Below are 72,089 nucleotides of genomic sequence, written 5' to 3'. Positions count from 1 at the left end.
TAATTTTTTAGTTTTAAAGTATTAAATGGATGTTTGGTTGTTGTTGTTGTTGTTGTTGTTCTGGGATGTTTGGTTAGATTTGTGGTGAATTAGGGGTTGTATGTGGTGAATTGGTGGTTATTATATGTGAATTGGAGGTATTGGTATGCTGTTTTTATTTGGCAGGTGGTGTAGCTACCAAAACATGCATTTTCTACCAAAATTAATCCTAGAAAACCGACCAACCTTGGTCGGTATCTAATAAAAAAAATTAAAATTACAAATTACCGACCAATGTTGGTCGGTTAATGTACATTTATTTCCCAGAATTCAGCATTATCAACCAAAGTTGGTCGGTAAGTTGCCTGCCCTGTCCAGTTTACCGACCAACGTTGGTCGGTATTTTTAAATTTTAATTATTTATAAAAACAAATCTCAATACCGGCCAAAATTGGTCGGTAAGCAAAATTAATAAATTTAATACACCGGCCACATTTGGTCGGTAAAATTAAATTATTAAAATAACATTCAGACCAATGTTGGTCGGTAAGTCAATTAAATTGTCAAATGGTCGTGTAGAGCATATCGACCAATGTTGGTCGGTAATTTCCGACCAACATTGGTCGGTATACCCTTCCGACCTTCAAAATACCGACCACGCATTAATGGTCGCGTTTTGGATGGTTATTGGCCATTACCGACCTACGTTGGTCGGTTTTGGTGGACGAATTTTCCCGAATTTCTAGTAGTGTATAGTAATTAAAAAACTTTATTACAAGAAAATAGTATTATAACATATTTAGGAATACCCGTAATACGAAGTAAGATTTCAAATTGAGATGAGAGATTAGTAATACGGTGTGAAAATACATGTTTTCGATATATAGTTACTAAGAAATTTATGACCCGTTGCTTATACCCTTATGACGACATGCTAAAGCGCATATCATTTTATCGAGAAAGAATGGATATCACGATTCATGAATCTTCTTGCTACGTTAACCAACCACCTAGAAAACAATTCACAAAACTGATATCAATTCTTATAGAAGAAATTAAACAAGTTTTTGCGGCGCTTGGAAAAAAAAAAGTTGGTTTCTATGATCAGCCGCCGGCCCCGGGCCCGGCCCATGGATAGTCAAGTGTTTCCTCTTTAATCCTAGTACTAGTACTAGTACTAGTATAAATTTTTAAGTTGAAGTAACGTGCATCCCCATTTAAGTTCATAGTAATTCTTAAGGTTATACAGTTTGATTTAGTACAAAACCAAATAGTAAGCATTTTCGGAAGCAAGACATATATTAGGGCCAGGGCACTAAGCAACAAGAATCTTCGAAGCATTTTTTGAATAACCCTCGGTTAATTTTGACCGCAGGATGTTCCAATGCTACGTCTGAACAATTTGTCCAAAGTCCAAACCAATCAAATTTGGACACAAGGCAGATATAAGTGGAGTACTATTATTAGGAGTTTTCCCTTACTTCGCTTAAACATAATGTTCAATTTGTATTAGAGTAATCACAGAGACCGACTGATAAATAAAGCTAAGGTCGTAATCATGCTTGAAATCATATCTTCTCTGCCCATGCGCTTATAATAGTGGGAAATTTCAATGGGCAGTTTGGCCCAGTTGGCACTTTCACTAATGTCACTTTCTTGTGCACTTTTGTTTTCCACGCTTTGGTTTCACACACACATCGCGATCCAACTTTTACGCAATTGCTTTGCTTTGTTCATACACAAATTCAGAAAATAAATTTGACCCGAAATTTCTAATGTTAATTTAAAACATTAAATTATTGTAATTTTAAAATTTAGTGTAGTACTATTACGTATTTATATTCCTTGTTGAAAATACTAACATTCAAATGAACAATACTATTAATTACTAGTTCCATCCGCCTCTGGTGACGTGAAAACGGCACGTTGAGAAGACTAACTTGTCATTGAGTGACACAATGTGACATTAATTACTCTTTGCCTCACTATAGTTTACAAGTCAACTTATTCAAAAGCTTTTTGGATTATTTATGAATCATTTGGGCCATCCAGCTCACTCTTGGATCTAATTATCTTTTCTTCTTTATCTATTTAACTTGACGTCTTAGCACAGCATTTCTGCTGAGTTTTGGGAACCAAAGAAACACTTTCGAATTCAAGTATGTACTATACCCTTTTTGTATATCTCTCCGTTTAGATTTTAACCTGGTTGTTAGTTTTCAAGTTATTTAAAGTGCTTTTTTTATCAAACGATTAGCATGCAGAAATTTTGTAATTTGAGCTTTTCATGTTTGATTGTCCAAATTTTATTATTTGTTTATCAAACGGTTAGCAATTGATTGAGTGTTTATAGTTTTCAACCTGCTAAACTTCTAATTTGCAGTATGCAGAAAGACATGGGAGAAGTTTCTGGAGAAGATGATTTGTATACGAAAGATGGAACAGTTGATTACCGCAATAATCCAGCTAAGAAGACTGAAACTGGGTCTTGGAAAGCCTGCCCTTTCATCTTAGGTACTCATGCTCGACATTCTTAATTTTTTGTTTTCTTTTTCACTTTTTCTCCTTTTAGAACATTATTTGATGGATTAACTTATATGCTCTGATAGAGTAAAAACAATTTATATTCAAAGTAATTTAACATGTTTTAGCAGGTAACATGTCTTATTTCAAGTTACTAATCCCGGTTTTTATGGAATGTTACCTATAATTATGTTTAAGATAACCAGATAGTGGATACATAAGTTAAACTCTTCAGGGTCGTTTGGTTTGAAGACAAGTTATACTGGGATTAGTTATACTTGGATTAATTATCCTGGTATTATTTCTCATTGACTGTTTGCTACTATGTTGTGTTAATCGTGGGATTGTCAATTTTACTGTTTTATCATGGGATTACTAACCCACCCTCTGACAGGTATAAGTTATCCTACTACTATTTTTAATCATGTCATAACTTATCCCAGGATTAGTAACCAAACAAGGGAAAATGCAGTACTAATTTTTATCCTAGGATTATTTTTGCTTATCCGTCATACCAAACGACCCCTTAGTATTTTATAGGTTTATGGTTAGTAATTTCTGAAGGGAATATTTCTTGGCAGGAAATGAGTGTTGTGAAAGATTGGCATACTATGGGATGAGCACAAATCTTGTTCTGTATTTCAAGAAAAGGCTCAACCAACACAGTGCTACAGCTTCAAAGAATGTCTCAAATTGGTCCGGAACATGCTACATCACACCACTAATTGGAGCATTTCTAGCAGATGCATATCTTGGAAGATACTGGACAATTGCCTGCTTCTCAATCATCTATGTAATTGTAAGTTTTATATCTGTGCACTGCGTTTTCAAAAGCTTTCTGTCGAACCGGCTCCTATTTCAATCCGTGCTGGACCGATCCATATACCAATAATCAAGTCTTCAGTTAGTGATTGAAGTACATTAGCTCTTCACTAGACTCTGTAACTTGTTTGTGTTGAATTGTGTGATCGCCTCCTTTAAAAGTTTAAGCGGGTAGAGAGAACATAGTTTTATTTAGTATTTACTGAATTATGTTTCAATACGCCTCTTACGTGCGAGCCAGATTCTTTTTTCATGGGTCAAGAACGTGGAACTTTTTTCTTCTTTTTCTACAAGTGACTTGAACCTAGGACCTTTGTCTAGTTTGATACTATGTTGTAGTGTGTAATCACCTTTTCTAAAAGCTTAAATGGCTAGAGAGAGCACACTTTTATTTATGGTGGAAACTAAGAAGAAAAACTTGGTCCAATGTAAACATGTTACACACACAAAAAACATGTAAAGGATGAATAAGCTGGGGGGCAGAGGCGGATGTAGCTTACTAGCTACGGGTTCAACTGAACCCATAACTTTCGACGCGGAATAAAAATTTGTATGTAAAAATTCATTAAAATTGCAAAAATAGTAGATATGAACCTATAACTTTAAAAATATAATGGGTTCAATGTTAAAAATCTTAAAATTGAACCCATAGGATTTAAATCCTGGATCCGCCTCTGCTGGGGGGAAATGAATTTTTTGGAGCATATGCCAAAGTGCTACCTTTAACTGCTGAGTTTTAATTGATTCTCATCAACTTAAAGGATGAAAGAATAATAAATAAATAAATATATCAAAGTCGCAGCTTAAATTCCTTTTATGGGGAACTTAGAAGCATAAATATACGTCTCTTGCAGGGGATGACTCTGTTGACATTGTCAGCTTCTGTCCCAGGCCTAAAGCCAAGCAGTGATCCAAAGGAAGTGCAAACTGCAGTTTGCTTTGTTGCACTTTACCTCATAGCATTGGGCACTGGTGGGATTAAGCCCTGCGTTTCATCTTATGGGGCAGATCAGTTTGATGATGCTGATGAAGTTGAGAAGAAACACAAGTCATCTTTCTTTAATTGGTTCTATTTTTCGATTAATATCGGTGCTCTTATTGCTTCTTCAGTGCTGGTTTGGATACAAGATAATGTGGGCTGGGGATGGGGTTTTGGAATTCCAGCAGTGACTATGGCCATTGCTGTAGTAAGCTTCTTTTCAGGGACCCGATTGTATCGCAACCAAAGACCTGGAGGGAGCCCTCTGACTCGCATATGTCAAGTGGTTGTTGCGTCCTTCAGAAAATTTAAAGTTGATGTGCCTAGAGACAAAACTTCCTTGTATGAGACAACAGATGCAGAGTCTGCAATCACAGGGAGTCGCAAGCTTGATCATACAAAAGACCTTTGGTGAGCAACTGTTGATATCCTTGAAACTTTCCATAATTATTTTTGATGAAATGCATTTGCCCAAAAAACTAGTGACTGTCTAGGAATTAGAATTCTCTGGTAGAAAAACTATTAATGTGATCATCTTTATTACAATGAATGGTTCAATATTCTAGTGATACTTTACATGGACCTGGAAAAATGTACACAGTGCACTGACTTGTTGGACCATTTTTTTGCTGTCCACATTGATTAATGTTGAGTTCTATCAACTTTTTTTTTTCCGCATTTTTAATGGTTCTCCTATTTGCCATGATGGTAAATGATGAAACAAATGATTTACACTGATGTTATCATGCAGTTTCTTCGACAAGGCAGCAGTGCAGACAGAGTCTGACCATATGAAAGGCAATATAGACGGATGGAGACTTTGCACTGTGACCCAAGTTGAGGAGCTCAAAGCCATTATACGATTGCTACCTATATGGGCCACGGGGATCGTATTTAGTGCTGTATATAGTCAAATGAGTACCATGTTTGTGTTGCAAGGAGCGTCCATGGACACTCGCGTAGGAAATTCCAGCTTCAAGATTCCACCAGCATCACTTAGCATTTTCGACACTCTCAGCGTTATATTCTGGGTTCCCATTTATGACCAAGTTATTGTTCCAATTGCTAGGAAGATTACAGGTCACAAGAATGGCTTGACACAACTACAGAGAATGGGTACAGGGCTCTTCATATCCATCTTTGCCATGGTATCTGCAGCTATTCTGGAGCTCTTTCGGCTAAAATATGTGAAAAGACATAACTACTATGAACTGGAGCAGGTCCCCATGTCAATATTTTGGCAGGTTCCACAATATTTCCTTATAGGTTGTGCAGAAGTTTTCACATTCATCGGTCAGTTGGAGTTCTTCTACGAGCAAGCACCAGATGCCATGAGAAGTTTGAGTTCGGCTTTATCACTGACTACCGTTGCACTTGGGAATTACTTGAGTTCTCTGCTTGTGACTATTGTCATGAAAACTACAACCAAGAATGGGAAACCTGGTTGGATACCAGATAACCTGAATTATGGTCACCTTGACTACTTCTATTATCTTTTGGCTGTGCTGAGTGTACTGAATTTGGGAGTTTATCTCATGATAGCTAAGTGGTATACTTACAAAAGACCAGTGGGAACACTGCGTTGAAAGTTGAAGTGTCATAAAAAAAGTAAGCTTTTTATTTTTTGGGTTAAAGAGGGTTCAAGAACTTGTAAATATAGTTTGATTGAAATATCATATGTTGTACACAAACATATTTTCTGTAAAACTAGTGAACTGTCACCACTATCCATATGATGTGAAAGACATCAGTTTCAATATGATCTGTTCTACTTGTAACACCTCTCAATTAAGACTGATAAATATGATCATGTTTAGTTTTTCTTTCTGATTCTTGCTGAAATTCCATCACTCACTAGCTCAATGGACTCTTAGAAAGGTTCAATCATTGTTATCTTAATTTGTCTCTATAATAAGGGCATTTTATCTAAGTATTCTTGATTATGCTCGATTAATAAGAATCTGATTGAGTTCACAATAACATGTGTGAGGATTTTGCTTCTACTAGAACTCCATGAACCCAAAACGTACTTATTAATGGTGAATATGTGGGAGATATAATTAAGTAAATAAAAGTGTATGTTTTTTAATAGTTTAAAATTTTAAATGAAATGTCACAGATATTAGAGCAAGCATATATCCTAGGTTCAAGTATTACCGCCACCCTTCATAACTTAAAAAGAAAAAAGAAACAGGTGCTTTGATCTATGAAACTGAAAATTTGCTATCTCTTAGTATTTTAAGTCTTTAGATGAGATGGTCATACAACTCTTTGTTTTTTGGATAACCATTTGGTTTTCGATGCCCATTGATTCGACTAATTTAGATTTACATTGTGTATAACCCATCAAAGGGGAAAGTTCTTTCCTCTAGAGGTTTCTGCTGAAATTTAGACTTACCTTAATTGGTTATAGACCGAAAATGATAGCGGATTGGCCCAAATATTTGATAAATAAAGGCTTATTATTAAATTATTTTGTGTGTGGATAACAAGGCCCAATAACTATTAAATTGTGATAGGTAAACACTCTCAATAAATAGAGGTCAATCTTTCTTTTCCTAATTTCAAAACCCTAGCTTATTCGGGATGTGAGAGCAAGATAACTAGTGGATCATAGAAGTTGGTTTCATGCTTAATCGACTACTACCGATGTTAAATCAATGAATTTGAACGGTACCCTCTTTTAACCCTATTCATTTGTGTGTGTTTTTTAAAAAACAATTCTTCGCTGTAGTACATAAATTTCTTACATTTTTCCATTCTTAGAGGTTAAACCCAAAACTTTTAATTAAGGAGAGGAGGTTTGATCTATCCCATCACACCCTTAGCGATGATAGTCACACAACTCAAAAGAACAATCTGTCAAGATAATTGGTTCTTATCTAATTCTAGTGTCACTAAGTTTCATTTGAAGCTAATATAAAATTTTGACATTCAAGAATTTTACAGGAGGGCTTCTTAAGATTAATTTTTTTATCTTGTTAGAAAAGTTGTGCAAAAATAGAGTTTCCCAAGAATTTCTTGTTTTTCTTCTTCCTTATTCTTCTCGTGCTTCTTCTCCATATTCTTCTCTCTTTCTTCCTCTTTCTTCGTCTTCTTTTTCTTCTACTCCCTCTTTATCAAAAATATTTGCACTATTTTATTATTAGTTTGTTTCAAAAATATTGGCACATTTAAATATTTTCTTAATAAAAAGTATTTATAACCACACAAATATTATGACATGTTTCATATCACAAGTTTCAAAAGTTTTATAACCACATAAATATTATACTCCCTCCGGTCGACAATAAGTGACCAGTTTGCTTTAGGCACGCTCATTAACAAAAAACTAAATTCTATACAAAAATACATAGTATGACTAAACTACCCTTAATTAAATATTGGTCACATAGTTATAGTGAATTTAATGTGAAGAGTAAGAAAACTTTTTAGGGATATGCACGTAAGGGTAAAAGAGTAAAAACAAATTAAATTTTTTCTTGATTACATAAATGGACACTTATTTGGACCAAAATGAAAAAGCAAATTGGTCACTTATTGTGGACCGGAGGGAATAACTTATTTAAAATCACATATCTCAAAAGTCGTTCATTCTTTATTAAAAATTGTGCCAAGTCAAACTAAGACAATCTTTTTAAAACGGAGGGAGTAATATATTATGGGCATACAACTAAAATTGAAAAACAATAAAATATATGCGGTAGAAAATTTGAAAAAATACTTATTTATGGTTGGAATTGAATGGATAATATTCTAATGGATTTATATTGTCTATCAAACTTGTTGAATAAGACAAAGTAGATCTATTAATTTTTAAAGGTTTTGGTTGAATATAACCAATAGAAATGATTGGGATTGATAATAGAAGGTTGTACAGTCAACCCTCTTTATAATAGTTTCGTTTGTTTCGATATTTTTTGGTTTTTATAGTGAATGATTGTTATATATCTATAACAGCATTTGACGTTTAAATATCTTTTGGCTGTTATAAATAAAAATTATCCAAAAATTAATATTTTTTCTTTTAATGTACATATAAAAGATAAGAAAATTATTCAAATTTAAAATCTCAAAAAATATACATATTTCACTAATTAAATATTAAAAAAAGCTAATACATTATTAATAAATTCGTAACTAAGAGTATAATGATTAAAACTTTAATGCAGACATTTTAAAGTTGGCTAAAAAATAATTCTTTTCAAGATTGATGGAAGAACTTTGTAATTGTAGCTTGTTTCATAAATTTCATTCTCTTACTAGCGATATAACGCTTGAATTGATGAAGATTTGTATCTAAATTTTCAGCAAAAAAGTATCTAATAGTTTTCCCTTGAATACAATCTAAGAGCTTAATAATTAAATTCAATCTAAATATTTTTTAGAATTTGTCCAATGGAAAAGATATCACGTGCAAATCTTCAAATCTTATATCTTATGCAAGATAGAAACTTTGTTTAATGGAAAAGATTGTGTGCATATTTTAGAATTATTATTAGTAATCTTGAAGCTTCTATATGGTTGTTATAGAGGGGTAATTTTACAAAGAGCGTTCTGCTATAAATATGGTTATTGCTATTATATATAAAAAATTATTATAGAGAGGTAAAATATAACTTAAAAAATTAGTTTTGAGAAAAACTTGACTTTTATACTGAATGACTGTTATATAGGGATGTTATTATTTATCCCGGCACCGTAAGAACCTTTTTGTGCAATAATATTGTATGGAACTCCCGGTCCATTTCAGTCAGTTCCGTAATTTATTTACCTTTGTTGTTTTGTTAAAAAACTCGCCCGACTTATAAGCTATCTACTTGTGTCATTGTATAAATGTTTTGTGAGATTATGTTCTCGGGTTAATTAAAATATGTCTCTAATATAATTTTATACTAACTTTAAACATTTGTGATTTATTTTTTGGGTTGATCAAAACATGTCTATAATTTTGTACTCTCTTTATACGTTTATGATTTATAAGATAGCTCGGGTCCAATCTCCACCTTTAAATATAGAACTAATGAGCAAATAATGTAAAACATTTTTGTTTCGTTTGATTATTTCTCTTTAGTTATTTGATAGAGTCGTCAAAATGGAATGGTCAACCCAACCAAGGGGATTATAGATTTTTATCAGCTTAATCCATTATTTTATTAAAATATTGGAGAGAGGATGCATCTCAATCAGTTTTTGAAGGCTAAGTGAAGGAAAATATTTTTCTTTACTTCACTCAATTTGCTTGCATAATATATTTTAATTCTAGTCTCTTTCTGTCCTATAGTTCATGAAAACAAGAATATATGTATCTTTACAATAATTCCCTAATAGATGAACTAAGAAAAATCATGCTTGAGATGAATCTAGTCTAATTTTTTGACAACCTCCCCCCTCCCCTCCCCCAGTCTAATTTTTTGACAACCTCCCCCCTCCCCCCCAAACTCAATTCGTTGCTCCAAGAGAAGATGTGAAAGATATCAATCTTTAATAGTTTGGCGAAAATAATCATTACTTGGTCTTGTAACTTCAGGAACTCTAACTCGACTTCTTTCTTGAATCTTGATTTACTTCGTCCATGTCTACAACTTTAATGAATAAGAGGGGTTGTTCAGATGGTCAGCACCCTCACCTATAACCTCAGGATCGTGGGTTCGAGTCACCAAAGGAACAATAGCTCCAACAAAGTGGATTTAAGGGAATTAAAAAAAAAAAAAAAGAACTTTCAAAAATCACGGTACTCTTTCATCTTTCTCTATTACAGAAAACTTTGCTTTAAAAAGTTCGTTCAACTAATTATTATTTCAGCTTCTCCAATTTTCGTATACTTGTAAAGAACCAGTAAGTTCTTCTATGGTCATGGTGCCCAGGTCTTTGGATTCTTCAATTAGAATCCTCGATTTTGGTTTGAGCTTAATTTCGACTCGAGCTCTTGATCTTGGTTCGAGCCCGATCCTGGCTCGAGCCCTCGAATTGATTCGAGGTCAATATTGGTTGGTCTCTGGATTATCAGCATGATAGATCTACTCTGCATCATGGTTCGATTTCGATTCGAGCTTGATAATGATATCGACCTCGACACGGATCGGCCTCCCCGAGTTCGAGGTTAGTTTGTTCCACCTTCGGGATCTTACTTCGATAGATCATCGTTCGAACTCGATCGGACGTGCTAAGACCAAAATTTATTTTCGACCGTATACAGATAGTCCCCTCGTTTCTCAGAAAGAATGTGGCGAGAAACGATATGATTTTTTAACGGCTCGATCGGATTATAACCTGACGTTTCCATCGGGTTCGACCATGATGCATCTGGTAGTTGTCCCGTCGGTTTAGTCTTTCAAGGAATTTAATGCATGAGGTGGTTTTCAAAAATCACGGTACTCTTTCATCTTTCTCTATTACAGAAAACTTTGCTTTAAAAAGTTCGTTCAACTAATTATTATTTCAGCTTCTCCAATTTTCGTATACTTGTAAAGAACCAGTAAGTTCTTCTATGGTCATGGTGCCCAGGTCTTTGGATTCTTCAATTACTACAACAAGGTAGCTAAATCATTAATTTTGGAATTCTAGGAGTTTTGCAATGACATTCTCATCTTAGAGTCTTCTCCGTGTATGATCCTGCCCATTATCATTATATTTCCTTGGAATTTATAACAAAAAAAAAATCGTCTCAAAAATATCTCGCTATCAATTCTTAAATGTAGGCTAGTATGAAATTTTTTAATCCATCATTTACATGGCAACAATATCATCCACCTTCTTTTTACTCAAGATTACTCATTATGAGGCTAGCTACTCCATAAGAAACTATTTTATCAAGGTTGAACTATTATTTAGCTTCTTGCTCTAAAAAATCCTTTAAAAGATTTTAACGTTTGAAATATTTGTAGTTACACATACCAAATCTATCTCGTCAAATTGGTGCTTCTCTATCTCAACATACTTATACCCATAATAAAGTAATTAATCTCACAATTGACTCTGATACTAAATTTTAGAAAGTTTCGAGTAGAAGAACACTCGCAATCATTCACTTCCTTTTGAAGACAAGTGAGGGTAGCTTCTTTACTTGATTCAGCTTGCTTACATAATAAGATCAGTTCTCTAATTGATTTTAAACTTCATGATCTTTATTTACCAAATTCGTGATGAAATTTTTTTTTAAGGAGCTTGACTTACCTCCTGGGTTGACTGTGAGTTTCCTCTTTAATTTAAATGACTTAATTAATTGAGAAAAGCAAAAGAATAAAGAGAAAAATAGTTTTGGAACCGAGTAAATGTGACTATAGTTTTAGTGAATATTGATAAGGATTCACTTATTCTTTTAGCCTTCAAAATTACTACTTTGTTTACCCGAAAAATGGATATAGTTAAATTTATACGCAGTTCCGAGGATATGTGGCGTAACTTAACACAAAATGTAAGGATAAATAGAAATATAAATATAGATTGCAGAGAATGTGAAATAGATAAGGTTGTTAGAAACAATGAATCTTAGGATTCAACAAATAGAATCAATCTAAGAAATCTGAAAGAACGATTCTTTACTGTAGAAAAATATAGCACTTTTATTACAATGTAAGCCTGAGAAAAACTTGTTTTACAGAAATGGTAACCAAGCCCTTTTATAGTGGAGGGATTTGGCTCTAAGCATAATAAAATAAACATTCAGTGGGAGACCCATAATAAGTCAGATTTTCCACAATTTCTGCCAAGATTCTCTCTAGTGGGATTGCAACGGCTTTTGTCTGCGAGCTCGATCTTGCTTAGAACCCTCGATTTTGGTTTGAGCTTGATTTTGACTCGAGCTCTTGATCTTGGTTCGAGCCCGATCCTGGCTCGAGCCCTCGAATTGATTCGAGGTCAATATTGGTTGGTCTCTGGATTATCAGCATGATAGATCTACTCTGCATCATGGTTCGATTTCGATTCGAGCTTGATAATGATATCGACCTCGACACGGATCGGCCTCCCCGAGTTCGAGGTTAGTTTGTTCCACCTTCGGGATCTTACTTCGATAGATCATCGTTCGAACTCGATCGGACGTGCTAAGACCAAAATTTATTTTCGACCGTATACAGATAGTCCCCTCGTTTCTCAGAAAGAATGTGGCGAGAAACGATATGATTTTTTAACGGCTCGATCGGATTATAACCTGACGTTTCCATCGGGTTCGACCATGATGCATCTGGTAGTTGTCCCGTCGGTTTAGTCTTTCAAGGAATTTAATGCATGAGGTGGTTTTCAAAAATCACGGTACTCTTTCATCTTTCTCTATTACAGAAAACTTTGCTTTAAAAAGTTCGTTCAACTAATTATTATTTCAGCTTCTCCAATTTTCGTATACTTGTAAAGAACCAGTAAGTTCTTCTATGGTCATGGTGCCCAGGTCTTTGGATTCTTCAATTAAAGCAATCCTCGATTTTGGTTTGAGCTTAATTTCGACTCGAGCTCTTGATCTTGGTTCGAGCCCGATCCTGGCTCGAGCCCTCGAATTGATTCGAGGTCAATATTGGTTGGTCTCTGGATTATCAGCATGATAGATCTACTCTGCATCATGGTTCGATTTCGATTCGAGCTTGATAATGATATCGACCTCGACACGGATCGGCCTCCCCGGGTTCGAGGTTAGTTTGTTCCACCTTCGGGATCTTACTTCGATAGATCATCGTTCGAACTCAATCAGACGTGCTAAGGCCGAAATCTATTTCGACCGTATACAGATAGTCCCCTCGTTTCTCAGAAAGAATGTGGCGAGAAACGATATGATTTTTTAACGGCTCGATCGGATTATAACCTGACGTTTCCATCGGGTTCGACCATGACGCATCTGGTAGCTGTCCCGTCGGTTTAGTCTTTCAAGGCATTTAATGCATGTCAGGCGGTGGTCGGTCACCGCTGATACTGAACCGCTATCGCTTGAACCTATAAATAACCCTTTATTTTATCTTTTACCACTTTTACATCTTCTATCTTCCAAAATTTCCAAGTTCTTCTTCGTACTCTCCAACTTACCAGTAAATCTATGATTTCTTTCTGCAAAAGCCCCTCCTCAATTTTACCAAATCTTTATCATTTTTCTCTATTCCTTGCTTCTGAACTCGAAAATGGCGAAAACGTCACAAACCATCCCTCAGAAAGAGAAAACTTCATCTTCCCTGTTCTAGAGTATTGACGAGGACAGGGACCGGGGTTGGATGGGCAGGTTCGTTCGAGTAAGGACTTCAGACCTGATTCCGACTGAAAAGATGCCATTTCCCGAGGAGTGGAATATGAAACGTAAGTGTGATCTTGCTGTTACTTCTACTTTGTTCTTTCATTTATTCTCTCATCGACACTCCTCTTTTTGTGATGTAGCGGTTCCCTGGATGCCCGGAGAAGTTCCTGATCTCAAGAACTGGGTACGAGCCCTTGTTTCGACCTCCACATACGCCGAGCGCTCATGGAGTGATTTGTCAAAGGATCGGTGGGAGGCCAAAAATCACGGTAAGATCATTTCTCGTACTCTTTGATGATCCGAATGAGGTGGTTTTCAAAATATTTTATTAAGGTTTTCCATATGCAGGTTTGGGTAAAGACGAGGTTTTGAGGCCCTTGTCCAATGAGGAGGAAATTTTGGCCTCTGTTCCAAAGCCAGTGAAGGAAAATAAAAGGAAAAAAGCCTTTGTTCCCGAAGATCCAAAACCGAAGAAGAGGATGGCTCATAAGCCGAACAAGAATGTCATTCCTTTGACCGTGGAATCCATTCTGCGTCTAAGGGCTGAAGATGATGATGAAGAAGAAGAAGAAGAAGAAGAAGAAGAAGAAGAAGAAGAAGAAGAAAACGATGAGTCCGCGCTAGTGGTCCGAATGAAGAGAACCGCCGATGCCTCATCGGGGGCTGGATCGATGTTGCTCCATGAGGCTCCGTCTCGAACTGAGGATATACCAGAGAAAGATTCGGGTAGAGTCCCCGAACTATCGGATATCAAAGACGCATCTCATCGTAGTCAACGGGCAGGGGATATGACCGAAGGGGCCATCGAACCCCTTCGAACCAAGGAGAATGCTCCAGGTGATTCATTTGGGGCAGCAGCAATCGAGGATTCACCTACTTTTCCCGCTTTTTCCGCAGGGGTGATTCGGGAAGCTTAAGCTCTGGGAGCCCTCGATCTAGACAAGCCTCACGATGAAGAAGATCTCTTTCGTGACCTGTTTACCGGCATTGAGGACGTTGCCGGTGCTGGTGATGAATCAGATCTTTTTCACGGATTGCGGCAGGCATTGAATCAGGTGAGCTTTTTAAAATTATTTTGTCGGTACTATCTTTATGTTTATTTTTCGTTAACTTCGCTTCTTGTTTCTTTGTAGGCAGTGACAGTTCATCGAGAACAATGTTCTCAATCCCAAAATGAGCTGCATCGATACGAGGCCGACCTACAATGGGCTACTGACGAGAGGAACTCCCTTAGGGTAGAGAGAAGAGGAAATAAAAGACCTTCGAGCTTAGCTGGCCAAGGCTTATCGAGATCAGACCGATTTGTCTGAGCAGGTAATGATGCTTTTGAAACCCTATAGGCTTGATACCGGAACGATAGCTAACATTTCGGTCTCACAGCTGCAGCAAAAAAATGAGATGATCGGGAAGCTTCGTGAATAGGTCGACGTGATAAGAACGGAGTCTTTGCGGTGGAAAGAAGGTATGGACCGCTTTGCTGCAAAAAAAGAGACTGCTCGAGCCCAGTTATCATCGTCCAAAACCCAACTTCAGAAAATGAAGGAAAAAAGCCTAGTTCAAGCAAGAAGAATTAAGGAGCTTGAGGCTCGGTTGGCCTCTGTACCTGCCAAGGCCGAATCTGATGCCGAAAAGGCAAAGGCCGATGCGGATGCGCTCGTGGCCGTCTATCGGGCCGATGCTGAAGCTGCCCAAGTCCAGGCAAGAGAGGCAGCTGAGTCCGCCGATACTTGAGCACATTGGGTCGTCGAACTTGCTAAGTGCCGATCCTGAAGGGAAACTCTCGAGGAGATCCATGCTCGTGGTTTCGATCTCGCTGAAGAGATAAAAAGGGCCAAAGAATCGAAGCCGATGCTGAAGCTCTGGTTTCTGATGGCGATGATGATGACGATGATGATGATGATGGGAGCAAGAGCGGATCCGAGAACGGGAGGGCGAATGGGGGGAGCCTGACCTTTGCTCATGACCGAGAAGTTTAGTTCTTAGTTTTTACGTTGTAATCACCCATGCAGATAAATTTGTATATAGATACATCCCTTTTTTTGCCGACTTGCTTCTGTTTTTGTTTCCTGTCTTGTGAGGACTTTATTCATGCCTTATGAATGTTTTCACAATGATTTAAACAAATTAATCAAATTTGGACTTCGTAGCCTCTGTAACCGAGTGAGCGCTTACTCAAACTTGAAGCGATGTAGCCCTTAGGCTTATTAGTTGAGTCAATGATTCGAGCCTGAAGAAATATAACCCGTAGGCGTAATGGTCGAGTGAGTGCTTGCTCGAACTCGAAATAAAAGTAGCCCGTAGGCTTAGTAGTCGAGTGAATGATTCGATCTCGAAGCAATGTAGCCCGTAGGCATAATGATCGAGTGAGAGCTTGCTCGAACTCGAAATAAAAGTAGCCCGTAGGCTTAGTCGAGTGAATGATTCGAACTCGAAGTAATGTAGCCCGTAGGCGTAATGGTCGAGTGAGTGTTTGCTCGAACTCGAAATAAAAGTAGCCCGTAGGCTTAGTCGAGTGAATGATTCGAACTCGAAGTAATGTAGCCCGTAGGCGTAATGGTCGAGTAAGTGTTTGCTCGAACTCGAAATAAAAGTAGCCCGTAGGCTTAGTAGTCGAGTGAATGATTCGATCTCGAAGCAATGTAGCCCGTAGGCGTAATGATCGAGTGAGAGCTTGCTCGAACTCGAAATAAAAGTAACCCGTAGGCTTAGTCGAGTGAATGATTCGAACTCGAAGTAATGTAGCCCGTAGGCGTAATGGTCGAGTGAGTGTTTGCTCGAACTCGAAATAAAAGTAGCCCGTAGGCTTAGTGGTCGAGTTTATCTTAATTCTGATTGCATAATAAATCTCAAAATAGAGGAATTTTCCTTGGATATAAGATGCCGATAAAGAAGAGAACTTTCTTCGCACGTTATTACACGCCTGGGTTCGGGCCAATCTATATGAGCATAGTTTGCTTCGACCATTTGGCTCTTACAATTTTTCTAATTGGAACCCTATTGTTGTGAAATAACTTTCTTGCGAGGCCTCGGATATTGTTGTAAATACTGCACGATCAATGGTTGCCTCATTAAAAACCTTGCCGAAAAATCCATTTGGGATGAAATCGGTCTAAGAAAAAAAGAGTGCACCGCGTGCCTTCAAGCGAGCGAGAGATCCATCTTAGCCTTTGTTCGGACTTCTGCAGGGGTCAGTTTTGAAATATAAACGAATATGGAAAGGTAGTACCTTAGCAGTAGTACCGTTTTGGATGTGATACATTCCAGCTGCTTGATAGTTGTTTGCCGTTTATAATGCCGAGCCTGTACGATCCCTTTCCGATGTTCTCGAGCACCTGATATGGTCCTTCCCAATTCGGTCCTAGTTTTCCTTCGTTCGAATTTCAGGTATTGATGGTAATTTTTCTTAACACTAAGTCTCCATGCTTGAAATGGCGGAGCTTGGTTCTTCGATTATAATATCTTTCGATTCGTTGCTTTTGGGCGGCCAATTGGACGAGAGCAGCTTCTCGCCTTTCGTCCGATAGTTCGAGGTTGGCATTCATAGCCTCGTTGTTTGATTCTTCCATCGCGAATCAAAATCTGGCACTGGGTTCACCAACTTTGACTAGTATCAATGCTTCGGACCCATATACTAAGGAGAATAGGGTCGCCCCGTACTGGATTTTGATGTTGTCCGATATGCCCAAAGGACTTCGGACAGGATTTCTCTCCATTTCCCTTTAGCGTCGTTCAACCTCTTCTTTAAGTTTTGAATGATAGTTTTGTTTGTTGATTCGGCCTGTCCGTTCCCACTGGATGGTATGGCGTCGATAATATCCTTCTTATCTTGTGGTCTTCGAGGAATTTTGTTACTTTGCTGCCAACGAATTATTTTCCATTGTCGCACACTATTTCGGCGGGTATCCCGAATCGGCATATGATATGATCCCAAATAAAGTCTATAACTTCTTTCTCTCTTATTTTCTCGAACGTCTGCGCTTCAACCTATTTAGAAAAATAGTCAGTCATAAATAAAATGAATTTGGCTTTACTTGGGGTCGATGGCAGAGGGCCGACAATATCCATTCCCCACTTCATGAACGGCCATGGGGATAGGACTGAGTGGAGTTGCTCTCCGGGTTGGTGGATCATCGGTGCAAACCTTTGAAATTTACACATTTATGAACATATTCCTTCGCATCTTTGCCCATATCGATCCAATAATACCCTGCTCTGATTATTTTTCAAACTAGTGTATCGGCTCCAGAATGATTCCCGCAAGTACCCTCGTGCACTTCCTGTAGGATGTAATCGGTATCTCCCGGACCCAAGCATACTGCCAACGGTCCATCGAATGTTCTTCGATACAGCATTCCGCCCGAAGCCAACGTGAATCGAGAAGCTTTAGTCCGTAGGGTTCTGGAATCTTTAGGGTCCTATGGGAGTTTTCCGCTCTTCAAGTATTTAATATACTTGTTTCTCCAATCCCAGGTTAAGCTTATAGAATTTATTTCGGCGTGGCCTTCTTTGATTACCGATCTTGAAAGTTTAACAACATTCCCCGAGCCCGAGTCATCTACCTCGACCGACGACCCCAAATTTGCAAGCGCATCAACCTCATTATTCTGCTCCCGTGGTACATGCCGTAAAGTCCATTGTTTGAAATGGTGCAAAGTGACAAGCAGTTTATCTAAATACCTTTGCATTCTACCTTCTCGAACTTCGTTTATTTACTTGACTCACCACCAGCAAGGAGTCGCAATTAGCTTCAATGACTTCTGCTCCCAAGTTTCTAGCTAGCTTGAGACCTGCAATCACGGCTTCATACTCGGCCTCGTTGTTAGTCAACCTGATAGTTTTAATAGATTGCCTAATAGTGTTACCCGTGGGTAGTTTCAAAACTATGCCCAGCCCCGGACCCTTTCACGTTCGAAGCCCCGTCCGTAAAAAGGATCCATACCCCCGATGATGTACCTGATTTCAACAAAAGTTCTTTTTCGACTTCGGGTACGAGGGTTGCCGTGAAATCGGCCACGAAGTCTGCTAAAATTTGAGACTTGATGGCCGTACGAGGTTGATATTCGATATCGTACCCACTGAGTTCGACGGCCCATTTGGCCAGTCGGCCTGATAACTCGGGTTTGTGCAAAATATTACGAAGTGGCTAAGTGGTTAACACACATATGGGATGATATTGAAAGTACGGCCTTAACTTCCTAGAGGCGCTTATCAGTGCAAGTGCCAATTTTTCTAGGAGCGGATATCTAGTTTCCGCTTCTCCTAAGGTTTGACTTATATAATAAACGGGAAATTGCGTATCTTGCTCTTCTCGAACTAGGACACCGCTTACGGCGACTTCCGATACTGCCAAGTACAAACAAAGTTTTTTTTCTATTTTTGGAGTGTGAAGTAGTGGTAGGCTTGATAGATATCGCTTTAGTTCCTCTAATGTTTGTTGGCACTCCGTGGTCCAAGAGAAATCGTTCTTCTTTTTTAGTAGAGAGAAAAATTTGTGACTTCGATCTGATGATCTCGAAATGAATCGGCCTAAGGCTGCAATCCGTCCCATTAGCCTTTGTACAGCTTTCACGTTGTCCGCAATGGTGATGTCTTCGATGGCCTTGATTTTATCGGGGTTAATCTCGATTCCCCGATTTGATACCATGAAGTCGAGGAACTTGCCCCAACCGACCCCAAAAGCATATTTTTCGAGGTTGAGCTTCATGTTGTATTTCCTTAAAATTTCGAACGTTTCCTGTAAATGGGTCAAATGGTCCTCTGCGCGCAGGGATTTAACTAGCATGTCATCAATATAAACTTTCATTGATTTTCCTATTTGTTCTTCGAACATTTTATTTACTAGGCGTTGGTAAGTAGCCCCTGCATTCTTTAGCCCGAAGGGCATCACATTATAACAATACGTTCCATATTTAGTGACAAATGAAGTCTTTTCCTGGTCCTCCGGGTTCATCCGGATTTGATTATACCCGGAATAGGCATCGAGAAAAGTGAGGATATCGTGGTCGGCCGTGGCATCGATCATGCGATCGATGTTGGGCAGTGGAAAGGAATCTTTGGGGCATGCTTTGTTTAAATCCTTATAGTCCACACACATTTTAAGTTTGTTCCCTTTTTTAGGGACTACAACTATGTTGGCTAACCATTCGGGATATTTCACCTCCCGAATGGACCTTACTTTGAGAAGCTTGGTTACCTCGTGCTTTATGAATGTGTGCTTTCCTTCGGACTGGGGTCTTCTCTTTTGCTTCACCGGTCTGAACCTGGGGTTCAAATTTAGCTGATGCGTCGTTATGTCCGGCGGGATCCCTGTTATATCTAAATGGGACCAGGCAAAACAATCGATGTTATCGATAATAAATTGAACGAGTTTCTTCCTGAGTTCGAGGCTCAACCTCGTTCCCAAGTATACCTTTTGTTCGGGCCAGTGCTCGATTAATGTGACTTGCTCTAGTTCCTCGATTGTTGATTTGGTGGCGTTGGAGTCCTCGGGAATCATGAAAGATTGAGGGACCCTTTGATCATCATCCTCTTCAATTTTCTGGTTGTCTGGCTGGGTCGAAGCCGATGTCTGTAATTGCTATTTGGTGTCCCGTTCTCCTTCAGAGCCCGATCCTTTTATCGGCGAAGGTGAAGACATTGGTTTAGCTTCCTCGACGGCAAATATTTCCTTCGCGGATGGCTGTTCTCCGTACACCGTTTTGACACCTCTCGATGTCGGGAATTTGAGGGCCTGGTGTAGAGTCGAAGGTACAACTCTCATGTTGTGGATCCATGGCCTTTCGAAAAGGGCGTTGTATCTCATATCGCCTTTGATCACGTGAAACTTTATTTCCTGGATGGTTCTGGCCACGTTTATTGGTAGGATTATCTCGCCTTTGGCGGTTTCACATGCCATATTGAACCCGTTTAGAACCAGAGTTGCGGGTACGATTTGATCCTGTAGGCCGAGCTGCTCTACCACCTTCAATCGGATGATGTTGGCCGAGCTACCTGGATTGATTAACACACGTTTAATTTAAGTTTTATTCATGAGTACGGATATTACCAGTGCGTCGTTATGAGGTTGGATGACCCCTTCTGCATCTTCATCACCTGCAATCACGGCTTCATACTCGGCCTCGTTGTTAGTCAACCTGATAGTTTTAATAGATTGCCTAATAGTGTTACCCGTGGGTAGTTTCAAAACTATGCCCAGCCCCGGACCCTTTCACGTTCGAAGCCCCGTCCGTAAAAAGGATCCATACCCCCGATGATGTACCTGATTTCAACAAAAGTTCTTTTTCGACTTCGGGTACGAGGGTTGCCGTGAAATCGGCCACGAAGTCTGCTAAAATTTGAGACTTGATGGCCGTACGAGGTTGATATTCGATATCGTACCCACTGAGTTCGACGGCCCATTTGGCCAGTCGGCCTGATAACTCGGGTTTGTGCAAAATATTACGAAGTGGCTAAGTGGTTAACACACATATGGGATGATATTGAAAGTACGGCCTTAACTTCCTAGAGGCGCTTATCAGTGCAAGTGCCAATTTTTCTAGGAGCGGATATCTAGTTTCCGCTTCTCCTAAGGTTTGACTTATATAATAAACGGGGAATTGCGTATCTTGCTCTTCTCGAACTAGGACACCGCTTACGGCGACTTCCGATACTGCCAAGTACAAACAAAGTTTTTCTTCTATTTTTGGAGTGTGAAGTAGTGGTAGGCTTGATAGATATCGCTTTAGTTCCTCTAATGTTTGTTGGCACTCCGGGGTCCAAGAGAAATCGTTCTTCTTTTTTAGTAGAGAGAAAAATTTATGACTTCGATCTGATGATCTCGAAATGAATCGGCCTAAGGCTGCAATCCGTCCCATTAGCCTTTGTACAGCTTTCATGTTGTCCGCAATGGTGATGTCTTCGATGGCCTTGATTTTATCGAGGTTAATCTCGATTCCCCGATTTGACACCATGAAGTCGAGGAACTTGCCCCAACCGACCCCAAAAGCATATTTTTCGAGGTTGAGCTTCATGTTGTATTTCCTTAAAATTTCGAACGTTTCCTGTAAATGGGTCAAATGGTCCTCTGCGCGCAGGGATTTAACTAGCATGTCATCAATATAAACTTTCATTGATTTTCCTATTTGTTCTTCGAACATTTTATTTACTAGGCGTTGGTAAGTAGCCCCTGCATTCTTTAGCCCGAAGGGCATCACATTATAACAATACGTTCCATATTTAATGACAAATGAAGTCTTTTCTTAGTCCTCCGGGTTCATCCGGATTTGATTATACCCGGAATAGGCATCGAGAAAAGTGAGGATATCGTGGTCGGCCGTGGCATCGATCATGCGATCGATGTTGGGCAGTGGAAAGGAATCTTTGGGGCATGCTTTGTTTAAATCCTTATAGTCCACACACATTTTAAGTTTGTTCCCTTTTTTAGGGACTACAACTATGTTGGCTAACCATTCGGGATATTTCACCTCCCGAATGGACCTTACTTTGAGAAGCTTGGTTACCTCGTGCTTTATGAATGTGTGCTTTCCTTCGGACTGGGGTCTTCTCTTTTGCTTCACCGGTCTGAACCTGGGGTTCAAATTTAGCTGATGCGTCGTTATGTCCGGCGGGATCCCTGTTATATCTAAATGGGACCAGGCAAAACAATCGATGTTATCGATAATAAATTGAACGAGTTTCTTCCTGAGTTCGAGGCTCAACCTCGTTCCCAAGTATACCTTTTGTTCGGGCCAGTGCTCGATTAATGTGACTTGCTCTAGTTCCTCGATTGTTGATTTGGTGGCGTTGGAGTCCTCGGGAATCATGAAAGATTGAGGGACCCTTTGATCATCATCCTCTTCAATTTTCTGGTTGTCTGGCTGGGTCGAAGCCGATGTCTGTAATTGCTATTTGGTGTCCCGTTCTCCTTCAGAGCCCGATCCTTTTATCGGCGAAGGTGAAGACATTGGTTTAGCTTCCTCGACGGCAAATATTTCCTTCGCGGATGGCTGTTCTCCGTACACCGTTTTGACACCTCTCGATGTCGGGAATTTGAGGGCCTGGTGTAGAGTCGAAGGTACAACTCTCATGTTGTGGATCCATGACCTTTCGAAAAGGGCGTTGTATCTTATATCGCCTTTGATCACGTGAAACTTTGTTTCCTGGATGGTTCTGGCCACGTTTATTGGTAGGATTATCTCGCCTTTGGTGGTTTCACATGCCATATTGAACCCGTTTAGAACCAGAGTTGCGGGTACGATTTGATCCTATAGGCCGAGCTGCTCTACCACCTTCAATCGGATGATGTTGGCCGAGCTACCTGGATTGATTAACACACGCTTAATTTTAGTTTTATTCATGAGTACGGATATTACCAGTGCGTCGTTATGAGGTTGGATGACCCCTTCTGCATCTTCATCATCAAAGGACAAAGTCCTCATGGGTACGTAATCTTGAGTCTGAGATCGTTTTTCCCTCACAATCGATGTTTTAGTACATTTAAGCACTGGTCCCAGAGGGGTATCGATGCCGCCGATGATCATGTGGATGACGTGCTGCGGTTCTTCTTGCTCGTTTTGCTTGCTGAAATCCCTGTTTTTAAAATGGTCCTTTGCCCTATCACTCAGAAATTCCCGAAGGTGCCCTTTGTTAAATAAGCGGGTTATTTCCTCTCTTAGTTGCTTGCAATCTTCCGTTCTGTGACCATGGGTACCATGATATTCATATGTTTGATTGGGATTTCTTTGGGCAGGATCGGTCTGCATGGGTCGAGGCCATTTAGTGTCTTTGATGCGTCCGATGGCTGACACGATAGCGGATGCACCAACGGTGAAGTTATATTCTGATAATCGAGGTGCTTCTTACTCATAAGTCCCTGAGAATTTTGCCCTCGATCAATCCTTCGATTGTTCCGAACTGCATTGCATGCTGAACCATTGTTCACCCGATCTGCGACGTACGGTCGATATCGGTCTCTGTTTGACCTTTGTTCTCTGTCGATCTCCTTTTGGTTTTTAGTAACTGTCTTGTTCTATTGCACGGGTCCGTACGGAGCTCCCAACTGATCATCCTCGACCCTAATTTTCGATTGGTATCGGTTGTGTACATCTGCCCAAGTTATCGCTGGATACTCGATCAAATTTTGTTTCAGCCGATGTGATGCTGTCGAGCTTAGCTCGTTCAACCCTTGGGTGAAAGCTTGTACGGCCCAATTGTTTGTGACCGGTGGTAATTCCATGAGTTCCATTTGAAATCGGGATACGAATTCCCTCATCATTTCATTCTCCCTTTGCTTTACTTTGAAGAAGTCTGATTTTCTTGTTGCAACCTTTATAGCACCAGCATGTGCCTTTACGAACGAATCTGCTAACATGGCAAAAGAATCGATGGAATTCGGTGGTAAATTGTGATACCAGATCATCGCTCCCTTCGAGAGGGTCTCCCCGAACTTTTTCAACAACACGGATTCGATCTCATCGTTCTCCAAATCGTTGCCTCTTATGGCACACGTGTAAGAAGTGACATGTTCGTTAGGATCGGTCGTACCATTATATTTTGGAATTTCGGGCATACGAAATTTTTTGGGGATTGGCTTTGGCGCCGCACTCGACGGAAAAGGCTTTTGTATGAATTTTTTCGAATCAAGCCCCTTTATCATTGGTGGAGCCCCCGGGATTTGATCGACCCTGGTATTGTATGTTTCCACCCTCTTGTCGTTGGCTTCGACTCGTTTTGTGAGTTCCTCGAGCAATTTAGTAATTTCGGGAGTAGTCCCCGATTCTTGCTCGTTAGATTTCACTATGGCGGGCTCTGTTCTGGGGGTAACTTCTCGAAGTGGATTGGAATCCGGCCTGCTTTGTGCGCGAGTTTAGCTCTGTAGCTGAGCTATCGCTACTTGTTGGGCTTGTAGCATCTCGAAGATCATACGTAAGTTGGCCCCAATTTTCCTCGCGTTTTGGGTGTCTCGGGCTACGGATCGAGTACCGCCCTAAATGCTTCTTTCCAGTTCGGAACGCTAATTCACCTCCAAAGCTATTTGTGAATTGACATCCAATGGTATTTCGGCTCGAATTTCGGGTACTTCGATTCGAGCCTCAGTGCCATCGTTAATTGGCCTTCCGGCCCCGGGTGCCAAGTTGTTGGTTTTATCTTGAAGGCCGGCTTCGTTATCGATCGGTGAAGCCATTTGATTGGTGGTTATTCGTAGCTGATCCGAAATTCAAGATGTTTTCGGAAATAAGCGCAAAGCACAATGGCGTGTTTTTTCAGATTTATATCAAATAACCACTATTATCCTCGGCCCCACGGTGGGCGCCAAACTGTTTACCCGAAAAATAGATAGAGTTGAATTTATACGTAGTTCCGAGGATATGTGGCGTAACTTAACACAAAATATAAGGATAAATAGAAATGTAAATATAGATTGCAGAGAATGTGAAATAGATAAGGTTGTTAGGAACATTGAATCTTAGGATTCAATAAATAGAATCAATCTAAGAAATCTGAAAGAACGATTCTTTACTGTAGAAGAATATAGCGCTTTTATTACAATGTAAGCCTGAGAAAAACTTGTTTTACAGAAATGGTAACCAAGCCCTTTTATAGTGGAGAGATTTTGCTCTAAACATAATAAAATAAACATTCAGTGGGAGACCCATAATAAGTTAGCTTTTTCATAATTTCTGCCAAGATTCTCTCTAGTGAGATTGCAACGGCTTTTGTCTGCGAGCTCGATCTTGCTTAGAACCCTCGATTTTGGTTTGAGCTTGATTTCGACTCGAGCTCTTGATCTTGGTTCGAGCCCGATCCTGGCTTGAGCCCTCGAATTGATTCGAGGTCAATGTTGGTTGGTCTCTGGATTATTAGCATGATAGATCTACTCTGCATCATGGTTCGATTTCGATTCGAGCTTGATAATGATATCGACCTCGACACGGATCGGCCTCCCCGGGTTCGAGGTTAGTTTGTTCCACCTTCGGGATCTTACTTCGATAGATCCTCGTTCGAACTCGATCGGACGTGCTAAGGCCGAAATCTATTTTGACCGTATACACACTTGCATTCTACTTTTTTTTTTAAACTTCTCCCAAATTAGGAGGATCTATAGTGTTTCCACACTTCCCCTCAAGTGTGACTCGAACCCAGGACCTAACGGTCGTGGGTGGAAGTGCTCTAAGATATATGTGACTAGCTAACATATTTAAAACTAGAACAAGATTAGATTTCTTTTCAATATTTTGGCCCGCGAGCTAGTCCAACCCAATCATATGAGGTTAACAGGCTGACTTGGGATGGGCTAAAAAGGCTAATCCAATCACACCGAGCTAGTGAGTTTAGTAGGCTGATTATACGGGCCAAATCCATTTTGACAATTCTACTTTGAGTTATCGTTGGTCAAGGTCTATTTCGTAAAATTTTGCTCTATTCCTTGATTCGATCCAAAAATATATTTTTCGTGGAATATTTTTGTATTTCCATATACACCCTTTTCCCACCCTACTAGTATAAATGGGTGCTCGTCCACATCCAATTCTCTCTTTGTGACAACCCAAAGACCACAAAGAGGAAAATAAAGGGCTTCACTTGGGTTTAGAACTCATAACCAACTTGTTACAAGTATCCTTATCTTTTCTATTGATTCTTCTTACATATAATAAACGTCTTACAAAAATTTTGCTTCACATTTTCTTTACTCTGTTTTCTCATTTTCCAAGAGGCTGTAGATTGGAGAGCAACTTTGTCCCATTTTGACAATTGTTGAAAACAAGAGGCAAGTGTACTTTCCTTCTTTAGATTTTCAATTCTTTTTCGCTAATTATTTCGCTTACATTGATATTGTTCAAGAACTCTAAACACGTACACGTTATACTAAAGACTGTAACATAATGTTGAAAATTTTAATGTCAATTGAATTTCTCAAAAATAGAATATCATATTAACATTATGTTTTGGTGTTGAAATGTCCTTTGAATGAATAAAAATAGAAAATGTGTTCCTCTATGAAGAAAATTTAATGATTTTTTTCAATTTTCTGCCTGAAATTGATTCGCGCAGAGAAATATTCAGAAGAGCGTAAATAAGTATGTATTTTCTTTATCTGAAGATTGAATTCTCGCAAGAGTTCAAGAACACTCTAAGGAATTAGGGTTTAAATCTTCATTTCTTTGAGAAAAGTACTTAAATCTGTATGCACTTTCTAGAAAGTAAATAATGATAATTCACATGAATCTGAATCGTAAGTAGTCGAGAAGTCAAATCTTTAGGATTTTCACCTAATAAGCGGCGAATTAGAGCGCCGAGAACTTGTTTTCTGGTTCGTACGGACAAGAAGACCGAGTAAGCTTGATTCAGTTTCTTTATTTTTTGGTGCTTACAATTCGAAATTTTTTATTGCTGCTACACAGTTCTGTAATTCCACGGCCGTTTGTGCGATAGAGCTAGCTTCAAAGGCGGCGTGGACGTTAGATCGGTGGCTTTTGTTTTACAAAAACTGGAAACTCTTGAACCAAGAAAATTGAATTTTTTTTTTTAAAAGTTCGAAAAACATTCTCTAATGAAAATTAAGTTATCATGACAATTCACCAATCTTGGTTGAAAAATAAATTCTGATTTTTTTTTCAAAACCCAGAAAATTTGGAGGAAAAAAAAATCACCAGTTTTTGAACAAATGCCACAATTTAGTGTGTCTGGTATGATGAAAGTCATATTTTTCTCAAAGATTTTGTTGATTGGTTGGTCAGTGAAAAATATATTAGCCATTTGACCATTGAGTAATAGTGATCCACAAATTTTAACAATGAAAAATAGGATGTTTTGCAAATTGGAGTAATCCTACTCGAGAAAGTAGGACAAGAAAATGCAGGTTAAGAGCACCTTAATAAAGTAGGGAAGGGCCAAGAATCAAATGAAACCAAACCAATTCGGTTATATCTTTAGAGATATACACCTATTTGAGAGATTGAGCTCGATCTAATTTGGAATTTGTTGTTTCCATTTGGTATTCTTTCTTTGTCAGTTAAATATCAAAAGAATATGTATCGAGATTCATACACGTCTATATTTATTGTACTTAAATAGGGAAAATCCTATAGCATATTCTATAGGATATTTTAAGATATTTTGTATTTAACTTTAGACTATTTGCTTTATCTAATTAGAATAGAGATTGATTGCTACGATATTGTACATAGCCTACGACTCTGATAACACTGTAGCTTTGGAACTACTTTTTGATCTATTATACTTGAGTCCTTGTTTGAGTTTATCTGATAGCTCCATCCCCTATGATTGAAATGGTGTTCTCATGAATTAAGGAGGCAACATGAGAAAAAATGCTATTACACATTCCCTTATTTAGTTACACATTTTGATATCTACATTTGAGAAGTTTGTCTTTCAAATCTTTCAACATATTAGTGTGTTCGTTATGACGGATCATTTTCTATGGAAATATTTTCTTGTTTTTTGAGGTTTGATTGATGAATAAAAAATATTTTAAAAAAAAATTTATATCAAAGATTAATACTAATATTAGCAAATTGGAGAGTGTTTTAAAGATTTTTTTTGTGTTGAATATTAATAATAATATCTGAATTTTGTTAGCGCTGGTATACTGAGTTAGAAATTAAGATAGTTGCAAGAAAAATGATTTTCGTCCGTAAAAGTTTTACCAAAGTGTAAGGTAAATTCTATAGAATACTTACAAGACGAACACTGTTATGGGAGTGAATATTGGGTTGCTAAAGCTCAACACATCCACAAGATAAGTGTCGTAGAGATGCGAATGTTACGATGGATGTGTGATCATACAAGATTAAAAATGGCCGCATTCACCAGAAGGTGCAAGTAGCAGATTTCGATGATAAAATGAGAGTAGGTCACTTGAGATAGTTTGATCGTGTCTTGCGTCGACCTCCAAATGAATTTGTCAATAGGTATGAAACCATGGTGAATAAAGATGTTAAAAGGGGTCGAGGTAGACTTGAAATCAAATGAAAAGAAGTTGTCTCGAAACACCTACATGGATCAATGAATGCTGATTTGGCGAGAGATATGGCATAATGAAAGAAAAAAAATTGTTTAATTGATACTACCAATTAGTTGGGAATATATTTTAGTCTTGTTAATACATTTAATTTACATCTTATGCTTTCTAGGAGTCTTTTAGCCTTATAGAGATTTTTATGCCAATAGGAAATATAGAAAACTTGTGGTACTTTTCGTTATTATTATTATTTTGTATATTGTTGATATGAGATAAAATTTAAATTGGAAACATGGTCAGTGAGGAATCATATAGTCGATCATAATTTGTTTAGGGCTATGCATGATTCTTGTTTTGTAGTTGTAAAGTAGTAACTTTTGCAAATTTGAGTAATCCTGTCTAAAGAAAGTAGAAATGCCAGAGTAGAACTCAAAAATGCAGGTTAAAGAACACCTTAACATAGTAGGAAAAGGCCAAGAATCAAATGAAACCAAACTTGGCTGTAATTAATTCTTAAGAGATAGACACCTATTTTGAGAAATTGAGCTTGAACTGATTTCGAATTTGCTGTTTTCCTTTGTGCTCTTTCATTGTCCCGTTGATGTATTTGGTTGGCTGAAGCTACTTAGTTCGACAAATTGCCTTCAACCGTTTAAAACACCAATGTAGCCCGTACACATTGTAAGAAATGGTATGATCTTAGGCTTAAATCTATAAATTGAGAGAAACAACATAAGAGTAAAACATACCTTATGTCATGAAATAAAGTAAAACGTGTATGATATTTAATAGTTGTCTCCCTTTGTGTTCACCAGCTAATGCGGAATACATAACCAATAGTGTCTATACAATCTTCATTTTGCCATCAACATGTTAGGGTTTTGATTTACAACATGTGAACTTATTAATATAGAGTCTTGTTCCACTTTCATTTACTCACTTTTAAAGTCTCTCTTCATGACCTTACCCATCAAGAGTCCTAATGAACAAGGACTATTAATTCTTCCTCTAAATAGTTACTTGACTTTGGTTAACGTAACTTAATTAATTCATATAATATTCATTTATATTTTCCATATGAATGTACTTTGTATATAGATGGTTCATTCGTTTAACCTTGACAAGTTTATGACTTTGGTCATGTATACTTGAATGAAACTTAGTCAGATTCTTGACTTTGGTCACTGTACCATTAATTATCTATATACGTTGCATGTACACTAATCTTCTAGAAGTCCAAGTATATGTACAGGAGATATGTATAAATACATGCGTACGGTCAGGAAGGCCATATTTTGCTAACAGATGTATCAGAAGATTTTCAAAGTAGTTGCTCTGAGCTTACGGTGTTTGCTTGATATTCGAGGGAGGGGTCTTAAATCTGGTTCCTGATGAGACTTGTGCTAATAAAATCATTGCTCTTTGTGAATTACCATTACTATTAATCTATTATGCAACTTTGTTTTTCTTCAGAGTCCAGTATTACCTCCGAACTTCGCCACTTACCCTCTGTGTAATTTCTCAAATAATTTTGTTGCTTCTTTTTGGCATGCATAGAAGGGCTGCTTAAGTGGATGCTAAAGGCTTGTACTGGTGTCAAACAAGAAACTTGGATAACCCTTTCACTCAACCAACGCCTCCATTCATGCTTGACTCTGCTTCACTAGCTAGACACAACATCCTATAAAACAACGATCTCTTTTATATCAAAGTTTTGAGTTCAAATACTACTCTCTGTTGCTTGAGGAACGGTGATATACTCAGTAGAAGATAAACTCTACAAACTCATTCATACTTGTTCTTCTACTCATGAAGTATGCAGAATGTAAAAGAAGTACCGAATCCAACAGGTGACAAGAAAACAGAATGGTTAGATTACATCTATGATGATCGCTACAAATTGGTAATCCCAGTAGGACCCAGGTTTCAGGTTGAAATTCCAGATTGGACTGACCCACAGAAGGAAGATAAAGGCAGGCTTAAAGAGAATGAATCTGATACTTCAAAATGGTTGGGAACACTAGTATGGCCAACAGACGACAACCTAGGAAACAAGGAAGTTAACAAGGAGTTGATTGGGGAAGGGAGAAATGAATATTGTCCTTGTGAGTCCCCTGAATCTGTTGAATGTGTTAAAAGTCATGTTAAAGAAGAAAGGATGAAGTTGAAGCCTGAATTGGGGACAGCCTTTGATATCTGGAAATTCGATGAGATGGGAGAAGAAATTTCGAACTTATGGAACCCTGAGGAACAAAAAAAGTTCAGCTCCCTTGTTAAGACGAATCGGATGACTCAAGGTAAAAGCTTCTTGAAACCAGCATTAGCATCTCTTCCTTCCAAGACTAGGCAGAACATTGTCAACTATTATTTCAATGTTCACGTTCCTCAGCGGATCAGCTCACAGACTAGGTCAGGTTGTAAAATAATTGACACTGATGATGAGGAGGGGGACGAGCAGGCCCCTACTTCCAAGGCTTCTCGGAAAAGGAATCGATCCAAAAAAGGTGCATCCTCTAGTTCTAAACCTGCAAAGAGAAGTTACTTAACTGGTCGACGATGAGATTAGAAGTATCATTACACATTCATTTTTGGTTGACATAAAAATTGAATATACAAAGAGACATGTATTCTACTGTTCCCTTAATCCCTCCTGGGAAAAATTCTGGGATGGGGTTCACATTTTACATAGGTTGTAAAGCCATGAAAAGGTCACATTTTTTGGATATTGATGCCAAGTTTTGAGGTCTGATAGGAAAGCACAACAAAACTATACGTAAATACACTGATTGCTACAATTTGTATCATTTGACAGGTACATTGCTTCTTATTTGTTTCCTCTGTAAAAAAATCATATGGCTAACGCAAGATCTTACATCCATCTTCATAGAAATGACTTCCGTCATACCAAATATTCTGAGTGTCTTAATTTAAATTTACAAGAATATAGTTGAATCGGGGAATTATCATAAAATTACTTTTTTGCTTTTATGTGGTTTGGGTTGAAAGTAATTTAAAGTTGAATTTCACAAACATTTTTTTCTTCTTGAAATCTCTATTCTATAAAAGCACCACGGTTTCTCTTTATTTTTTAAAAAGCTAACCATTTCATCACATTATGCATGGGAACTCCTCTTGTTGATAATGGTCACAACCACAAGACAAGCTCTTTGCGGCGCTTTCATAAATTTCGAGTCGCCATTTCCCAATCCATCTTTCCTTTCTTGAATGTTTTGAATAAGAAAAGACTTTGACATGCTAGAAATCGAGTAATCTCAAAGAATAGTGCATACTTTAGAACATCTTCTGGACCACGCTTTCACGCACAAAATAACTAACTAAAAAGCCATCAAATTAGCACATTGATTTGTTCATCATTTAGACTTTGAAGGTCAATAGGTCAATCACTCCTCAACTGTTCATAGTTTGAGCTATGATGATTGCTAATTTCTTATAGCTACCCACCTCATCACATCAAGAACTATGATTTGGTATCTTGCAATTCTAAAAGTAATTCCATTTTAAGCAGCTTTCTGGGGCACTTGAGCAGGCTGTAACTCCCAGTGAAAACCCCTCAACCCTGAAATGGTTGAGTAAAAACTCAACTACTGAGTCCTCCTTTCTTCTAATATTAACTCTGGGATTCCAGTCCATCTCCTCCAATTCTTCTCACCGCACATGTAATGTACTAACGTTACAGCTCTATCACCATGGCATATGAGAGTCAAAATAGGCACTAAAAATTACACGCAATTAGCCTCAAAATGACCTTTCTTCACCATTATACTCCTCTGTTTCAAACACAGAATTAGTAGAAGGAAAATCAGACTTCCTTGAAGTTAAATGCATGCAAGAGTAAGTTTGCCTCTAATAAATTATTATTATAAATGAGTGACTGCTTTAACCAACATTCATCCTTTAGCAGCATTAACAGCAAAAAGACATACAACCTCCACCCAACAGATTTTGAGCCCTAACTGAAACTACTAACTCTGCTACAAATTAACAAGACTAAACTTCAAACAGATAGAGAAGACAAGGGACTGAGAGGTCAGGGAGATGCTCCAAACAACTGTTGACATTGTTTGAATATCTCAAGGCATGTTCATCAAGGCTTGTCAATTCACATCAAGACATAGCAGTGACAGTGTTATTGTATAATTTGAACAAATAAATTTCAGAAAAGAAAGGAGTACTTGCACCTTAGAAGCAGCGGCTGGGGAAGCGAAGGGGATACAAGGACAGGAACAAAGATCACTCGACGAGAAGGACTCATATTTGGTTCTAAGAAATGACAAGCAGTGTCCCTACCCCTCAGGAGCTGAATTTATCATTATGCCAAAAGGGAAGGATAGCAGTGAGCACGTCATCCCAAAAGTTTTTTTTTTTTAAAAAAGGAAAAGAAAGGAAATGGACCTAGTGTGTAAGGGGCTGGAGGTTGTTCGGCCATGCAAGTAGAAACGAGAAGAATCTTGATCATTCCAGTTTAGAATCTTGTACCATTAAGAAAAAGAGGAATTTACCAATATGTGTCTTCAGATTTATTGAAATAATCACTTCTAAGATATATATATATGAGGGTGGCTTTGCACAAGGTAATCAAAAGCAGTCTTTCTCTAAGATTTCTAAATGTGCAATTCAAGAAAATAAGAGCTGTATTTATCCTCATAAAACACTAAATATTGTCAATCACAAGTAGCTATCACATAGAAACAAAGAAGTAGATGCAACAAGTACTATCTTACACGTCCCTGCTAAAGAATGGGACTTCTACATCAAAGTCAGCAACATCACAAGGCAGGTGCTATCCACTCGGATCAGGTTCTTCTAATCCCATTTTCACACAATGTTGGTACCATTCAGGGTAGATAAATGAAAAGGTGAAGTAAAGGTCAAAATTTGAGCTATTCATTATAAAGAAAGCATTTTGATATTGCCAAGTAACCTGATATGCTGATACAGACAAATACAAATCGTTTTTTACAAAATCAGATACGGGATGAACTACATTAGTATCTTCCTTTTAAATTCAGTGCAAAACATTGCCAGTGGCGTAAAGGGGCTTCGTTAACTTGTTCTCACTGGATTTACATCTCCTAGAACTCCTCAATGGCATCAAATAGAATGGCAACGTACCATTATCAATGTCATTTGAAGAGCATTTGACACTCTTGTTCCTCTCCAGCACAAATGCACCCCTGCCAAAGTTTGTAGACGCAGCACTTTCAGCAACTTTCTTCTTACTGCGGTTTAGTTCAGTCAAATCCAACGAACTCCTAGGCTGATCAAAAGTGCTGCTGCAGGAATTCCTAGCAGGAACGTAAGAGCTGCTGCAGGATTTTCTAGCCCCAATTATGCTGCTGCTGCGCGTAAGCCTCCACTGAGCAGCCTCTTTTACATCATCATAACCCTTGTCCACTTGCTTCTCATTAATATCAGTGACTGAACTGAAGGTTTCTCCTTCTCCTTTTCGGGTTTCTCGCTTGTTATTGACCTTATGCTTGTTACCAAAGAGATTGAACACCTCTCGCCACCGAGTAGACTTCTTAAACCCCTTATTGGTACCACAACTTTCAGCAACAATTCCATTCTTGGAAAATGACTCAAACTTAGCCAAATGCTCATTGTTGATAGAATTCAAGTGCCAATCTTTCAATTCCCTCTCAGTAAAAACCAACTTGACATGAGCAGGAGATGAATTCGCCATACACTTGCCTTCATTAACCTCCAAATCCATCGTCTTCTTGCCAAAACTCCTAACAGAACTCGACCTATCAAAACTACTTCCTCCCCGTTGTGATGATGAAGAATCCGAATTGGACTGCCCTGATCCACCTGAAGAACTACTCTCATCTTCAACTATAGCCTGCATTTGCCCATCAAGTGATGATCTATGCTTATCAAACCCATTTCCAGTCCCTCCTAAAAGCACATTTTCAACAACTGATAACATTGGTGTCAACCTAGGAATAGTCCTGGCTACCATATATCCATCCCAAGAAGCTCTAGGCTCATCAATTGAAATCCTAGGCCCTTCCAATTGTCCAGCATCGACTGAAAATCGAGGTTCTATATCACAAGATCTCCTTCCAATTGCACATTCCCCAATCTCAGACCCATTATCTTTTAATTTATAACCTATCAGCTTGCCGTTTCTGCTACTATTAAGCTTCTTTTCCCTCTGTTTTTGCCTCCATTTTTGCAATTTCTTGCTAAAGACTGAAGCTTTTTCCCTAAAATTCCCGGCAATGTCTTTAAGATCCCTCGATTTGTTTATTTTGGTGTGAAATTCGAGATCTATGAACTCTTTCATTGTCTTCAGCTCTCCATCTTCAGTATCTTCTTCTATATCAGCTCGAATCCTAATTTCTTCACTGTTTTTATGCTCAACTATTGACTTACAAACATTATCAGACAAATTCGTTAATCCCAGGTTCTTCGATTCAACATTGAAACTAGCATGCGACCCACCCGCCACGTCATCAACTCCGAATAGATTTTCAAGGGTGTTCCGGGACGACCTATCGTCGCAAGATCTCCGACGTGGCTCCGAATAGCTACTAGAACCTTCACACCTGGCAGTAGAAACAGACCTACAACGCCGGAGATCCGGAGAATACAATCCGGGTTCGGGTTCGGGTCCAATATTAGCATCTGGTTTTTCGAGAGAATGCAAGAATGTAGGAATAATAGAAGTTTCCGGGTCAAGACCGGAGAGGCGTTCACGCAAGCATGCGGCGCAGATGCCGGTGACCGGCTCCGACGGGTGGCGGTAACAAGCGGAGAGACGGCGGGTTCGGGTACGGGTCCTGTTTTGGGAAGCGGTGCGAGTCATTGGAATGTGAGTGGGACAGGATACGATGGGCTCATTTATGAATAGGAGGAGGAGTTGGGTTTATTTTTCTTCCGACAAGATGTACAGAAAATTTTCAGAGCACAAAGGATCCAAAGAGAAGCAGGCAAAGAACCCTTCATAAACCCTTTATTGTCATTTTAGAACTTTATTTTAAAAAATTATTTCCAAGTACTAATTAAATAGTGGGGAAGCATAGGACTATGTACTATACAACAATTAATTTGCATTCAGGTAGTAGTTAACGTTTAGTGTGACATTTATATATTTCAAGATGCCATGATTCGGAAAACCTCTAAACCTGTGCAAAGATTAGATTCAGATCGTATTAAAATATAAATTGTTACTATTGGTGTATGGGACTAAAGTCTTGATTCCACGTGGCCAAGAGATAATAAGAGCAACAAAAAGGGAAGAAGGTCAATGTTAATGTATAGGCCGTATAGACTAGCAAGAAGACCCTCATGGTAGAAAGTATATTCGTGGAAGAGATTCTTCTCTTTTTAATTAAAGGTTTTAAGTTTAAATTTGAAAAACTTTAGGTGTGAAATATTTAGACAAATATATATTTTAGCCGCTTTAAGAAAATAACTGATAAACTATTATTTTGTTGTAGATATGTATATTATATACATATAATATATATAGATTTGGCATAGTACATCGACATCCCTTTAAGGTTGTCCACATTTCTTATTTAGACACTCTATCTTAAGTATGTTCCATTTGAACACTTAAACCAGGTCTTTAGTGTGTCATTTAGACACAAAATACTGGCACGGCAAGGTAAGTATTTCTTACATTTTCAAGCGCGTGGAATCATCCAAAAAATAAACTCCACATACTTTTTGTCCGAAAATGAATAGCTTCTGCCGGAATTTTTTTCCTGGTGAACTTCTCTTTTAATTTTTTTCGATTTGTTCACCCTATTACTACCGTATCCTCCTTTAAATCTTAGCACATCCCCACTATAAACTTATCATTTGTTTTTTCCCAACCAAGCTCTAATGTAAAATTTCGGTTAATGGGACTTACGGTAGTTCAATCGAAAACCTAGCCAATTGGAAGAAAGAAGAAAGACGTTGGCGAAGTAAAAATTGGGTAAAGTTCTCGCTGGAGGTGCGAGAAAATTGTTGCCGGAACTAATGGTGGAAAACACCTAATGATAACCGAAAAATAATGGAAAAAATTAAAAGGGAAGAATGAAAACTGGTGAGTGAGAAAAAGGTGCAAGCACTATAGGATGGGACAAGAGAACTAGAATTTTGCAGTTACAGATGCATAGGAGAAACCGAGGGATACAAATAGAGAAGGTGAGATTATTTATCTTTTATTTTCGTTGTTCTTTCGTCGGATATGGATCCAAGGTGTGGTTAATGATAGGAAAGTGGGTTTAGTATAAAGAATCAAAAATTTGGAGGATTTTTTTGTTCCCCATCTTATTGAATCTGAACTAAAGCAGAGAAGAGAATTGAGTCCACGACTTGGCAGCTTTCTGCAACTTCGACATTCACCGGTCGGCACCTTCATGCTATTTTTTTTCTTTTTCTTTTTTCCTTTTTTAAAGCTTTTTAAATTTCTCTAAGTTAAGTCAGCATGTCCTCGTTTTATTCGTCACTTTGGCACGTGAATTACGCGCACCTTTTGTGGTTATCTGCCTATCAATTTTGTGTCTAAATAACACACTGAGGGTCTGATTAAAGTGTTCAAATGGAACAGACTTAAGATGGAGTGCTTAAGTGAAAAGTGTGGACAACGTTAAGGGGCTCCCGATGTATTCTGCCTGTATATTTTATACACTTTTTGACTAACAAATGCAATTAGTTTCCACCGGCCGACTAATTTTATAGTTTTCCCAAATATTTATCTTTTTAATAGACTGTAACTAGCGCAAAATTGGTATTTGAACGTAGTCTGAAGCTATTTCTCCTAAATAGTGTCTTAAAAGGCGTGAAGCGAGGCATTTTACCTGCTACGAGGCAAGACATAAGCCTCAAGGTACTAAGCGTAAGCCACATGATCGTTAATATCTAATATATCATAAATTAATATGAGAAAAAATAAATATTTAGATAAAGTAAAACTACATAGAAATTCAAAAAAATATAAAATAAGTAATATGTATATAAAACTACTTCATCTTAAATCACTAATTTTTATCCGCAATTGACTTAAAAACTAATCGAAACTACTTCAAAAAAGAAAAACTAATTAAGTTTTGAAAAGAAATCAATAAAAAATTATAAACTAATTTGAAAGAGCAAAATAACTTGAAATTAAAGAAAGCAAAGAAGGAACCTACAATCAGAAGCATTGAACCAAAGTAGATCTTGAAGGATAATGTATTTTTATTTTGTAAAATTGATTCTTTATTTTTTTACCCCGTAGAAGATGAAGAGAATAATAAAATTTAGGGCCAAGAATAAAAAAAAATTGACCTTTAAGTTCCTAAACTTTTCAGAATGTTTTCGCTCCCGAAATTATTCAGATGTGATTTTTACTTTTTACTACGCCTCCCGAGACTCGCCCCAAAAATGCCTTCTGAATACCATTCAGGAAGAACCTCTATCATGTTTGTATCTCACAAATAATTTCTTTAATATTTTTAATTTTGTATATATTTTAAAGAATTCAATAAATAAGTATAATAAATAGAATAAATAATACTGAGATTTCAAACTCAAACTCATTAATATACTATATTAAAAATATGAAAATTCTTAGCGGAATGTTGTTCATTTTTAAAAAAAAAATATATTACACATTAGACAAAATCATAATTTAATTATTTTCCTAATATTTAGGACTTAGTAATCAACTAAAATTTTGGATTGTGTAAGGTGGTTATATAAATTATTTCTTATTTGAACAATATATTTTAGGAACAACGCGAGACTACTTTTACTTCTAAATTTGACAACTAAAAAGGTTTAAAAGACAAAATTAACGGTTCTTCATCGGTACTATAAATGCTTCAAGGTTAGAAAGAACAAAAATTAAAAATTTAATTAAAAAAGAAAACAAAAGTCGAAATCTTGTGGGAAGTACCATATTATCTTGTGGAATGTGCTTAATTCTTTATGTTATACTAAGTTAATTCTTTAAAAAAGAAAATTTAAGTTCAATAAAATCATAACAAAATTTACCTTATATTGTAATGACCCGACTGATCGTTTTGAGCAGTTGCGTTCGGTTCGGCAGTTTGAGGTCATGATTAACTTCACATAGTGTATTATGACTTGCGTGCATCATCGGCTCGGGTTTTTGAGTGGTTCGGAAATGATTTTCAGGAGCGACTCTCATTTGAGAAGCTCGAAGTTGAAAGAATCGATCAAGGTTGACTTTTAAGTATTTGACCTCGGATCGGAGCTTTGATGGCTCCGGTAGGTCCGGATGGAGATTTTGGACTTGGGAATATGCCCGAATTTGTATTTGGATGTTTCTAGAAGGTTTCGACATCATTTGGCGGATGTTGGCAAGTTAAAGGTTTAGAATTTTTCTAAGTTTGACCATGGCTTGACTTTAAGGCTATCGGGTTCGAATTTTAGTTTCGGGACTTGAAATAGGTATGTTTCGTCATATGAAACTTGCCTGCATAATTCGGTGTCATTTGAAGTTGATTTGATATGGTTCAGACGGTTGGTTGCGATTCTAGAAGTTCTTGAAGTTCATTGTGATTTTCATGTATTTTGGCGTCCGATTCATACTTCTAGAGGTTATTTTGATCGCACGATCGAGTTCGTGTTATGTTATTGGATTGGTGTGGGTGTTTGATTTGGAGCCTCGGAGGCTCGGGTGAGTTTCGGATGGGTTTCAGATTGATTTTGTTAAGTTGTTGAGTGCTGATACTGGTTCCATCACATTTGCAATATTTTTGTAGCAATGTGACTACCACATTTGCGAACCTGGGCTGCTGGGGAAGGGATTCGCATTTGCGAAGAAATGATCGCTTTTGCGAAGCCTGTAAAGTTCGCATTTGCGGACTCTACATCGCATTTGCGATGAAGGCCTGGGCTGGGTAGGGTCGCTTGTGCGACCAACTGGTCGCTTTTGCGAAAGACCAGTGTCCGCATTTGCGATATTTTTGTCGCATTTGCAAAGGCATCAGAACTGTTCAAGTGTCGCTTTTGCTAAGGATTCTTCGCTTTTGTGAGGGTCGCAATTGCGAACCCCGTGTCGCAAATGCGACATCTACAGCCTGCATATAGTTGAGTATTCCGAGACTTAGCTTCATTTTGTCATGTTTTGAACCCTAGCCTCGATGAGAGGCGATTTTGTGGAAGGATTTTCATATCAAACTATTGGGTAAGTAATTTTAATTAATTTTCAATTATATTTCGTGATTATCTATTAGATTTAACATCAAATTCATGAGAACTAAGGGAAAATTTGGAGATTTTTGTCAAAGTTTTGAAAAATAAAATTTGGGGATTTGAGAGTCAAATTAGACTCGAATTTGGAAACAAAATACGTATATGGACTCGTGGGGCTATGAGTAATCAAGACCTACCCTTGGACCCGGGTTTTGACCGGGCGAGCCCGGGGTTGACTTTTGTTAACTTTTTAGAAATTGTACAAAGATCATAGCTTTGTTAATTGAAATTGTTTTCTCTTGCATTGTTTGATGTATTTAAGTCATCTTTTTCTAGATTGATCCGAGCGGAGGTGAATTTGTAAAGAAAAAGCTAATTTGAGTATTGATTTGGCCGAATTGAGGTAAGTGTCATGCCTAACTTTGTGTGGGGGAAACTACCCCTCAGGATTCGAGTTGATTGTGCTAATTGTATTACGTGAAAGTCGTGTACGCAAGGTGACGAGTGGGTACATGGGCTATATGTGGTATTTGACCGATTTAGGTTATCTAAACTCTTTCCATGCCTTTAATTGAGTTGTCCTGATGGGTTATGTCTCTCATTGTTATTCTGCTCCTACATACTTTATTTGACGTTGTTAGCACTTATTGTACCCCTTACTTGTCATTTTGCCCTTACATGCTTTAGTTGAGGTTATTGCCTTTTTTATTGTCTTGTTACCTTTTAATTGTTGAGTCCCTTCCATGACTCCGTGCTTATCTGCTACTTGTCTTAATTGTCGTAATTGCACACCTTAGTTGTCACGTGCTTCACTTGTCGTGTTGCTTTTTGTAATATTTGTGGCGTTCCTTGATTTTTACGTGATTCCTTCATTGTTGTGTACTCATACCCTATGATTGTAGAAATTCTTGTAAATTGAGTATTGGATTGTTGATGTTATTGATTTATTTATGTATCGGGTTGCACGCTGCAACATGTGAAATAAGGGTAAATTTATATTGATACGGTGAGATCGGGTTGCGCGCTGCAACAGGTGAAATAAGGGTGGATTGATATGGTGAAATAAAGGATAATTATGTTATTGACTCTGATTATATGGTGGGATCGAATTGCGCGCCACAACATATATATTTACTTATTATTATTATTGATATTTACATAGTGGAATAAGGGAGGATCGTGTTGTACGGTGGGATCGGGTTGTGCGCCACAATAATTTATGTGTTTTGTATTCCTTGTTGTATTGTGTTGGTTTCAGTTCTTTCGTACGAGACTTTGAAGATTGGTATTTTCGGTTTTAACTGGTTTTCAAGGATTGAGTTATTTTCATTAGTTTATTGCTTTGCCGTCATTTCTTGTTTTCCTTTCCTATTACTATTATTTTGGTGAATTGATTTTTAAGATGAATTTACTACGCTGAGTCATTATCTCATACCTTGTTGAGTTGTTAGTAACATAACAATTTTAAATAAAAGAATTAATAGCATGCTTACCTTATGTGATGTATTCATTATATATAATTGCTCTTAGAAAGGCTTATGACTTGTACTATCGGTTTTGGGATACTGTATCATGTTGAGATTATTGGCTTATTTAGAAATTTTCGGTTCATGTTTAATTGCTGTTTAGTAGAACCTGTTATCATTTCGGTGTATGTTAGGCTTACCTAGTTTTAGAGACTAAGTGCCATCACGACTCCTTCAGAGGGATTTTGGGTCATGACAAGTTGGTATCAAAGCACTAGGTTCATAGGTCCTATGACTCATAAGCAGGTTTAGTAGAGTCTTGCGGATCGGTACAGAGACGTCTGTACTTATCTTCGAGAGGCTACGAAAATTATTAGGAAATTTCACTTCTTTAATTCCTTATTGTGCGGCATTGATTCAGCTTGAAGCATATATCTTATATTTCTTTGCATCCACTCGTGTATGATATTGCACACTCGGTACTAGCTATGCGCCAACTATTTGTGATGCTGCGGATGGGCTACGAAGGGGCCAGGGATGCTAAAAAATTATCTCAATGTGTCGTCCGGAATGAGGATACGGAGGTATTGAGAGACCATTCAGTCGTTCACGTGGGGGTGCAGCGAGTTATGGAATCTAGTTAATAAGTACAAGTTTGAGAAGGTTTAATTGGCTGACTAGTCGTCGCGATCGTGGTAGGGTCACGAGGTGGATGTTGATTTAAGGATAGTTGATGGTATTAGAGATTATGTGGTTCGTATGGGATTTCTACTCAGTGGAAGGTACATATTATCATTCCAGGCACTGAAGGAAGCAAGTTTGACTGTCACGGGGATGGACATGCGCTTAGTAGATGACTTGGGGTATCTCATGATTGGTGTTGTACGACCTGTAAAGGTTAGTTTTTTGGATCATCGAATGTTGTTTCCAATGGCTCCACGCCATGTAGGGGAATCTATTGTTGACAATCAAATTGCACGGTCAGGTGTTATATCAGTTTTGGCCTGATATATATATATATATATATATATATATATATATATATATATATATATACATACATACATACATACATACATGGAGGAAGTAGAAAGGTTTCCACACACACACACACATTATATATATATATATATATATATATATATATATATATATATATATATATATATATATATATATATATATATATATATATATATATGTGTGTGTGTGTGTGTGTGTGTGTGTGTGTGTGTGTGTTGAAAGGCTCCCCGAAATTTGTATATGACTGAGATCTGAGGTTTGCATGGGTTGATGTTGGGACTAGCGGTATTTCTGCATCATTAATGAATCTACATTTCAGTGTTAGAAGGGTAAGAGAAACGACTTCAGATTCATAGAAGGTCTCTTCAGCGTGGGCGTCTCAGCTGCGGCAGTAAGGGGTGCCTCAGAGGAAAATATGGTGGTTTATGAGCTTCTGGGCTACGTGGTTCGTGCTAAGATTTTCTGTATTGGGCTTTAATTTTGGGATCGTTGTGTACCGACAGGGAGGAACAACCCTGAAGGAAAGTTGGGGAAGATCCGAAGAAGTGGGTCGGCTCGGTGGTGTTAGGACAACATGGCAATAGAGGTAATTGGTCTTTTTTGGGTGTTAATTCTCAACCGGCGTTCGTAGTAGTACTCTTGGGTTGGACAGTTTGCATGACTCGGTTGAGTTGGGGAGATTCGGTCTTGATGGCTTAGTTATGTGCGGGTGGGTCTTGGATAGTTCTCGATGGTGTCGGCCACGACTTGAGTCGGTTGTCTGCTATGGACATAAGGAAAATGTTTTGCATTATGGTTTTCTCCTGGATGGATATTAGGAGTTAAGAGAATGCTGGCATTATTGGATATCGCATGCGAAGAGCATAGATTCTAGGAGGCACCATGTGTTATGATGCTTGACTAGTGTTACAGTGATTACTAGGTTCTGGGAGGGTTCTGAAGTTCAAGTTTTGCTACGCGACACGGAAGAGTTGTATGGGTGTTTCTGTAAGATGATGGAGTGTGAGTGATGTGTCAGCCATATGAGCAGTGTAGTTGAGATCGGGTATGGAAATTCTGATATTTATGCGGTTTTGGGCTAGATGTTCTCGTAGGCGGACCATCCCTTGATTGTGAATTGTGACGAAATATTGAGAATATGATAACTAATGGCGTATGTTATGGATAGATTGTTATAGACTTTGGCAAAGTTATTTACCTTCTTGGGAATGATCGGAATTGGTTTGCGGGCTATTTGAAAGCCCAATGAGAATGTGTATTTTATATCGGATCAGGTTTGGGTACTGATCTCTCCCAAGTCACACCTCAAATTGGGGTTTTGAAGCTGTCGATTGCAATAATATAACCTAACTAAGAGTCGGGATCGAATCCACAAGGAGCGTAGATGGGATTAGTGGTATGTATTTGGTCTAAACACGTGAATTGTCTAAGTTGTACTTCCACAAACTTTGTTTTGATTTTACTTCTAAAATTATACTAAGGATTGCAATTGAAAAGTATGAAACTAGAGAAGAATTTTTTTATTGTTGTTTTTCAAATATGTAAAAGGTCTAGGGCTGTGACTTCCATCTAGGTGTTTGCCTAACGGGTTGTCAGCTTTAGAGCGAGTTTCATTGGTCGGGGTGTATAATAGCAATCAACACTCAAATACCCACTCAATACCTCTCGGTAAGAGAGTGGTTTTGCCCAATTTGGCTTTCTCAAGTCCAAATGGGTAATGAACTAAACAGTTGACATATTGCTCAAGTCGGGTTTTACTATCTCTAGGTTCAACCTTTTAATTGGGACTATCAATCTCTTGATTTCATCCCAAACTCTTGTTAGCTAAGTTTTCTTAGACTAAGTCTCTCTTTCTCAAGTAGAGACCAAGTCAAATAGGCTAGAACCAATGTTTGCAACCATTAATTCTATAATTATAGCAAGAACTAGGCTAAATAATATACACCCAACTGTAAACAAGACCTAAATCAAACACCTATTAGGTTCCCACACTAGGGTTGGGTCACAACCCTAGCTAGAAAATTAGCTACTCATAGTGGATATTGAAGAAAATAAAGAAGAAAAGATGATAAAACTCATACTGAATGATTAATAGATGAAAATCCAATGTAAAATCAACAAGATAAGCTAAAGTTGCCTAAAAGAGTAAAGAAAAACGGCTACAGACTTTCTGGTATTCAAAACTTAACCTAATTTCGTCAAAAAGTCTATTTATACACAACTGAAATTTTCGGACAAAATTGCCTTTTCGGAGGTTCTGCGGCCGCACAATTCTGTGTGCGGTCCGCACTTTGCTTCAGCTCTTGACAAGTGTTGGATCTGCGGCCGCACAATTCTGCACTGCAGCCGCATCTCTTGAGTTTTGCGGACCGCACAATTCTGGGTGCGGCCACACAATTATAGTGTGGTCCGTAGTTCTTGCTGGGCTTGGAGTTGGAACTCTTTGAACCTTGACTTCTGCGGCCATACAATTATTGTGCGGTCCATACCTTACATTGCAGCTCTATTAATTCTTCTTCATGTTCTGTGGCCGAACACAGAATTCTGCGGTCCGCACTTTAGCTTTTTGTGCTTGATTTTTGTCCTTGTTCAAAAGCACTCCTCTTGAGTTTGATTTCATCTTAATAGCTCATTTTCTAATACTGCTGCAAGTAAGCATATTTTATCAGTTTTTATGAATACCTTTAAACATTTTTGAACTAAAACAAAAGTCAAAAGGCGCAAATAAGTAGTCAAAATATCAACTCCCCCAAATTTAAGTTTTTGCTTGTCCTCAAGCAAATAAGATAATTCCCACCTCCACAAGAAAAGAGCTATTCCAGCTAATCTAAGATGAAGCAAACACACATCAATTGGGACCAACAATTACCCACAACTCTTATGAATTATCAACAAGGCAATGATTTGAAGTTTTAAGCACAAATAGTTCTAATGTGACACTTGAGCCTTACTCATCAAGGAAGTTCTCTCTTTCATGTAGGTCACTGTGGATCCCAAATTCCCCCTCCTCTACTCTCCGTTAGCTTATCTCACTTAAGAATGAAGCACTCAATTCAAAGATTTGTGAAAAGTTCGCTCATCTCTCTCAAAATAAAATATCAAGTACGGCTCTAAGTACCATATGCTTGCCCCTCGTGTAAATCACCACTAATGTAAGCTCACTCGGCTTGAAATCACGTAGGGCTTTTCGGCATGTAATGAAGGCTTTTGGACTAAGGTAGGAAATGTTAGAGTAGAACGGGTTCATCTTTCCTTAAGCACTCCATTTTCTCTTTTTGGCTCATGCTTTGCTGACTATTTGAGTCATTTTCTTTTTCCTTAGGGGAACTAGAGAGACTTAACATCACTCTTTCTTGGTCATGATATTCCTTTTCTCCTTCTTTGTTTTCTCCATGCTTTGCATTTTTGCTTTTCTTTGAATCCCTTAAACTCTTCAACTTATTCACTTTCTTTTTGCATCTTTCTTTCTTTTTCTCTGCCTTTCCTTTTCTTCATTTCTTTTATCTTTTTGTACCTTGATACCACTTTCAAATTTCTCGTCTCTCCCCCAAACTTATGATTTAGCCAATTATTTCTCAAGAGTGTTAAGAAAAGCTCGGGTGCCAAGAGAGGATCACTACAAAACGGGTAAAGGCTTGTAACATGGTTATCAAATAAGAAAGGTTTTAGGCTCAAAAGGGTTGAGTAGGGATAACAACATTGGTGGGTCATGAAAAATTTCAAAACGAGTCAAGGAGAGCCTACAATCACTTCTCAAGCCAAGCAAAACTTAGAATTTTGCCTAGAAACACATTCGAGGCAAGTTCTAGACCATTCGCACGAGTACTTGAACTTGCAACAAAATATCTCACCTCTCACACAGCTGGATTGTTCAAGAGGATAGAGTCGAGGGCCCACAACAACCATATTCGAGATTGAAAATCACTAATGGTTCAACTAAACCACTCCATGATTGCTTAAGTCAACACAAGAGTCAAAAGGTCACTAACTAAAGCTATTTCTTTCCAAGAACTTATTTTTAATCATAAGCATGTAGTTAAGTGTGTTGGTACCAAGTGAAGCATGCTTGACTCTTTTAGTTCGACTCAATTAGGTCCTCTTATTCATTATTACTACTGTTCTTACCTAAACATCAAAAACGGACTCAATCTCTTAAGAAGGTTATCACGCCATCCATCGTGGGGAAGAGTCACCCGGTTCACACAAAAACCACCTTTGGAAAGAACCGTGGCATTAAGAAAACCAAAGGCTTATTGATCACTAAAACATAAAAAGAAGCTACTAAATCAAAAAGAAGCTATTAAAGTAAATAAGAAGCTAGACTACTAAGAAAACATATTAAAGAAGCTATGAAATAAACTACTAAAAGCAAAAATAAATATACAAACTGTGAAAGGCAAGAGAATATATACATCAATAGAGAGAGAAAAATATATACATAATCAAAAAAAAAAAAGAGTATTATAGTTATTACAGGCCAATGTTAAATGTCATATCAAATCAAAATAGACCACCCCCCTGAATAAGAATAAGCATTGTCCTCAATGCTTAACAAAAATCAAAATAAGGAGGGGAAAGAGTAGAGAGGACTCCCTATATGGTCTCAGTGTCCATAGCAGCATCACCACCCTCAGGCTCCTCCAACTGGATCTCATCATCCTCTGCTCGGGGAGTAGCGGGGTTGGTGAACATCTGTAATATCGCCTCAACAGTATGGGCAGCGAGGTCTGGCTCCTCAGACTGGCCAGCTGGTGCCACTGGTGCTGATGATGCTACTGGGTCTGCTAGTACTGATGGATCTATCTCCATCAGTAAGTTAAAGGGAAGATCACCAGCTACTGCTATCTTGGTCACTTCACGTCTCAACTTGTCTACTGATTTCTCGAGGCCTGGGATTTTCTCATCTTCTTCACCTGTTTACCTAGCTCCTCAATTGCTCCCCCATGTGCCGCCAAGGTATCCATGATGGTCTTCTGATTATCCATTATCTTCTTCAATGTTTCCTCCACTGACAGAGGAACCAGGGGTGCTGGGGCAGAAGATTATGCTACAACAACACTGGATAGGTCGGACAGCTTTGCAGTAGCTGTCTGCATCCAGTTGTTGAGACTCGCCAGTGTCTGGGAGACTCACAGCGCAGTGAGTAGATAAGTGGAGGAGGAAGGCACTGATACTGATGTTGATGGCCATGAATATGGAGGTGGTGGCATGGCAGCTATCTCGGTGGAAGGCTCGACTGCTATGGAAGGCATGTAAGCTGTAGAAGGCATAGCAGCAGAACCTGCAACTACTACTGATGGCTCATTAGATTGGCCTACGGTAGTAGTCGACTTACCCTTGTTCTTCGGGTTCGCTGGGTCCTTCAGAATGTACCGGGAGAAGGGCTGCTTAGCCCTAACCTTCGTATCAAAGCTCTTGGGCTCCACCCCCGCATCCGTGAGATACTCCGTGATAGTGTTAGGATATGGATAGGAGATTTCACCCTACCTGACAACCAGAGACATGTTGGCCGACATGATGGCACCCACATTGATTGGGTACCGGCCATGATGGAAGGAACTAGGGTTGCTCGAGGGATTGGGAGATTATTTTCATTCCGGCTTGGGTCTATGCAACTGTACACAAATGTTTGCCACCCTTTTGCTTCAAAGTTAAGGGTGTTCCTTAGAATGGGAACCCCTGCTGTGATCTATGGTGGTGGTGGTCCTGGAGCTGCTAGTATCTCAGCTAGCCAAGGGTGAGCTGCATCACCTAGTGCGAACTTTTCTAAATACTGCATCGGCTCCATATCCTCGAGCCCCAAATAAGTGTTCAAAGTGCTCTAATCAAATCGTACTTTCAAGTTCCGCACCTCAGTCACCTTCTTGATGTGCGCCACATTGGCGTAGAACTCCCGGACTAAGTGCTCCTTGGCATCCAATACGCTTTTCATGAACCATTTTCACCTTTTTCTTTCCTGAAATTATCTTAACACATTAGGGTTGTATCTATCCAGATCTTTCAACGTAAACTACCATTCAAGAGTGAGCGATATCTGCGGCCACCACTCTCAGAACCTGTTGAATACACTCAGGCTCACAAACTTATCTTCCCAGACTTCCTTCTTCTTGGACCTCTCAAGGCCTGTAACTCTGGTATCACCCCCCCAACCGTCATCCGGAATATCATCATCATCATCAACTTTGACTGGTGCGGCGGGGGCATGAGTAGATGAGGGCTTCGAAGTTTGATTATTCCCTTCCGACCCCTCAGAAGTACTCTCAGAATAGGTAGGCTCATCTCTCAGTCAGTATCTGTCCTGGGGCAGCTGCGGCTGTGATATCACAGCAGGCTGCCTTTGCACTGAGTCGCCCTCCGATGCTTCCCTAAATGGGGCATATGAACTTGATTCGGAGGGCTCCGGCTGTCTACCTCGTCCTATTGTTACCTTCTTACTGATCATGTTTTGCATGGAGATTGGTAGGGTACTCCTGCCTCGGTCTCGGGAGGGTTCACCCCTCCTCTTGGATGTATTACCTCGTCCTCGTGATCTAACCATTATTTGCAATACATAGCAATAGGAATCAGTTAAAGTTCAAACACAGACTATAAAATAGTTGCAGACAAAACAGTGGGCAGGAGGGGGACGTGCGGTCCGCACAATTCTGAGTGCGGCCGCACAATTCAAGGCCCAGAAATACTAATTCTCTGAAGTTTTGATCTGCGGCCGCACACATTTTTCTGCGGTCGCAGTTCAATTTCTTCGGACCGCACAATTTTGAGTAAGGTCCGCACAATCAATGCACAGACTTTGCCCCCACCTAAGGATCTGCGGACCGCACAATTTCTTGTGCGGCCGCACAATTCAAAATTAGACGGCACTGAACTTAGGGTTTTTTTCCCAAAGTTTGCACAATTTAGACATGGTATTGGCAAATTAAACATGATGCATAGTTTACCCATCTCCTAATTAACAAGTATGAAGTTACCCACACTATTTTAAGCGCACATGATGATTAATTTTGACATTTAGGCCTAAAATTAACTAAACTAGTAAAGAACAAAAATTAAGAAATTTGAAAGAATCTAAACATTAATTGAACATACCAGTAATGAATGATGCAGGGAAGAATCTAGGTTGATGAAATGAATGCGAGATGCTTGAATCAATTTTAGTGCACTATTCTTGCTTTGGTGTTAACTAGTCAGAGTGTGTAAAGTTTTGAACAGTGGTAGAGGGTCACTATTTATAGTTGGCCAATTTTAGGGCAAGGATAATTGTGCGGCCGCACTCTTTACCTATCACCTGCTTCCCTCTTTGTCGATCTGCTGTCCGTACAATTCTGAGTGCCGCCGCAGAGTTTTGTGCGGACCGCACAATTCCTTGTACGGCCGCAGATCGGCCATTTCTCTGCAATTCAAACTTCAGAGAGTTTGCAATTTTGTGATCTCCAGTTGTGCGGTCGCACAATGAATTGTGCGGCCATAGACTCCTTTCTGATGTGTCAATCAAGATTGTGCGGTACGCACGTTTTTCCACACTTAGGATTTTTCCTGAGCACAGTTCCTGCAAAGAATAATCATTCCTGCAACATACTTCAAAATCAGTTAGCACAAAACAAGACCTATCTAAAAAAGAAGAAAAAGAAAAATAAAAAAATGGGTTGCCTCCCAAGAAGAGCTTGATTTAACGTCGCAGCACGACGCAGATTACCATCAATCACTTGAAATGAATCAATGCCACGACGTGGCCATCATCAAACTTTCCCAAATAATGCTTTAAACAGTGACCATTGACTCTAAACACTTCATCATTTTTATTCTTCAAGTCCAATGCACCAAAGGGTGTCACACTCACAACTTCAAACGGGCCACTCCATTTAGACTTCAACTTTACCGAAACATCCGTAACCGAGAATTGAACAATAACACAAGTATCACCTTCTTTGAACTTCTTGTTCTGAATGTACTTATCATGGAGGTACTTCATCTTCTCCTTGTATAAGGAAGATCTTGTATATGCATGGTACCAAAATTCATCAAGCTCATTCAATTGTGCCACCCTTAAGTTGGCGGCGACATCCCACTCAAGATTTAGCTTCTTCAATGCCCACATAACCTTGTGCTCAAGTTCCACCTGAAGGTGAAAAGCTTTCCCGAACACCAACTGGTATGAAGACATCCCAATTGGTGTTTTGTAAGTCATCCTATAGGCCCATAGAGCATCATCAAGTTTCTTCGACCAATCCGTACGATTGGAATTCACTGTCTTTGATAAAATACTTTTGATCTCCCGGTTGGAGACTTCCACTTGTCCTCTTGCTTAAGGGTGATAGGGAGTCGTGACTTTGTGAGTGGCACCATACTTTGTGAGTAAGGTATCAAAAGCTTTGTTGCAAAAGTGCGATCCCCCATCACTTATAATGGACCTTGGAGTACCAAATCTTATAAAGATGTTCTTTTTCAAAAATGCCACCACACTTCGAGCTTTGTTGTTGGGTAGAGCAACGGCCTCAACCTACTTTGATACATAGTCCACAGCTATCAAAATGTAGGTGTTCCCACAAGAGCTTATGAACGGTCCCATAAAATCAATGCCCCACACATCAAAAATATCAATTTCTAAGATGGTGGTGAAGGGCATCTCATTTTTCTTAGAAATCCCACCGGCCCTTTGACATTCATCACAACGCTTGACTAGATCACTTGCGTCCTTATAGAGAGTAGGCCAATAGAATCCACAACTCAAAACTTTAGCTGTCGTTCTCGCTCCACCATGGTGACCACCATATGGTGAAGAGTGTCAAGCACCAAGAATTTTCACTTGTTCCTCCTCCGGCATACATCTTCGAATCACACCATCGATATAAATCCGGAAGAGGTACGGTTCATCCCAATAGTAGTCAAGGCAATCCCGTTTGAGTTTCTTCCTTTGGTTTGAAGAGAACTCATTCGGTATAATACCACTCACAAGATAATTTGCTAAATCAGTGAACCATGGCATCTCGGTCATTGAAATGGCTAGAAGTTGCTCGTCGGGGAAGGAGTCATTGATTTCAAGGCCGTCATGTGGCCTCCCCTCCTCCTCCAAGCGAGACAAGTGGTCCGCCACTTGGTTTTCACTGCCTTTGCGGTCTTGGATGTCTAGATCGAACTCTTGCAATAAAAGCACCCATCTTATTAACTGAGCCTTTGAATCTTTCTTGTTCATAAGGTACCGAAATGCCGCATGATCCATGTGGACAATCACCTTTGTACCCATCAAGTACGAGCCGAACTTCTCCATAGCAAAAACAATAGCAAAGAGCTCTTTTTCGGTCATAGTGTAATTGACTTGGGCATCATTCATGGTGTTACTAGCATAGTAGACCGGATGAAAGATCTTGTTGACACGTTGCCCCAAAACTGCTCCGACCGCCACATCACTTGCGTCACACATGAGCTCAAAAGGCAAGCTCTAATCTGGTGCAGTGATAATAGGAGTAGGTGTCAATTTGGACTTGAGCAATTCAAATGCCTTCATACAATCCTCGTTGAAATAGAATTTGGCATCTTTCTCCAATAGCTCACACAAAGGATTCACCACTTTGGAAAAATCCTTGATGAAACGGCGGTAGAACCCCGCATGACTCAAGAAACTCCTCACTCCCTTCACGGATGTTGGGGGTTGAAGTTTAGAAATCACCTCTATTTTGGGCTTGTCGGCCTCAATACCATTCTTTGAAATTTTGTGGCCAATGAAAATGCCTTCCTTGACCATGAAGTGACATTTCTCCAAATTGAGTACCAAGTTCGTCTCTTCACATCTTGCCAAGATCTTATCCAAAATTTTCAACCAATCATCAAAAGACTTCCCGGCCACTGAAAAGTCATCCATGAAGACCTCAAGGAAATCCTCCACCATGTCCGTGAAGATAGCCATCATACACTATTGAAAAGTCGCTGGTGCATTTCATAAACAAAATGGCATCCGCGAGAATGCGAAAGTACCATAAGGACATGTGAAAGTAGTCTTCTCTTGATCATCCGGAGCAATAATAATTGATTGTAGCCGGAATACCCATCAAGGAAACAATAGAAAGCATGGCCGACCAACCTATCAAGCATTTGATCAAGGAAGGAAAGTGGGAAATGATCCTTCCTTATGACTTTGTTGAGCTTGCGATATTCCATACACACTCTCCACCCGGTCACCATTCTTGTAGGAATCAACTCGTTCTTGTCATTGTTGACCACCGTCATGCCCACTTTCTTTGGGACACATTGCACCCGAGAGGTCCACAAACTATCGAAAATGGGGTAAATAACCCCGGTATCCAACCACTTCATGATCCCCTTTTTGACCACCTCTTTCATTGCTTCATTTAGTCTTCTTTGATGTTTAACGGAGGGTTTGGCATCCTCCTTCAAAATAATCTTGTGCATGCAAAAGGCGGGGCTTATAGCCCGAATATCTGCCAATGTCCATCCGATAGCTTTCTTTCTCTTTTGTAGCACCGCCAATGTGGAGTCTACCTGCATGTTAGTCAAACAAGAGAAAAGAATAATCGGTAAAGTAGAACAAGGGCCAAGGAATTCATACTTGCGTTGTGGAGGCAATGGCTTTAACTCCAAAGTGGGAGGCTCCTCGATTGAGGGCTTTGTTGGAGGAGTCTTCCGATTTTCAAGATCCAAGGACAATTTGCGAGGTTCTTAAGTGTAAGACCCCATTCCTTGCAATGCATTCACACATTACACATAGCCATCCTTCTCATCATCATAAAGGTTGAGCAAAACGGCCTCCAAAGTATCACCCACATTCATCATGGCACTAGTATCATCAATAATCACATCGGTCACTAAGTCCACAAACAAACAAACTTCATTGCTATTCGGTTGCCTCGTAGATCTGCACACATGGAAAACCACCTATTCATCACCCACTCGGAAAGTGAGCTCACCGGCTTCCACATCAACAAGAGCCTTCCCCGTAGCAAGGAAAGGTCTCCCTAGAATAATAGGCACCTCATAGTCTACTTCACAATCAAGAATCAAAAGTCCGCCGGGAGGATGAATTTATCAATAAGAACCAACACATCATCAATAATACCCAATGGTCTATTCATAGTAAGATCCACCATTTGTAACCTCATAGATGTGGGTCTTGGTTGCCCAATTCCCAAAGTCTTGAAAACCGAATAGGGCATCAAATTGATACTTGCCCCAAGATCACAAAGAGCTTTTGCAAAGTTGGCGCTTCCAATAGCACAAGGGATTGTGAAAGCGTCGGGATCTTCCAATTTAGGAGCCATTGAGTGCATAATTTCACTCACTTGATGTGTCATCTTTATAGTCTCACAATTCATCGACCTCTTCTTTGTCACCAAATCCTTCATGAACTTTGCATAACCGGGCATTTGCTCCAAATCCTCAACCAATGGCACATTAATATATAGGCTTTTCATCATGTCAATAAACTTTTTAAATTGGTTCTCGTCATTTTACTTGGAAAGCCTTTGAGGGTATGGAGGAGGAGGCCTTGGCATTGGTGCCTTAGCCTTTGGCACTACCAGTTCCGGTATGTCTACAATGTGCTCCCTAGATGGGTTCACTTCCTCTTGAGTCTCCTCCACATTGCCATCAATATCAATTCTTACTTCATCATTGGCTTGCACCAAATTGTTTGGAATCTCATCGTCTTGAATCACTTGTTCATCATCCATAATTTTTCTTTGACTTGAGGTGGTTACACCCCCACCTTTTCCACTCCTTGTAGTCACGGCCATGGCATGTCCCTTGTTGTTCCCACCCTTTAGGTTCACCACCGTGTCACTTGGTAGTGCCCCCTTAGGACGAGTGTTCAAAGCTTGCGAGATTTGCCCCAATTGAATTTCCAAATTACAAATTAAAGTGTTGTGAGAGGCTAGTTGAGCATCGGAGTCGACATTCTTCTCCGTCATTTGTTTGAGCATATTCTCAATTCGCCCCATCTCATTGTTGGAAGAGCTAGGACCATGAGAAGGATAAGGAGGCGAGTTGCTTGGTTATTGACCACCGATTCCCTTGGTTATTGTTCCATCCCCCTTGGTTGTTGCCTCCCCAATATCCTTGACTATTGCCACTCCAATTGCTTTGGTTATTTTGACCATTCCAATTTCCTTGATTGTTTTGATTGTTCCAATTACCTTGGTTGTTACCACCATTCCAATTTCCTTGGTTGTTTGAGTTCCAATTCCATTGATTACCTTGAGATCGCCATTGTTTTTTATTCAGGCCTTGAGAGTTGTTTCTTTGCCCTTGGAAGTTGTTCACATATTGTACTTCCTCCTCTTGTTCATTGTAAGATTCATCTTGGTCAAACCCACTATCTTCTTGTACATATTGTTCCGCACATTTTGCACTTGTTGACCCTTTTTCCTTCTCTTGTTTACCATCATATTGACACCCTCAATTGTATTTACTTGCTTAGGACCTTGAACTTGTTTAAGTTGAGCTTTGACTAATTGATTCATTGTAGTGGTCAATTCGGAAATTGCTTGCCCATGATCATGCAATTCTTTATGTAGGTGAATCACATTTGGATCACCTTGAGGAACATTTGCTCTACTTTGCCATGCCGATGAAGTATCTTCCATTTCATCTAAGATCTCACAAGTTTCGGCATGTGGTGTTGTCATGAAATTTCCACCGGCAAGTTGGTTGACCATGCATTGATTGGTAGTATTGACCCCCCTATAGAAAGTTTGTTGAATCATTGCCTCTGTCATGTTATTGTTCGGGCACTCTTTCATCATAGTTCGGTACCTCTCCCATATCTCATGCAAAGGCTCATTGGGTTCTTGTTTGAATGCTAGAATCTCGTCTCTAAGAGTAGCCATATGCCTGGGAGAAAAGAACTTAGCAATAAATTTCTCCGCCAATTCATCCCATGTACGGATGGAATAGTTTGGCAATCTTTCTAACCAATCCAAGGCTTCCCCCCCATAGAGAGAAGGGAAATAGCCTCAACCTTAGAGAATCCTCGGAGGCATTGGTCTGCTTACTCCCCCAGTAAGTGTCCACAAACCCTTTCAAGTGTTTGTATGCATTTTGACTCGGAGCCCCAGTGAAGAATCCCCGTTGCTCTAGCAATGTGAGCATAACATTTGTGATTTGAAAGTTGCCCATCCTAATGCGAGGCGAGACTATGGCACTTGCATACCCTTCATTCGGTAACACCCGATGTGGAGCCGCTCTTGGTAGATTTGGGGGTGGAACGGGAACGTTGTCTTGAGGCGGTCGGCCTCGTTTATTTGCTTGAGGTTCAAGAGGAAGAACCTCTTCAACTTGATCATCTTCTACGTCCATATCCCCCAAAGGCATGTTTTCGAGAGGATAATTATTGTTGAGAGCCATTGTTTCACCAAAAAGATTAGTAACACGAAAGGAAAAGAAGATAATTCGCACACAAAATCAAATATATAGCTAAATCCGTTTTTATGTTCCCCGCCAACGGCGCCAAAAATTGATCTCGCCCAAGTCACACCTCAAATTGGGGTTGTGAATTGTAATAATAATACCCAACTAGGAGTCGGGGTCGAATCCACAGGGAGCGTAGATGGGATTAGTGGTATGTATTTGGTCTAAGCACATGAATTGTCTAAGTTGCACTTTCACAAAATTTGTTTTGATTTTACTTCTAAAATTATACTAAGGATTGGAATTGAAAAATACGAAACTAGTGAAGAAAGTTTTTGTTGTTGTTTTTCAAATATGTAAAAGGTCTAGGGCTGTGACTTTCACCTAGGTGTTTGCCTAATGGGTTGTCGGCTTTAGAGCGAGTTTCGTTCGTCGGGGTGTATTTAGCAATCAACACTCAAATACTCACTCAATACCTCTCGGTAAGAGAGTGGTTTTGACTATTTTGGCTTTCTCAAGTCCAAATGGGTATTGAACTAAACAATTGACAAATTGCTCAAGTCGGATTTTACTATCTCTAAGTTCAACCTTTTAATTGGGACTATCAATCTCTTGATTTCATCCCAAACTCTTGTTAGCCAAGTTTTCCTAGACTAAGTCTCTCTTTCTCAAGTAGAGACCAAGCCAAATATACTTGAACCAATATTTTCAACCATTAAGTCTACAATTATAGAAAGAACTAGGCTAAATAATACACACCCAACCGTAAACAAGCCCTAAATCAAACACCAAGGTTCCCACACTAGGGGTGGGTTACAACTCTAGCTAGAAAATTAGCTACTCATAGTGGATATTGAAAAAAATAAAAAAGAAAAGATGATAAAACTCATATTGAATGATTAATAGATGAAAATCCAATGTAAAATCAACAAGATAATCTAAAGTTGCCTAAAAGAGTAAAGAAAAACGGCTACAGAAACTTAACCTAATTTCGTAAAAAAAGTCTATTTATACATAGCTGAAATTTTCGGACAAAATTACCCTTTCGAAGGTTCTGTGGCCTCACAATTCTGTGTGCGGTTCGCACTTTGCTTCAACTCTTGACTGGTGTTGGATCTGCGACAGCACAATTCTGCACTGCGGCCGCGTCTCTTGAGTTCTGCGGACCACACAATTCTGTGTGCGGCCGCATATTTTATTTCTGCGGCCGCACAACTATAGTGCAGTTCGCAGTTCTTGCTGGGCTTGGAGTTGGAACTCTCTGAGCTTGACTTCTACGGCCGCACAATTATTGTGCGGTCCTCACCTTACATTGCAGATCTGTTAATTCTTCTTCATGTTCTACGGCCGCACACAGAATTCTGCGGTCCGCACTTTAGCTTTTTGTGCTTGATTTTTGTCTTTGTTCAAAAGCACTCTTCCTGAGTTTGATTTCATTGTAATGGCTCATTTTCTAATACTCCTGCAAGTAAGCATATTTCAACAGTTTTCGGGAATACCTTTCAACATTTTAAAACTAAAATAAAAGTTAAAAGGCGCAAATAAGTAGTCAAAATACCCACTTATGAGGTAGTCTTATGAAGTTGATATCACGGTTATGTTACCGAGCAGAATGGATATTATTTGTACCCTAGTCTATGTTATGTGCTCCTCTCTTATACTATGATATGCTGTAAGGTTGTATGATTGTTCTCACGCATATTGTAATCATGTTCAGGCCTTATGGCGAAGTGGGCAAGATCGCCCTCGTGATGTTGATTTGCTTATTGCACCTTAGTTGTGCTTTCTCTCCTCCATGTTGTATTATTTCTATTCATTTTCCCACAGTTATACTTGTGCACTCTATCGTGCTTAATATCAGCATTCGTGTGATCAATGAACCCGAGCACTTTGGCTCGATGAGTATCCCTATGTGGATTGATATATTTGGGATCGGGCCGTATGCCGCAACGGATGTTATATGGGATATCCATTCCTTGTGTTTATTTGGTGTTTTATTTTCCCTATGTGGGATGAGTTAATGAAATTGTACTTTTGTTGTTATATCTGTTGTACTTGTTAAATAACCTTCATACCTTGCTTTCCTTGTAATTTTGCTGCATATCTGAGTTATTGCTAGTTTGGTGTACGATCCGTATTGTGTGAGAATCTGTGTGGTTCCATGATGAATTATCAGTTGGGCTGCTTGCTTGGTGTACAAACGAAAGAGCTTCTTGACTTGTTGATTTCATGGGTGGTTATGCGTTTCTCCGTGTTTCTTTTATCATGGGCAGCATTGCAGAGCACCGGAATAAGATTTTAATCGATATGAAGTGTATTATCGGTACCCAAGTTGTTATTGGAAAGTTATATTGGTCGAAAGTTATTGCCGCGGGCATCGAAGTTGTGTGGAACATCATGTGATTGTACCCCGTGTGAATACCTAGTTTTTGACCGCACCCAAATTCGATACTATTTTAGTGCAAATATTTCTTTTAGGTCTAATGTTAATATTTTAAACTTTTATCTTACTCTTAATAGGTTTTATTTGAAAAACAAAAATATTAAAAACTACAAAAATAGTCACATTCTTAGAGTATAAATTTTATTTCTTTAAAAAAAAAATTAGTTAAAAAAATACAATTTTATTAGTTGCACTTTCTCAATTTTATTTCTTTAAGTTACTTCATTTTGTTTTCTTCCCTTTTTTTTAAAAGATATATTAAATTTTGAAGATTAACAACTATTTCTTACAATATAGGAAACTATATATTTACACGTACTTTAAAAGATACTAAGAAAGATTCTTTAGCTTACTTATTAAAATTCTAATTAAAAGAAATCATCTATATATATATATTCTAAGTAAGTAGCTTACTTACTTAGAATTTTAATAAGTAAGCTAAAGAATCTTTCTTAGTATCTTTTAAAGTACGTGTAAATATATAGTTTCCTATATTGTAAGAAATAGTTGTTAATCTTCAAAATTTAATATATCTTTTACAAAAAAGGGAAGAAAACAAAATGAAGTAACTTAAGTAAAAATGGATAAAGTTTGGCCCAAAAAAAAAAAAGAAGGTCCGTTTCTCATCTTTTCCCCAACTCTTCATATCCCACTCCTCACGTCCTATGCCCCATATCCCCTCAATCACATGATCTCACACACACTCATCTGTACACATCTATCTATATATAATACCCACAGTTCACAAACAAAAAAAAAAGAGGAAGGGGAGAAGAAAGAAAAATAAGATTGAGAGCAAAGTAAAAAGAGGCAATCGGACAGAGAAAAATCAGAACTAAAAAAAAAGGCATTGTTCTTTTATAAAAAAGATTCATTTGGAAAACTGTTTAGTTTAAGTTATTTAGTTTGAAGACGGAGTTCGGGATTTCGTTTGCGGTTCCGAGTTCGAGGTTGTCAGAGTTCTGTTCCTTAGCTTCAGTTCCGATTCTCTGTTTTGCATTGGGTTTAATCTCCTCTACTGTACGAGACGATTTATTTGAAATTTTCTTATCTATATATATTTGAAAGGTTTCATCGCTTAAGATCCGCTTCTTTCTCTCTTTCATTACCCTTTTCTATTTCTCTACGATTCGAGTATTTTACTTTTTATGTGTGCCTGCTTTGAGTTTATAATATCATTAATTTGTAGTTGGTTTTATGAGATATTGGCATTATTTCTTTATTAAAGAAAGCATAAGGTTTTGTTGTATATATGTAAAATCTTTGGAGGGAACAGAACTTTGGTGGAGTTGTTGAAAAGGCAAGTATATTTGTTTTAAGCTTTCTGCCATTTTTTTGGTATTGAGAAATTCTATCGGAAGTGTTAACTTTATCAAATAGATCACATTAAAGACCCATTTTTGTTTTGACGCATATCTATTTTAAATATTTTGGATATGATGCACGTTAATCTTTTGATCTTTTGAGTTTAATCATGTAGTTACTACAATTATAGAATTGGCATAAATAAGTTTGTCACCTTTATTTGTTAAAAGTTTTTTTTAAGCAAGAACATGTTTTTATTTTTACCCAAAGGAATAATAGTGCTTCTACTTTGGTAAGTTTCTTCATTAATTTGGTGGTTTAGTTTTATAGAGAAGCTAGTTCGATAAATAATTTAGTCATGAATCTTTCACTGTTCGTTGTTGATCTAACATAATTTAGAGGAGGAAAAATCCATGTTAAAGTGACTTAAGACACAAATACTTTTGTTCAAAGGAAGATAGGATCATGGATTTTTTTTGATTTTTAAAATTTAAAAATTCGGGCTTTAGGAGCTCTTTGTCAAGATGCGTTTGTTCTAAATTTATTGGATGACTTAAATTTTTGGGTCGAATAGTTTAAGTATCGTGGCATATGTAAAAATAAGATTAAAGCTAGCTTGTTTTTCATAATAGATCAAAGCTTCTCATTTCTTAATACTTGAGTTACATGTTATTATTCATCAAATTAATCTCAAGATATAGAATATTGGTAATTTATTAAGTTAGCAAATAATTTTAAGGTTGATTAAGCTGTGAATAGTTATTTAAATGATACACTTCCACAATAATTCTATAGCCATAAATCATGACCTCCCCACAATCTCAAATTAGTTTAGGAGAATAACTCTAAATACACTAGAAAAAGTTTAGACGCGCTTTAAATATTAGCCCATGTGTTCATACTCGAACCTTGGATTGATATGCTTAAATAATAAAAGGATCATGTGCGCATTCCGCGCCTTGATGCCTTTAAATTTAAAATAATTATGTTATAACCATGTGTACATTCCGTACCTTGGTTTAACATTTAATTTTAAAGAAGTACTTTGTGTGCGTACCGCATCTTGGTGAACACAATTAATAAAATATAATTATTAAGTAAGCGGTAATAAATAAGCCATAATCAATAAAATACAAGAATAGCTAAAAATTGATTTAAGCCTTACATTAGTCAATAAAGTGACCGTGCTAGAACCACGGGACTCGAGGGGTGCCTTACACCTTCCCCTCAGTCAACAGAATTTCTTACTCAGTCTTCTGTTTTCGTAGATCATAAATTAGGAGTCAAATCTTCCTTTTGATAAGGGATTCAATAAAAGTTAACTTGGAACACCAAAACTCAATTCCAAGTGGCGACTCTAAATAATAAATAATCCCTTTTCAAAACGTCACTTTAATTGGAAAAACTCTTCTAACTCAACCTCGTAATAAGGGTTGTGTGGGGAAAAAAGAGGTGTGACAGCTCTGGCGACTCTGCTGGGGACAAGAACCCAGAACTTCGGGTTTAGGGTTCAGAATTTGAGCTTGTAATGTGATATATACTTGGCTTTATTGATTTGATGTTATTACTGTATTTTTGGGCCTAATGTGCTAATTACCGCTTTGATATTATTTGAACTGTATTAAATTGTCTTCTTACGCCTCCCTTCTGAGTCTTCTGAATTTATGGTGCACACGTGCGCGTGGCCCACTTTTCTGTTAGAAGTCATACCAATTAGAACGAGGCTGGGTCAGTAACTAGGCCGGGTAGACTTTCGTGCTCCCGGTACGTTACCCCCACCTCGGCTCGAGCTGTCCGCTTGGGTAAGCCAGGTCTAAAACACTCCCCTTAGGATTTAAACCTAGAATAACATAGCCTCATGTCGGATCCCTAGTAGGAACGTTTGTTTGCATCATGTGCATTTGACTTTGGGGACTCAACACAGGGGTTGGGTCTGTCTAGGACAGGTGTACCCGAAATTACAAGACCATCCTGATGCATCTTATGTGCTACTTGTGCATTATGTTTGATTTGGTTTGTGCATGTTGACCGGTTTCTAAAATAAAATAAAAATATAAAATATTGAGGGAAAACCAGAAAGAAGAAAATATGAGGGAGAAAATTTGCCCGATTTTCGAAAATCTCAGTATTTACCCCCCCAAAAAAAAAGCCTGAATTTTTCAAAAAAAAAAAAGTGTCATCCTATTCCTGAAATATTTACGAACTACGCGGGTCTGATTCTCACCGGATGTGAGATACGTAGGCAACCTTCATAGGGTTCGGCCCCATTTTTATAAAATAACTAAAAAAAATGTGTCTAGTGTTTTTTTTAATCAAAAACACAAATAAGCAAACCCAGCTTCGGTTAATCCCAAATCGTTCCTGTCAGAATAGCCTTAGAACATCTTCAAAATTGTTGAAGTGCTGTTCTCGCAAGAACGGACGTGTCTGTCAATTGGGAATCATTTTGACCATAATGCCCTTCCCCGACCCTAAAGCTATCCTTGAAAGTAAGAAGGGGCCATAATTGCAAAAATAGCCACCCTTTCTTCGGTCACAATTGCAAAAATAGCCCCCCTTCTCGTTGATTTTTCATAAAATTGAGTTATTTACAAAAGATTGTTTTGCAAAAAGAGTGCATTGGTTCTGTCTCTTGAGACTAGTGTCAACCCTAACCTTAACCACCCACAGGTACAAAATGAGCACTATCCAGAACACACCATTCACAGTTGTAGACGAGGCTCCACTTCAGCTTCAGATGTGGTGGTATGATTTAGGAGAAGATGGTCAGAAATAGGTCACCAAGTACTTGGGAGCCCTTACAGATATTATGAAAATTAAACCACGGGACGATTTGATTGAGGCACTAGTGACTTTTTGGGACCCCGTTCACAATGTCTTTCGCTTCTCCGATTTTGAGCTAACTCCCACTTTAGAAGAGATAGCTGGATATTCCGGGTTTGGTAGGGATTTGAGAAACCAGGAGCTCATATTCCCAAGGGCTCTTTCTGTACACCGATTCTTCGATCTTCTGAACATCAGTAAGCAAATTAGAAAGACCAACGTAGTAGAAGGGTGTTGTTCTTTCTACTTCTTGTACTCTAGGTTCGGGCAGCCAAATGAGTTTGAAATGCATGAAAAGGGCCTTAACAACAAGCAGGACAAAGACACATGACAGATTCATTGTCGCTTCGCCTTCATAGTGGCGTTTCTGGGAATTATGGTCTTCCCAAATGAGGAGCGAACAATTGATACCCGTATAGCCAGGGTTGTACAGGTCCTCACTACCAAAGAACATCACACTCTTGCCCCGATCATTGTATCAGACATTTATCGAGCGTTGACTTTGTTCAAGTCCGGGGCAAAATTCTTCGAAGGGTGCAATATTTTGTTACAAATGTGGTTGATTGAGCATCTCCGACATCACCCCAAGTTCATGAGCTATAGTCCGAGCAAGGACAATTTCATTGAGAGTTACGAAGAAAGAGTAAAAGATTACAACTCTCCAGAAGTGGTGGAAGCCTGGATATCCCACCTTAGATCTTTAAATGCAAGTCAAATTGAGTGGACTTTGGGATGGCTCCCGGTAAGAGAGGTGATACACATGTCGGCCCTAAAAAGTTATTTGCTGTTGTTGGGTTTGAGAAGTGTCCAGCCGTATGCGCCACACAGAGTTCTAAGACAGCTAGGAAGGTATCAAGTAGTACCTAAGGATGAAGATTTGAGTGTGCAAGTGATTGAGCTACACCCCGAAGCCCCACTCCCCGAAGCTTTAATCCAGCAAATTTGGAATGGTTGTCGCTACTTGAAAGATGATACTCAGGTGCCAGATCCTGCGAGAGGTGAGGTAGATCCGGGTTATGCTATATGGTTTGGGAAGAGGTCTCGCGTGGATGATGTGCCAGAGCCCAAAAGGCCCACAAAAAGGCCGCATGTTCAAGCCTTTGATGATAAAATCCAAGAATGGTTGGCCTGGGGCGGGTAAAGGGATACAAAACAACTATTCATGCCTTAGAAGAAAGGTAGAGAAACCTCAATTTTGAGAAAGACTTGCAAGAACAAGAAGCCGAAGGGGAAAAGAAGACTCCGATCCGCAAAAATGAAGCCCTTCGTGGCTCAACTTCAACAGATGAAGAAAGCCTCTGAAGTGCCAGTGAGAAGTTGGAAAGACCAGAGAACCATTGCCAATCTGATGGAAAAGGTGCAAGATTGTGATTCCCTCTTGGCAAAGACTGAAAAGGCGTTGGACAAAGCCAAGGAAAAGATCGTACAGCTAAATGAGAAGGCCGAATCAAGTAAGGATCGCCAAGTAACAAAATTTGAAGAAGAGAGGGCTCAATTCGAGAGAGAGAAGGCCCATTGGGTACGTTCAGAAGCTCAGCTCCATGCACAGTTGGAAGAAATGAGAAGGTACAATAGAGAATACCAGCATGCAGATTTTGATAGGGAGATGGCTCAGGTGAGACTCGAGCAGGCTACACTCCGGGCTTAGTTGGAGTCATCCTTAGATCGTGAGGGCCACATAAGGGAGATAGCCACCACTCGCCAGTAGCAGTTACAAGATCGAGACCAGAATTTCCAGTACTTCAAAGAGCAAGTCCATAATTTAGCTGTTTATACCGCTCAAAGTTATGTGAACTGCCAAGGGATGGATTATGAGAAGTTTTTGAAGCATGCACCTACTTTTGCCCGTCATCTTGCAGCAGAGTTAGAAATGATGTACCGTACATTAGGGGGTCAACCAGGGCAAGCCTCGCCATGAGCAGATGTTCCAGTGTTTGAAAGCAAGAAGATTGTGGAGTTGAATTATAGTCATAGTTGTTAGAACTTTTCATGTAGTAGTTATGTTTTAGTTTGAGTCATTGTTGAATCTTTAAAATCGCTGTCTTTTAGTCTTGTCAGAGTTTGGTAAGTCATTTTCAATGTAATGTCCTTTCTATTATTGTATTATTTCGTTTTGTTAAAAAAAAACTACTATTATTGTTTTTCCCTGAACTACGTAATGGTCTGATTCATGCGGCGTCATGATACGTAGGCAATCCTCATCGGATGCGATCATAACCATAATTAATCTAAAAAATGAAAAAAAAACATTAAATTCAAGATGAAAATAAACCAATAAATCAATAAGCTGGGATGAAACATAAAGCCTTCCAAGATCATTTTAGAAATGAAAATGGCATTAGGTGCATGACATATAATGTGTGATTAATATCTGTAAAATGCCTAACTCTAACACGTTTGTTATTTGTCATTTTAAAAGATAAAGTAAAACAGAGGTGGTTGGTTTGTGGTTTAAACTGGCGACTCACCCTTACAACACGAGATCAAAAGGAAAAAGTAGAATGGCAAACAACAGTGAGAATGAGTCAGATAATGATGATGTCCATGGACAATTGGTTGAACAAGGTTCAGGACTGGTTGAAGAAGTAAGAGTGTTGAAGCAACAATTGGCAGAGATGTACCAAGCCTGGATGAATGGACAAGCACCGCCCTCACTACCCATAGGGCCTTCGGATAATCTTCATAATGTGTCAGTTGCCACTCAAGTGCCTATCTCCATAACAAGTAACCCATTGTACCAACCTGGATTCAGTCCGAGCATTAACCTTCCCACTATCCCCAGTACCTCCATTCCACGTCCTCCAATCGCACCTCTCAGAAATGACCCACCTACTATACCCATTGTCCATACTTTCACTGTCCCTCAACCGGCTCTTGCTCAAAAGTCCAATAATGATCCACAACTGGATGCTCATGATGCCCAACATTACTCTCCAGAACTGACTTTAAAGGTTCCAGATTCATACAAGCATACTCCTCATAACGTGTTCCCAATTGAGATCGAAAAGCACGAAAAGAATATGGAACAAGAGGAAATGACCAGAAAAATGAAGAGCTTGGAACAAACCATGAGAAACATACAGGGTTTGGGGGGCCACAAAAGTGTTTCGTTTAACGATCTATGCATGTTTCCCCATGTTCATTTGCCACCCGGCTTCAAGACCCCCAAGTTTGACAAGTATGATGGGCATGGTGATCCCGTTGCCCATTTGAAGAGGTATTGTAACCAATTAAGGGGAGCGGGAGGCAAAGAAGAATTGCTCATGGCTTATTTTGGGGAAAGTTTGACAGGAATTGCTTCAGAGTGGTTCATAGATCAAGACATCTCTCACTGGCACGTTTGGAATGACATGGCTCAAGATTTTGTCCAACAGTTTTAGTACAACATTGATATAGTGCCAGACTGCTCCTCTCTCGTCAACATAAAGAAGAAACCAATAGAAAGCTTCAGAGAATATGCAATCAAGTGGAGAGAGCAGGCTGCTAGGGTCAAACCACCAATGAAAGAGGCAGAAATGATTGACTATTTTCTCCAAGCTCAGGATCCAGATTACCTCCATTACATGTTGGCCGCCATTGGTAAACCTTTCGCTGAGGCGATTAAGATTGGTGAAATAGTTGAGAATGGCATGAAGTCGGGCAAAATTGTGAGTCATGCAGCCCTTAAGGCGACCACACAAGCAATTCAAAGCTGGTCAGGCAGTTTTGGAAATCGAAAAAAGAAGGAGGAAGGATCCATGATGGCATCTGGGTTCGGGGGAGTTCAAAGAGGAATAGCTCCTTCTTACGTGCAATTCCAACAAAGACTATCCAATTCTCTTCAACATTATTATCCGCCTCAAGGTCCCCGATACTCAGTTCCCCTGTAATAATACACAATGTTTAATGCTCAGGCTTATGCTAGGCCTCCCAATCACCAACAATGGCGGGCACCGATTCCACAAGGCTCCTGTTAACTCCGGCCGAATTTTCAGGCACCATATAATCCTCATCCCCGACAAGAATATGTGAGAGAACAGGAGCCAAAGAAAGAGTTCACCCCAATTGGAGAATCGTATACAAGCCTATTTCGAAAGTTGATGCAGTTGAAGTTGATTGAACCTATTATGCCGCGTTATGTGAATCCAAATTCAAAAGGTTTTGACTCAAATGCAAGATGTGAGTATCACTCTAACACCCAAGGGCATAGTACTGAAAATTGTTGGACATTAAAGAAAGCCATTGAAAATTTGATTGAAGCAAAGGCAATTGTGGTAACAAACAATGAGGATACTCCTAATATCACAAACAATCCGCTCCCAACTCATGATAATACACATTTTATTGGGATGATTTGTGATGATCGGGATTATAAGCAGTCTGGCAAGACAGAGATGGTTGTTAGAACCATAGGGCCAGAACCAAAAGTGATAGTGAGCCTGCCGCAATTGGCACCATTGATGGTGAAAGGTGCGAATTCTAGTTTGAACTTGGCATGTTCTGAAAAAACGATTCTCTATGTTCCTGGAAGCACAAAAAAGGTTGAGGTTCAATTGGGTGGGCCAAAACTTTACATCCCCGGGGGAATTTAAAAGATCATTTCAAATAATGGTTTGAGGAATATAACAGAGCCAGTCGTGATCCGACCTGTTGCCCAACTCCTAGTGACAAACACAAAAGCTATTCCCTGGAATTATAACAAGACTGTCATGACATACAAAGGAAAAGAGATAGTTGAAAAAACAGGTGAAATGGAGGGCTTGACCCGCTCTGGAAGGTGTTATTCACCAGAGGAATTGAGAAAAGCTAAGCAAGCCAGGGAAAGTCATTTGCCAGTGAAAGAACCCGTTGCAGAAAAAGAAGCGGAGGAATTCCTTAAGAAGATGAAATTGCAAGACTACTCAATCATTGACCAACTAAGGAAAACTCCTGCTCAGATATATTTGTTATCTCTGCTTTTGCATTCAGAAGAGCATCGTCGTGTGTTGATCAAAACTTTGAACGAGGCATATGTCTCAAAAAAGACAACGGTGAATCAGCTAGAAAAAATGGCTGAAAGATTCTTTGAAGTAAATAGAATTACTTTCAGCGATGATGATTTGCCTGAGGAAGGGGCTAGCCACAATAGAGCTTTGCATCTTATGGTCAAATGTGAAGGGCACTACGTAAAAGGAGTCATGATTGACGGAGGCTCAAGTGTAGATGTGTGTCCTCTTTCTACTCTACAACAGCTGAACATCGACACTAACAGAATTCGAACCAGTAATATCAGCATCAGAGCTTTTGATGGTTCAAAAAGAGACACTATTGGGGAAATCGAACTCACCATGACAATCGGCCTGGTTGATTTTAACATTGTCTTTCAAGTGTTAGATATGAAAACTTCCTATAATTTTCTTTTGGGAAGGCTGTGGATCCATATGGCCAGAGCAGTACCATCCACCCTACATCAAATAGTCAAATTCGAGTGTGACGGGCAAGAAATTATTATTCATGGGGAGGACGACTCATCTGTCTATAAAGACCCGTCCATTCCATATATTGACGCCAAGGAAGGATGTGAATCTATCATATATCAAGCATTTGAGGTGATTGAGGTAGACCAAGTGGAAGAAGGAAAACCAATTCTGCATCCTCGTCTTTCAGCCAAATCTATGATGGTAGCTTCGCTGATGTTGAGGAACGGCTATGAACCAGGAAAAGGATTGGGATCCTCTCTGCAAGGAATTGTGAACCCCATTGCTCCATTTTCGAAGAAAAATACCTTTGGCTTGGGCTTTAAACCAACATCAGCTGACATAGACAGAGCCAAGGCCCGCAAAAAGAATGGTTGGAATCTGTCCAAACCAATCCCTCACATTGCCTACTCTTTTGTCAAGCCACAATTTGAAGAAGTCCAAAATCCTTCTACTCAGGATGACATTGACGGAGTTTGCCAGGGTCTGAAGGAGATGTTTTATGAGATCAATATGGTTCAAGTTGGGGAGGGCCCTAGCCGTGCAAGTGTTCAACTGATTGGTCCAGATACCTCGCTCAGCAACTGGGAAGCAACTCCTCTTCCCATCAGGAAGGAGTCTTGGTAGCCTGTTTTGTTGTTTTTTTTTCTGTATTTGGATTATTTTAAGGGTTGTAATCTAGATATTTTAGTTTAATTGCTTTGTTGTGATGTTAACCCTTCTATCCTTTCAAATTCAATTCTATCTTTTTATTTCCCTAATTTTTGTTAATTTCTTATCATTTTCAGTTTCGATAATGCTGGCTTTAAATACATGACATGCACGCAGAATTCATGCCCAGATCTTAAAAAGCTGTTTAATCTCGAAATAATGAATCAAGAAGTTGAGTATTACGAAGATGAGGCTTTTAGAGAAATAAAAATGGAATTGGATCAATTTGAGAATAAGCCTAAGCCTAACTTAAATGAAACTGAGGCAATTAACCTGGGAAGTCCTGAAGAAACCAGAGAAACAAAAATAAGCATTCATACTGAACAAAAGACGAGAGATACCATAATTCAAGTTTTGTTCGAGTACAGAGATGTATTTGCTTGGTCGTATGATGACATGCCGGGTTTGAGTGCCGATCTAGTGGTCCATAAGCTTCCCACACATCCTAATTTTCCACCAATCCAGCAAAAACAAAGGAAGTTTAAGACAGACATGAGTGATAAGATTAAAGAAGAAATCACAAAGCAACTAAGTGCAAATGTGATCAGGGTCGTCCGATACACTACATGGTTAGCAAATATTGTGCCAGTGCCAAAGAAGGATGGGAAAATCAGAGTTTGTGTTGACTATAGGGATTTAAACAAAGCAAGTCCAAAGGACAACTTTCCCTTACCCAACATTCATATCCTTGTTGATAATTATGCTAAACATGAAATCCAATCTTTTGTGGATTGTTATGCCGGATATCACCAAATTCTGATGGATAAAGAAGATGCAGAAAAGACCGCCTTCACAACTCCATGGGGAACTTATTGTTATAGGGTCATGCCATTCGGTTTGAAGAATGCAGGGGCAACTTACATGAGATCCATGACTACCATATTCCATGATATGATGCATAAAGAGATTGAAATGTACGTTGATGATGTGATCATTAAGTCGAGAACACAAGCTTACCATGTGCAAGACTTGAAAAAGTTCTTTGAAAGGCTACGAAGGTACAATCTCAAACTCAATCTAGCTAAATGTGCATTTGGAGTTCCTTCTGGGAAGCTTTTGGGTTTTATAGTTAGTCGAAGAGGCATTGAGTTAGATCCCTCCAAGATAAAGACCATTCGAGAGCTGCCTCCCCCGAAGAACAAAACAAAAGTCATGAGTTTACTCGGGAGGTTGAATTACATTAGGAGGTTCATCTCGCAGCTTACAACCACATGTGAGCCTATTTTTAAGTTGTTGAAAAAGAATGCCGCTATCAAGTGGACAGATAAGTGCCAAGAAGCTTTTGATAAGATCAAGGAATATTTGTCAAATCCCCCTGTTTTGGTCCCGTCGGAACCTGATAGGCCTCTGTTTTTATATCAGTCAGTAATGGATAGTTCCTTTGGTTGTGTTCTGGGTCAACATGATGCCAGAGGCAAAAGGGAACAAGCAATATATTATTTGAGCAAAAAGTTCACCACTTTTGAGGCCAAATACACTCTTTTGGAAAGGACATGTTGCGCCTTAACCTGGGTCGCCCAGAAGCTTAGGCATTATCTTTTGGCCTATACAACTTACCTCATATCCCAAATGGATCCCCTGAAGTACATCTTTCAGAAGCCGATGCCAACAGGCAAATTGGCAAAGTGGCAAATCTTGCTCACAGAGTTTGATATTGTTTATGTCACTCGCACTGCCATGAAGGCACAAGCTTTGGCTGATCATCTGGCAGAAAACCTGGTTGATGATGAGTATGAATCTTTGAACACATATTTCCCAGATGAAGAGGTTAATTTAGTTGAAGAAGTAGTCCAAGATGACAGTCAAATTTGGAAACTATACTTTGATGGGGCTGTCAACATCAAAGGCGTAGGGATTGGGACAATTCTGGTATCACCTACTGGGCAACATTACCCTGCTATGGCGCGACTTCATTTTTTTTGTACAAACAACACAACAGAATATGAAGCTTGCATCATGGGTCTGAACATGGCAATAAATCTAAATGTGCATGAACTGTTGGTGATGGGAGATTCAGATTTGCTTATTCGGCAGGCTCAAGGTGATTGGGAGACTCGAGACATCAAGCTCATTCCATATAAACAATGTGTGGAGGATCTTAGCAAAAGGTTCAAGTCCATCGAATTCAGGTACATTCCCAGGTTTCACAATGAATTAGCTGATGCCTTGGCCACCCTAGCCTCAATGCTTCCATATCCGGGTAATACTCACATTGACCCATTAGAAATTCAAATTCAGTATCAACATGGTTATTGCAATACAATTGAAGCAGAACCAGATGGTGAACCATGGTATCGTGATATTAAACAGTTTCTGAAAATAAGAGAATATCCGGAACATGCTAATAGGGATCAAAAGAGAACTATTAGGCGACTCTCTAATGGTTTCTTTTTGAGTGGGGAAATCCTATACAAAAGAACTCTGGATTTGAATTTGTTGAGATGTGTGGATGCCAAAGAAGCTGAAATGATTATGAATGAGGTACATTCGGGAGTTTGTGGTCCGCACATGAATGGATATGTTCTAGCAAAGAAAATCCTTCGGGCAGGATATTATTGGCTTACTATGGAACGAGATTGCTTTCGTTTTGTTCGCAAGTGCCACCAGTGTCAGATTCACAGTGATTTGATTCACTCGCCTCCTTCAGAGTTGTATCCTATGTCGGCTCCTTGGCCTTTTGTTTCTTTGGGAATAGACGTCATTGGCCCAATCGAGCCAAAAGCTTCAAATGGGCACAGATTCATCTTGGTTGCAATTGATTACTTCACCAAATGGGTGGAAGCTATTACATTGAAAGCAGTTACCAAGAAAGCGGTAGTAGACTTTGTTCACTCCAACATCATTTGTCGTTTCGGTATTCCAAAAATCATTATCACGGATAATGCTGCTAATTTGAATAGTCATCTGATGAAGGAGGTATGTGAACAATTTAAAATTAAGCATCGCAATTCTACTCCTTATCGTCCCAAAGCTAATGGAGCTGTTGAAGCTGCGAATAAGAACATCAAGAAGATTCTTAGGAAGATGATCCAAGGGTCTAGACAATGGCACGCGAAACTACCTTTTGCTCTTTTGGGATACCGGACAACTATCTGTACATCAGTTGGCGCAACACCCTACTTATTGGTTTATGGAACTGAAGCAGTCATACCTGCTGAAATTGAGATTCCCTCTCTCCGAATCATTATTGAAGCAGGGATTGAGGACACTGAATGGGTGAAGTCCCGATTGGAACAGTTGAATTTGATTGATGAAAAGCGTTTGGCGGCAGTTTATTTTGGTCAGTTATACCAACAAAGAATGGCACGCGCTTACAATAAGAAAGTGCGCCCAAGACAATTCGAGGTAGGACAACTTGTTTTGAAACGTATCTTTCCGCACCAGGAAGAAGCAAAAGGAAAGTTCGCCCCAAATTGGCAAGGTCCTTACCTAGTCAAGAAAGTATTGTCAAAAGGAGCTCTACACTTGGTAGATATAGAAGTAAAGGTGACTGATATATCCGTCAACGTAGATGCGGTCAAGAGATACTATGTATGACATGGCTATGTTGGGGCATTCTTATATTTAGCATTCTCAGGTTGGGATGACGAAAGGCTATCATTCTCGCTACCCAAACACTGGTCAACCCTAGTTATCCCTTTGACGCCTTGTTTATCTTTCTTTGTTTTCCCCTCTTTTGGAACCAATGTACTTTAAAAAAAAATCATCAAAACAAGTTCATGTTAATTGAACTACGTTCGACCTGATTCCGAAAGGATACGTAGGCAGCCTCACTCTGGGGTTCGGTCACACCAAAACAAAAATCCACATTTTTCTAGTATTCAAAGAAACTGGGGCATGATTTTATTTTATTTTCGATGGTTGTTCCATCAAAATGGTTCCAAAAGT

At 39.0% G+C, this 72,089-nt stretch overlaps 3 protein-coding genes across 3 annotated transcripts; 2 read left to right on the top strand and 1 right to left on the bottom strand.

Moving 5' to 3' along the window:
- The first annotated feature begins 1,853 nt into the window (after positions 1-1,853).
- Positions 1,854-6,130, top strand: LOC107809626 (protein NRT1/ PTR FAMILY 8.1). The gene is made up of 5 exons (XM_016634286.2): positions 1,854-2,138; positions 2,363-2,493; positions 3,084-3,301; positions 4,179-4,714; positions 5,055-6,130. Exons 2-5 carry the CDS (start codon positions 2,364-2,366, stop codon positions 5,887-5,889), a joined length of 1,719 nt encoding a protein of 572 aa, XP_016489772.1. The 5' UTR covers positions 1,854-2,138; position 2,363; the 3' UTR covers positions 5,890-6,130.
- Positions 6,131-26,032: 19,902 nt separating this feature from the next.
- LOC107764750 (AT-rich interactive domain-containing protein 2-like) lies at positions 26,033-31,221 on the top strand. Its single transcript, XM_016583352.2, has 2 exons — positions 26,033-26,262; positions 30,034-31,221. Exon 2 carries the CDS (start codon positions 30,293-30,295, stop codon positions 31,034-31,036), a length of 744 nt encoding a protein of 247 aa, XP_016438838.1. The 5' UTR covers positions 26,033-26,262; positions 30,034-30,292; the 3' UTR covers positions 31,037-31,221.
- A 2,168-nt stretch (positions 31,222-33,389) lies between these two features.
- Positions 33,390-35,515, bottom strand: LOC107764749 (protein OCTOPUS-like). The gene has a single exon (XM_016583351.2). It carries the CDS (start codon positions 35,306-35,308, stop codon positions 33,503-33,505), a length of 1,806 nt encoding a protein of 601 aa, XP_016438837.2. The 5' UTR covers positions 35,309-35,515; the 3' UTR covers positions 33,390-33,502.
- Positions 35,516-72,089: the final 36,574 nt, after the last annotated feature.

This window comes from Nicotiana tabacum, chromosome 22, assembly GCF_000715075.1.
Source record: "Nicotiana tabacum cultivar K326 chromosome 22, ASM71507v2, whole genome shotgun sequence".
Taxonomy (NCBI): domain Eukaryota; kingdom Viridiplantae; phylum Streptophyta; class Magnoliopsida; order Solanales; family Solanaceae; genus Nicotiana; species Nicotiana tabacum.
Note: the sequence above shows the minus strand (reverse complement) of the source record. Positions and strands in the feature narration are given on the sequence as shown.

Excerpts from the sequence above, each read along its gene's own strand:
- LOC107764749 (XM_016583351.2), bottom strand. The coding sequence starts at position 35,308 with ATGACTCGCACCGCTTCCCAAAACAGGACCCGTACCCGAACCCGCCGT.
- LOC107764750 (XM_016583352.2), top strand. The coding sequence starts at position 30,293 with ATGCAGAATGTAAAAGAAGTACCGAATCCAACAGGTGACAAGAAAACA.
- LOC107809626 (XM_016634286.2), top strand. The coding sequence starts at position 2,364 with ATGCAGAAAGACATGGGAGAAGTTTCTGGAGAAGATGATTTGTATACG. Across the intron at positions 2,494-3,083 it reads AGCCTGCCCTTTCATCTTAG|GAAATGAGTGTTGTGAAAGA; the intron begins GTACTCATGCTC and ends ATTTCTTGGCAG. Across the intron at positions 3,302-4,178 it reads TCTCAATCATCTATGTAATT|GGGATGACTCTGTTGACATT; the intron begins GTAAGTTTTATA and ends CGTCTCTTGCAG.